This window comes from Anolis sagrei, chromosome 10, assembly GCF_037176765.1.
Source record: "Anolis sagrei isolate rAnoSag1 chromosome 10, rAnoSag1.mat, whole genome shotgun sequence".
NCBI lineage: Eukaryota > Metazoa > Chordata > Lepidosauria > Squamata > Dactyloidae > Anolis > Anolis sagrei.
In genome coordinates, this window is record NC_090030.1 from 215,579 (window position 1) to 287,219 (window position 71,641).

The 71,641-nt window shown below is 48.3% G+C and overlaps 1 protein-coding gene across 2 annotated transcripts; it reads left to right on the top strand.

Moving 5' to 3' along the window:
• Positions 1 to 314: 314 nt before the first annotated feature.
• On the top strand, positions 315 to 59,537 carry EFNB1 (ephrin B1). Of its 2 annotated transcripts, XM_060755986.2 has the most exons (5): positions 315 to 558; positions 36,432 to 36,709; positions 49,227 to 49,319; positions 52,904 to 53,035; positions 54,767 to 59,537. In XM_060755986.2, the coding sequence occupies exons 1-5, from the start codon at positions 329 to 331 to the stop codon at positions 55,174 to 55,176; spliced, it is 1,143 nt and encodes a 380-aa protein (XP_060611969.2). In that variant the 5' UTR covers positions 315 to 328; the 3' UTR covers positions 55,177 to 59,537. The 2 variants fall into 2 exon arrangements, with proteins under 2 accessions (XP_060611969.2, XP_060611970.2); XM_060755987.2 differs by lacking the exon at positions 52,904 to 53,035.
• The last annotated feature ends 12,104 nt before the right edge of the window (positions 59,538 to 71,641 follow it).

Consider the following 71,641-nt stretch of genomic DNA (forward strand, 5'->3'; position numbering starts at 1 on the left):
TCCCTGGCGAGGACCCCTGCGCGCCGCTCTGCCATTGGCTGGCCCCGCCCCCTGGGCTTGGGCTGTCCGCGGCGTTCGCCTGCGCGGGAGAGTAGAGCGGCGGCGCGGGCGGAGGGAGCGCCAGTCGGGGCCGGGACGCCGGAGAAGAAGGAAGGAAGGGAAGAAGAAGGGAGGGGACCCCGTTCGGAGCGGAATCGGCGCCGCCGGGGCAACCGGAGCGGGAGATGGGAAGGCGAGGAGTCCGGAAGGAAGTGGATTAAGCGAATTGGACGCTGAAGAAGGCGGAGGAGGGGGAGGAGGGGGGCGGCGGCGGCGGCGGCGGCGGAGGATGGTGCGCCCGGAGGAGGAGAGCGAGGAGGAGGAGGAGGAAGGAGCGCCCCCGGGCCCCCGGAAGTGCCGCTGCCCCCGCCGCCCGGCTTCCGCTTCCCCTTCCGCTTCCGCTTCCCCTTCCTCTTCCTCGGCGCGGCTGCTGGGCCTGCTGCTGGCGCTGCTCCGCCTGGCCTCTCCGCTCCTGGCCAAGAACCTCGAGCCCGTCGCCTGGACCGCCGCCAGCCACAAGTACGCGCCCACTCCCCTCTCCCCCTCCCCTCCCCCTCCCCGCAAAGGCTTCTGGGGAAGGAAAGAAAGACAGAGAGACCTCCACCACACTTCTCCTCTGGGTCCAGGAGCCGCCCAGGAGCCTCTCCTGTCTTGGGGTTCTGGAGGGCCCTCCGTCGGGAGGGGTTTGGTTGTGTTTGCTGGAAGGCAGAGAGGCCAACGTGCTCTTCTTGCCTGGCAGAAAGAAAGAAAGAAAGAAAGAGGGGGAAGGGGTGGGCTGGGGGGCCCTGTTTGGGGTCTCCTCCGTCTCTAAGATTCTCTTACTATTATTATTATTAAGGAGAGGCTGAGTGGCCATCTGTCCGGAGTGGTTCAGTTGTGCTCTTCTTGCCTGTCAGGAAGAAAGAAGGAAGGAAAGAAAGAAAGGAAGGAAGGAAGGAAGGGGTTGGGCTAGGTGGCCCTGTTTGGGGGCCCTTCCAGCTCCAGGATTCAGTTCTTGTTGTTGTTATTATTATTAAGGAGAGGCTGCCTGGCCATCTGCCGGGAGTGATTCAGTTGTGCTCTTCTTGCCTGGAAGGAGGGAAGGGGTTGGGCTGGGTGGCCCTGTTTGGGGGCCCTTCCAGGAGTCTATTATTATTATTATTATTATTAAGGAGAGGCTGCGTGGCCATCTTCCGGGAGTGGTTCGGTTGTGCTCTTCTTGCCTTGCAGAAAGAAAGAAACAAAGGAGGAACGGGGTTGGGCTGGGTGGCCTTGTTTGGGGGCCCTTCTGTCTCTAGGATCCTGTTGTTGTTGTTGTTATTATTATGATGGAGTGGCCAGGTGGCCCTCTTTGGGGTCTCTTGTGACTCTTGGGTGTTGTTGTTATTATTAAGCAGAGGCTGGCTGGCCATCTGTCGAGAGTGGTTCGGTTGTGCTCTTCTTGCCTGGCGGAAAGAAAGAAGGAAGGAAGGAAGGAAGGAAAGGGGTTGGGCTGGTGGCCCTGTTTGGGGTCCATTCTGTCTCTAGGATTCTATTATTATTATTTTTATTATTATTATTAAGGAGAGGCTGGGTGGCCATCTGCCGGGAGTGGTTCGGTTGTGCTCTTCTTGCCTGGCGGAAAGAAAGAAGGAAAGAAAGGGGTTGGGCTGGGTGGCCCTGTTTGGGGTCTCTTCCAGGATTCTATTATTATTATTAAGCAGAGACTGAGTGGCTGTCTGTCAGGAGTGGTTCAGTTGTGCTCTTTTTGCCTTGCAGAAAGAATGAAAGAAAGAAGGAAAGGGGTTGGCCTGGGTGGCCCTGTTTGGGGTCCCTTCTGTCTCTAGGATTCTATTATTATTATTATTATTATTATTATTATTAAGGAGAGGCTGGGTGGCCATCTGTCAGGAGTGGTTCGGTTGTGCTCTTCTTGCCTGGAAGGAAGGAGGGAAGGGGTTGGGCTGAGTGGCCTTGTTTGGGGTCCCTTCCAGCTCTAGGACTCTTGTTGTTGTTATTAAGCAGAGGCTGGGTGGCCCTCTTTGGGGTCTCTTGCAACTCTAGGGTGTTGTTGTTGTTATTAAGCAGAGGCTGGGTGACCATCTGTCGAGAGTGGTTCGGTTGTGCTCTTTTTGCCTGGTAGAAAGAAAGAAGGAAGGGAGGGTTTGGGCTGGGTGGCCCTGTTTGGGGCCCCTTCCAGGAGTCTAATATTATTATTATTAAGGAGAGGCTGGGTGGCCATCTGCCGGGAGTGGTTCGGTTGTGCTCTTCTTGCCTGGTGGAAAGAAGGCAGTTGTGCTGGGTGGCCCTCTTTGGGGTCCCTTCCGACTCTAGGGCGTTGTTGGTATTATTAAGCAGAGGCTGGGTGGCCATCTGTTGGGAGTGGTTCGGTTGTGCTCCTCCTGCCTGGAGGCAAAAGGAAAGGGGTTGGACTGGATGACCTCTGGAGGTATCTTCCAAATACAGGATTCTGTTGTTGTTCTTATGGAGGCTGAGTGGCCATTTGTCGGGAAAGTTTTGATTGTGCTCTTCCTGCATAAAGAAAGGGGTTGGACTGGATGACTCTGGAGGTCTCTTCCGACTCGAGGATTCTGTTGTTATTTTATTATTATTACTATTATTATTATTGCTTCTGTGGGTGAGTGGCCATCTGTTGGGAGTGGTTCGGTTGTGCTCTTCCTGTCTGAAAGCTGAAAGAAAGGAGGCAGTCGGGTTGGATGGCCCTCTTTGGGGTCCCTTCTGACTCTAGGATTCTGTTGTTATTATTAAGCAGGGGCTGGATGGCCATCTGTCAGGACGGCTTTGGTTGTGCTCCTCCTGCCTGAAGGCAAAAGGAAAGGGGTTGGACTGGATGACTTTTGGGGTCTCTCCCAACCTTAAGATTCTATTATTATTATTACGGAGACTGGGTGGCCATCTGTCGGGAGTGGTTTAGTTTATTTATTATTTATGTATTGACTTTGCTTCTCTACCGCTGTATCTCAAGCCCGAAGGCGACTCACGGCGGTTCACAAACAGTAGAAACAGTAGAAACAGCAGTGGTTCCATACAACATATAACAATTGACTTAACACATTATCCATACATTACCAATAAGCAATTACAATGCACAATTATTACAAAAAACAACCGTACCCAATCTTCTCATCATCCAAGCGTAGTTTAGTTGTGCTCCTCTTGCCTGGCGGAAAGAAAGGGATTGGACTGGATGGTCCAATACTCTTCCGACTCTAGGATTCTATAATAATAATAATTATTATTAAGCAGAGGCTGGGTAGCCATCTGTCAGGAAGGCTTTGATTGTGTTTCCCTGCTGGCAGAAAGGAAGAAGGGGAGGGTGAACTGGATGGCCGTTGGGGGTCCCTTCTGACTCTAGGATTCTATTATTATTAAGGCTGAAAGGCTGTCTGTCGGGAGTGGTTCTGTTGTGCTCCTCCTGCCTCACAGGGAAGAAGTGCAAGGCTTTGTTGTGTGTGCGTTTTTTGTTGGTGTTCATATGGCTCTAGGAAGAGGGTCAAAAGCACACCAGGCTCACTCCACCCTTTGGGGGGCTTTTCAGTAAAAGTGGGGTGGCCATCTGCCGGGAGTGGTTTGGTTGTGCTCCTCCTGCCTGAAGGCGGAATAAAGGGGGTTGGACTGGATGGTTCTTGGGGATCCCTTCTGATGCTAGAATTCTGTTATTATTAAGCAGAGGCTGAGTGGCCATCTGTCGGGAAGACTTTGATTGTGTTTCCTGCCTGGGAGGCAGAGGGAAGGATGTTGGGCTGGGTGGGCCTCTTTGGGACCCCTTCCAACTAGTATTCTATTATTATTATTATTATTATTATTATTATTATTATTATTACGGAGGCAGGGTGGCCATCTGTTGGGAATGATCCAGTTGCGCTCGTCCTTCCTGAAAGCTGGATGACCCTCTATGAGGTTTCGTCCAGCTGTAGGTTTCTGTTATTGTTGTTGTTATTAAGCAAAGGCTGCATGGCCATCTACTGGGAAGGTTTTGATTGTGCTTTTCTTGCCTAGCGGAAACAAGGGGATTGGGCTAGATGGCCCTCTTAGGAGTCCCTGGTGGCCATCTGTCTGGAGAGCCTTGATTGTGTCTTTCCACCTTGCAAAAGTGGGGTTGGACTGGGCATCTCTTAGGGCCTCTTCCAAGTCTATGATACTATATCTCTCTCACACAAATATATCTTATCTATCATATCTATGGTTGGATGGTCGTCTGTCAGGAGGGCTTGGGTTGTGTTCTTCCTGTCTGAAGGCCGAAAGGAAGAAGGGTGTTGGACAGGATGGCCTTTGGTTCTTTCCAAACTCTAGGATTCTGCTGTTGTTGTTGAAGCTGGATGACCATCTGTCGGGAGTGGTTTGATAGAAAAATGGGGTAGGACTGGATGCCCCCTGAGGTTCCTTTCCCACTCTCGGATTCCTATCCTTCTCCATGAACTTAGAATCTCTGGATGGCCATCAGTAGGGAGTGGTCTGATTGTGCTGATTCTCCTTGGCAGAAATAAATATTTCTCTTTCCAAGCCAGTTGTATCTCTCATAGTTATGGTCACCCATCTATGGCTGGACGGCCATCTCTTGGAAGGGCTTGGATGGTGCCCTTCTGTCTGACCGAAGGGAATTGGACTGGACTGGATGGCCCCTGAGGTTCCCATCACAACCGAGGATCCTATGAGTCTGTTGTGCTGTTTTTCCCTGAACTCGCCAATGTCTACGAAGCAGAATGGCCATCTGTTGGATGTGGTTCGATTGTTCTCTTCCTACCTAGCAGAAAGAAGAGGGTTGGGCCGGGTGGCCTTGGAGGTTCTCATCCAACTCTAGGATTCCATGATATATCTATCACATTGTTATCAATGTATCTAGATACGTATATATATCAATCAATCGTATCTATCACCATCTGTTTGTGATGGCATGGCCATCTGTCAGGAGGGTTTGAGTGGTGCTTTCCTGCTTGGCAGAAGGGGGCTGGACTGGATGCCACTTGGGGGCCCCTTCTAGCTCTGGGCTCCCAAGATATATTAATCTTTCATATCTATAGAAACTCCAAAACCAGTGGGCCAATTGACACCAAATTTGGATACAAGACACCTAACTACCCAATGTATTCCCAATTTGATTTTGTCATTTGGGAGTTGTAGTTGCTGCGATATATAGTTCACCTACAATCAAAGAGCATTCTGAACCCCACCAATAATGGAATTGAACCAAACTTGGCACACAGTTCTCCCATGACCAATAGAAAACACTAGAAGGGTTTGGTGGGCATTGACTTTGACTTTGGGAGTTGTAGTACACCTACATCCAGAGAGCACTGTGGACTCAAACAATGATGGATGTGGACCAAACTTGGAACGAATACTCCATATGTCCAAATGTGAACTCAGATGGAATTTGGGGGGGGGGGGGAGGAATTGACCCTGACATTTGGGAGTTGTAGTTACTGGGATTTATAGTTCACCTACAATCAAAGAGCATTCTGAACTCCATCAATGATAGAATTGAACCAAACGGGGCATACAGGACTCCCATGACCAACAGAAAACACTATAAAGGTTTGGTGGGCATTGACCTTGAGTTTGGGAGTTGTAGTTCACCTACATCCAGAGAGCACTGTGGACTCAAACCATTTTAGATCTGGACCAAACTTGGCACAAATACTCCATATGTCTGAATATGAACACAGATGGAGTTTGGGGGAAATAGACCTTGACATTTGGGATTTGTAGTTACTGGGATTTATAGTTCACATACAATCAAAGAGCATTCTGAACCCCACAAACGACAGAATTGGGGCAAACTTCCCACACAGAACCCCCATGACCATCAGAAAATACTCAAGGCCACCCATTCCAACTTCCTTCACCAGGGCAAGAAAACGTAATCAAAGCCCTCCTGACAAAGAGCCATCCAGCCAGAGATATAGGTAGATAGATATGATTCACACACAGAGAGAGATATAGTATCATAGATTTGAAAGGGACCCCTAAAGAAGGTCAATTCTATGTTGCATGTTCCAGAGTAGGCAAACCAGACAATCTCCACATCAACACTGATGGAAGAAACAACATGTGGCGGCATGGCCATCTGTCAGGAGGGTTGGATTGTGTTTTCCTGCCTGGCTGAAGGAGGCTGGGCTGGACGGCCTTTGGAGGTTCTGTCTAGCTGTAGGCTCCTATGATATATCTATCATATTGATATAGATCTTTCACCATCTACCTGTGGTGGTATGGCCATCTGTCGGGAGGGCTTGAATTGTGCCCTGCCTGGCTGAAGGGGGCTGGACTGGACGACCTTTGTGGGTCCTGTCTAGCTGTAGGCTCCTTTGATGTATCTATCATGTTGATCTTTCTCTCTCACCATCTACCTGTGGCGGCATGACCATCTGTCAGGAGGGCTTGGATTGTGCCCTTCTACCTGGCTGAAGGGGGCTGGACTAGATGGCCTTTGGGGGTCACATCCAACTCTAGGCTCCTATGATATATCTCATATCTTCCTATCATCTCCCTGTGTGTGTCAGTCATATCTATCATATTTATGTTCCTCCATCTACAGCTGGATGGCCATCTGTCAGGAGGGTTGGATTGTGTCTTCCTCTAGGCTGGATTGGAAGGGTGTCCCTTCCAACTCCAGGAGTCCATGATAGGTCTATCATATCAATATATCAATAGGATAGAGGGCTTGGTTCGCTTGGATCGTGCCCTTCTGCTTGGCTGAAGGGGGCTGGACTGGGTGGCCTTTGGGGGCCCCTTCCGTCTCTGAGATCATGGCACGGAGGCCCTTCCTCTTGGCCCAGCCCTTTGCCAAGATGGGTGATTTATTTCCCGGGAAGCGGTGTCTCTGTGCCTGGCGAAGCCCCTTCCCCGCCTGCAGAGCCTGGGGGGCTTGGGTCAGGAGCCCCTCTCATGGCCTTACGAGTCAATGCTGAGCTTAGTGTCCCAAGCTTTTTTGAAGGGAATGCGTCTGGTCGATTGGGGTCCCTTGGAAACCAGAACTCTGCTGGTTCTGTCCCAGCCGAAACCTGTAATGTTGTGGGAAGGCTGTACTTGCTTGGTTTTTGGGGACGCTAAAGGGACGCAAGCCCAGCTGAGCCCGCCGGCACTTGCTTACCGATAAACATGCGGACGGGAGTGCCGTGAATGGTTCCGAAATGGGATCCAAATCCTGTGGGAAACTCACAGGGTGTTGTTGGTGGTGTGGGGAGCCTTTATGGCTTGGCGCACCCCGAAACACTGAAATGGAAGAGGCTGGTGAGGGGACGAGTGCCATGACTGGGAAAGAATAGGGATGGACACGGCCGGCTGACCACTCAGTCCAAGGCACATTTCTAATTCCTGCGACGCATGGGGTTGCCTAGGGAGGAAAAGGGGTTTTTGTGCCCATTGGCACAGGCAATGGCATCTTCTCGGCTCAAAAGCCTCCTGTGGATTTATTTTTCAGTCTCGAACCTTGAATCGTTCCGCCAAAACTGAATCGTTTTAAAGGATTTGTTTTTTGCAAGCAAGGGATGAAAATAGTTGCAACCTTTTGCAAAGTGCAGCTTTTACAAGTTTCTTTCCTAGTGATCTGCAACGTGTAAATAAACATAATGGAGATTTTGGTCGTGTCAGGAGCGACTTGAGAAACTGCAAGTTGCTTCTGGTGTGAGAGAATTGGCCGTCTGCAAGGACGTTGCCCAGGGGACGCCCAGATGTTTTGATGTTTTTATCATCCTTGTGGGAGGCTTCTCTCATGTCCCCTTTGCATGAGGAGCTGGAGCTGATAGAGGGAGCTCATCCGCCTCTCCCCGCATTCGAACCTGCGACCTGTCAGTCTTCAGTCCTGCCGGCACAGGGGTTGAACCCACTGCGCCACCGGGGGACCCCATTTATATAATAGAGATAATAACAAGAATAATGATAAGCTCCCCCTTTCACTTGTCTCTGTTTGAAGGAATGATTTGAGAAGTCGCTGATACTGTATCTCTCTTTTGTACTTGTATTTATATGCACAAACATTCATGTCTGCAGACAGACAGACAGACAGAGCACTCTGTCCACATTGGTGAAACTGCAAATAGAAATGCAAACCTTCCAATTCTATAATTCTTTTGTTGTTGTTGTTATTATTATTAGCAGAGCTTGAATGGCCATCTGGTGGGAGGACTTTGATTGTGCCCCCCTGTCCTGGAGAAGAGGGTTGGATTGGATGGCCATTGGGAGTCCCTTTCAACTCTAGGATTCTATGTCTCCATAACATGCTGGGGGGCCATCTGTCAGGAGGGCTTTGATGGCATCCTTTCAAGAATGTGGTTGGATTGGATGGCATTTGGGAGACCCAACTCTAGGATTCTGTTATTGTTATTATTATTCTTAGCAGAGATTGGATGGCCATCTGTCAGGAGGGTTTTGATGGTGTCCTTCCTGGGTTGGATTGGCCTGCCTCCGAGGGCCCTTTCCAACTCTAGAATTCAGTTGTTGTTGTTATCAAAGCTTGGGTGGTCATCTGTTGGGAGGATTTTGATGGTGTCTTTCCTGGCAGAATGGGGTTGGACTGGATGGCATTTGGAGGACCCTTCCAACTCTAGTATAATATAATAATTTAGATGGTCATCTGTTGGGAGGGCTGTGATGGCGTCCTTCCAGGGTTGGATTGGATGGCCTTCGAGGGCCCTTTCCAACTCTAGGATTCAGTTATTAATATTATTATAATGTAGTATTGATATTATTATAATTAGCAAAGCTTGGATGTTATTTATTATTATTTATTTATTATTTACAGTATTTGTATACCGCTTTTCTCACCCTGAGGGGGACTCAAAGCGGTTTACACACAAGTCATGGCAAAAATTCAATGCCAGTACAAACAATTAGAATTATACATTACAATTAAACATAAATCAAATTAAAACAGTACATCCATAAAGAATAAAACAATTATTAAAACAATAAAACAGTCTCCTTTGTTGGATCGCCGTTCCAGTCATAGTCTTTCCAAAATGCTGCATTCATTTACTTCTACTGGCAAAAGGCCTGGTCCTAAAACCATGATTTTATTTTTTTCCTAAAAGCCAGGAGTGAGGGAGCGGATCTTACCTCATTTGGGAGTGTGTTCATCTGTCGGTAGGATTTTGATGGTGTCCTTCCTGGCAGAATGGGGTTGGACTGGATGGCATTTGGAGGACTCTTCCAACTCTAAGGTTCTCTGTATTGTCAAAGGCTTTCATGGCCAGAATCACTGGGTTGTTGTAGGTTTTTTCGGGCTGTATGGCCATGTTCTAGAGGCATTCTCTCCTGACGTTTCACCTGCATCTATGGCAAGCATCCTCAGAGGTAGGATTCTTATTCTTATCATCATTGTTGTTATTACTATTATTATTAGCAGACTTTGGATGGTTATCTGTTGGGAGGGTTGGGTCCTTCCAGCCAGCCATAGACCCTTTCCTTCCTCTTCATTTGTCGGCCGAGCTTTGATTGTGTTTTTCCTGCATGACGGCAGAGTGGGGTTGGACTAGACGACCTCTGGGGGTCTCTGTTATGATTCTGTGCTTCCTTTTCCTGTCTGCGTTGGTTGGGGGACCAATGTGAGGAGTCCTCGATACTTCATGTCTTTAGCCTCTGATGTCAAGTGTGGTGGAGGCTCCTTCTTTGGAGGCTTTGAAACAGAGGCTGGATGGCCATCTGTCAGGGGTGCTTTGAATGCAATATTCCTGCTTCTTGGCAGAATGGGGTTGGACTGGATGATGGCCCAGGAGGTCTCTTCCCACTCTTTGATTCTAGGATTCTATGACAATAAGCCGCTCACTTGTCCATCTGAGTCACTTTGGAAAGCAAGCCAGCAAGAGTTTGCTTTGCTGTGGATATCAACTTGTTTGCATTGCGTTTGTTGCACCTTAGCAAAGTTGTGATGCTTGGTTGGTGCTTGGTGTTTTGTTTTTTGTGCATGGGTTGCAAGTCCCCTTTGCCTGGAATCATTGCAGCATTGCACTCAGGCCTTTGCAAAACCATTCAAGAAGGATGTTCACAAGGCGGAAAGGCCTGCTCTGCTGCTGTTGCGCACATGCGCTGGCCGGGCCTCCCTTTGTCTCCCAGGCTTTTCCTTTCGGGGGCGGGAAAGTGGCCAGAGAAACCACATCATCATCCTCCTCCTCATCATCATCCTAATCCTTGCATTACACATTGTTTTCCTTCCTAACGGGCCCTGCTGGATCGCTTAGTCTGGAGGAACGCCCCCCCCCTCCCCCCGGGCCCAATTCGTTTGCACAAGTTTTTCCGACGGCTTTGCATTTCTGTGCAAAAGCTTTTGGAAAGAAATCCAAAATCGGAGTGCATTTGGACTCGGAAAAGGAGAAGAATAACATGGTTGCGGGTCAGGTTCCTCTTCTGTTTTGTCATTGGGGAAATAGAGTGCCATGTAAACAAAGTTTCATTATTTATTTGTTATTGTTTTGTATTGCGTCGCATCTACGTTTCAGTGGTTTTTTAACCGATACATTTTTTTTGTTTCTGTTGCTTTTTTAACAGACGTAACTTTGTTCCCAATTTAGGAACGCGTTTATAAATATCTCCTGGTATTTATTCCAACTATGTATACAGCGTTACATTCTTGCTGAGCAGGCAGAGTAGATGGGGATTTTTGCAGTTGCAAAGCCCCGTTTGCACCCAGAAGGATACTGGGAGCACTGGTGCAAGGGCTGTTTCAGCTCCAGGGCAGGAATGGGCAAACTTGGGCCCTCCAATGTTTTGGACTCCAACTCCCACAATTCCTAGCAACCTCAGGCCCCTTCCTTTTCCCCCTCAGCCGCTTAAGCGGCTGAGGGGGAAAAGGAAAGGGCCTGAGGTTGCTAGGAATTGTGGGAGTTGGAGTCCAAAACATTGGAGGGCCCAAGTCTGCCCATTCCTGCTCCAAAGCCATGATGGAAGCTGGGACCTACTGGAAGGAGCCATGGCTTCAAATGGACCCCACTTGAACTTCATTCCAGCCATGAAAGTCTTTGACAACACACTTGCGCAATTGTTTTCCAATCCTGGGTCACACTTAGAATAAAATTATTATTATTATTATTATTATTATTATTATTATTATTATTATTACTACTATTGGTTCACACTCTGGTTACATCCCGTATAGACTACTGCAATGCACTCTACGTGGGACTGCCTTTGAAGGCTGTTCGGAAGCTTCGAATAGGGCACTAGCCAGGTTGCATATAGACTACTGCAATGCACTCTACATGGGACTGCCTTTGAAGGCTGTTCGGAAGCTTCGAATAGGGCACTAGCCAGGTTGCATATAGACTACTGCAATGCACTCTACATGGGACTGCCTTTGAAGACTGTTCGGAAGCTTCGAATAGGGCACCAGCCAGGTTGCATATAGACTACTGCAATGCACTCTACATGGGACTGCCTTTGAAGACTGTTCGGAAGCTTCGAATAGGGCACTAGCCAGGTTGCATATAGACTACTGCAATGCACTCTACATGGGACTGCCTTTGAAGACTGTTCGGAAGCTTCAAATAGGGCACTAGCCAGGTTGCATATAGACTACTGCAATGCACTCTACATGGGACTGCCTTTGAAGACTGTTCGGAAGCTTCAAATGGCCCAGTGGGCACTAGCCAGGTTGCTTACTGGACCAGCATACAGGGAGCACACAACTCCCCTGTTGTGTCAGCTCCACTGGCTACCAATCTGCTACCGAGCACAATTCAAAGTGCTGGCTTTGGTCTATAACAGTGTTTGTCAACCGTGGGGTCGGGACCCCGGGGGGGGGGGGGGGTGTCGCGAGGGGGTATCAGAGGGGTTGCCAAAGACCGTCAGAAGACAAAGCATTTTCTGTTGGTCATAGGGGTTCTGTGTGGAAAGTTTGGCCCAATTCTATTGTTAGTGGGGTTCAGAATGCTCTCCAGTTGTAAGCCAACTGTAAATTCCAGCAACTACAACTCCCAGATGTCAAGGTCTATTTCCCCCAAACTCCCCCAGGGTTGAGAACCACTGGCCTATAAAGACCAAAACGGTTCCGGCCCAGCTTGCCTGTCCGAATCTATCTCCTCTTACGAGCCATCTCAGGGGTTAAGATAATTGGAGGAGGCCCTGCTCTTGGTCCCACTTGGATGAGAGAGAGGGCCTTCCTTCTTGGTGGTGGCCCCTCAGTTGCGGAACTTCCTCTGCCGTGGTATTAGATCAGCCCCCTCCCTCCCAGCTTTAGAAGGAAAGTAAAAAACAAACAAACTTGGCCTTGGAGTCAGGCTTTCAGAGAACAGAGCAGTGCAATAACAGGTTCGGAATATGCGCAATGACCGTGGAACAGCTTTGGACTACGATTTCTGGGTGACGTGATTTTCATATTGAATGTAATGCTTGTAAGTCTATATAAATAAACATGTAATGTTCGTTTGTGGGATTAACATAACTCCAAAACCACTGGACCAATTGACACCAAATTTGGACACAAGACACCTCTCAGGCCAATGAGTGACCATCACTCATAAAAACACGTAAAAACACAACAGAAAAAAGCAAAAAGACACAACAGCACATGCACAAAACCACATACATACAAATATATATACACACAAAATACATATGCAGAGACTGGGCCACAGCATTGGATGGCAGGGGACGGCTAGTGCTTACCGTTTATTCCGGCATATAAGACGACTGGGCGTATAAGACGACCCCTAACTTTTCCAGTTAAAATATAGAGTTAAGACGACTCCCATGCATAAGACTACACCCGCGTATAAGACGACCCCTGACTTTTGAGAAGATTTTCTTGGGTTAAAAAGTAGTCTTATACGCCAGAATGTACTGTAATATGTATTGATTTTAATTTAATTTATTTGAAGCTTAATGTTTTGTGTGTGTTTTAAGGCGTTGAATAATTGGGTTGTTGTAAGTTTTTCGGGCTGTATGGCCATGTTCTATAAGCATTCTCTCTTGATGCTCAAGCGGCTGAGGGGGAAAAGGAAGGGGTCTGAGGCTGTGAGGAATGGTGGGAGTTGGAGTCCAAAATACCTGGAAGGCCATAGTTGGCCCATGCCTGCTGTGGAGGAAGCTTCCTTGCACTCCGCAGAGGCAACAAAGCCTGATGTTGGTTATGGGCCCAGCACTCGGCTTAAGTGGCTGGGAGGAAAAAGGAAGGGGCCTGAGGCTGTGAGGAATGGTGGGAGTTGAAGTCCAAAACATCTGGGAAGGCCATAGTTGGCCCATGCCTGCTATGCAGGAAGCTTCCTTGCACTCCGCACAGGCAACAAAGCCTGACGTTGGTTATGGGCCCAGCACTCGGCATAAGCGGCTGAGGGGGAAAAGGAAGGGGCCTGAGGCTGTCAGGAATGGTGGGAGTTGGAGTCCAAAATACCTGGAAGGCCAAAGTTGGCCCATGCCTGCTGTGGAGTAAGCTTCCTTGCACTCTGCACAGGCAACAAAGCCTGACGGTGGTTATGGGCCCAGTACTCAGTTTAAGTGGGTGGGGGGGGGGGAAAGGAAAGGTCCTGAGGCTGTTAGGAATGGTGGGAGTTGGAGTCCAAAACACCTGGAGGGAGGGCCAACGTTTGCCCAGGCTTGGCCTAGATCAGTGGTTCTCAACCTTCCTCATGTCGCGACCCCTGAATACAGTTTCTTATGTTGTGGTGACCCCCAACCATAAAATTATTTTTGATACTACTTCATAACTAATTTTGCTACTGCAATGGATCATAATGTAAATATCTGATAAGCAGGATGTGTTTTCATTTACTGCATCAAATTTGATACAAATATCCTATACCCCCAAATTTGAATACTGGGGGCCTTGGGGGGATTCATTTGGGAGTTGTAGTTGCTAGGATTTATAGTTGACCTACAATCAAGAAGCATTCTGAACTGCACCAATGATGGAATTGAACCAGTGTTGGAACACACAACTCCCATGACCAACAGAAAATACTGGAAGGGTTGGTGGGTATTGATCTTGAGTTTGGAAGTTGTAGTTCACGTACATCCAGAGAGCAATGTGGGCTCAAACAATGATGAACAAACTTGGCATGAATACTCAATCTGCCCAAATGTGAACACTGGTGGAGTTTTGAGAAAATAGACCCTGATATTTGGGAGTTGTAGTTGCTGGGATTTATAGTTCACCGACAATCAAAGAGCATTCCGAACCCCACCAACAATAGAATTGGGTCAAAGTTCCCACACAGAACCCCCAGGACCAACACAAAATACTATTTTTTTCTGATGTTCTTTGGCGACCCCTTTGACACCCCCTCGCGACCCCCCCAGGAGTCCCGACCCCCAGGTTGAGAAACACTGGCCTAGATGGTCTTTGGAGGTCTCTTGGGTTGGGCTGGGGGAACCAAGGAGGGCCTTTCTGGGGCTGGACTGGGGCCTTTCTGTCCTCACGGGCCGTGCAGGCATGCCGATGGAAGAAGCAGCCGCCTCCCCCCGCCCACCGCCGTCTCTCTGCCTCCCTCGGACCCCTCTGCAGTTCGGAAGGACTTTCCCTTTTTGCAAACGAGGGATTAAAAATAGTTGCAGGCTTTTGGAAAGTGCAACTCTTAGGTTTCTTCTTTCCTCGCCAACTTTGACGTGGGAGGAACTCTCCCTTTCTCTTGTCTCTGGTTGGAGGAGCCAACGATGGTGAGGAGCCGCCGATATTGCCTCTCTCTCTCTCTCTCTCTCTCTTTTGTACATGCATTTATATGCGCAGACATTCAGATATATATATATATATATAAATAGGAGTCCTTTTGGGAAGCAAGCAAGAGTTCGCTTTGCTGTTGGTTTCAACTTGTTTGCATTGTTTGTTGCGTCTTAGCAAACGTTTCCAAAGTTGTGATGATCAGTGCTTGGAATCAAAAGTGTGTATGATTTCACATGGGTGGCTGTGCTGTTGATTTCTGTATCGGACCCCGAGACGTGTGTCCCGGTTGGGCTTGGCGTGTTCCAGGAGGGCAGAGCTTCCTTCCTTCATCTTTAGGGCCAACACAGAAATCGCTTTAGGGCGTTGCGGTGGGGTTTCCGAGCTGAATGGCCAACGTGTTCTAGCAGCATTTGCTCGTTTTGTTTCGCCTGCATCTGTGGCTAACGGCATCTGCAGAGGATCTGATAGGAGTCAAGCAAGTGGAGTGTATCTGTCTGTCTGTCTGTCTGTGGAATATTCATGGTTTCTTCCTTTCTGCTGAAATTGTCCATTCCACAAGCACACAGACCATTTCAACAGAAAGGAAGAAACCGTGAAAATGATCCCAGTGTGGCTTCCAGTATTGAAAAACACCAGAATCAAGACAGTGACTAATGAACGCCACCCAGGCACAGGAGGTCTCCTCCAGGCAGCAGGCAGTCAAGGGCCAGTGAGCACCACCCTGGCAGCAGGCAGTGCAAAGGGAACAAAGGCCAGGCTAATTCTGTAATAATAATCAGGAGGATGATGAGGGTGATGATGTCTCCAGGCAGCAGGCAACCAAGGGGTAGTGAACACCACCCAGGCTAAGGATGTCTCCACAGCAGTAAACTGTTCAAAGGGAACAAAGGTCACTTGCTGAGTCCCTTCAGGGAGAGAGGCCGGGTTATAAATAAAGTATTATTATTATGCTTCCAGAATTAATAATAATAATAATAATAATAATAATAGGTTGTGGTGAGTTTTCCAGGCTGCTTGGCCGTGTTCCAGAAGCATTCTCTCCTGACGTTTCGCTCACATCTGTGGCAGGTATCCCCAGAGGTTGTGAGGTCTGTTCGACGCTAGGCCAGTGGGGTTTATATCCCTGTGGAATGATGTGCAGGGTGGGAGAAAGAACTCCTCTCTGCTTGAGGCAAGTGAGAATGTTGCAATTGGCCATGGTGATTAGCATTGAGTGGCCTGGCAGCTTCAAAGCCTGGCTGATTGCTGCCTTGGTTGGGAGGTGTGAGCTGGCCCTGATTATTTCCTGTCTGGAATTCCCCTGTTTTCTGAGTGTTGCTCTTTAGAGTTTTTGATAATACTGGGAGCCAGATTGTATTCATTTTCATGGTTTCCTCCTTTCTGTTGACGCTGTTCACATACTTCTTGTGGATTTCTGTGACTTCTCTGTGTAGCCTGATGTGGTTGTTGTGGTAATAATAATAATAATAATAATAATAATAATAATAATAATAATCTCCCTGAAGGGACTCGGGGCGTCTTACAAAGGGACAAGCCCAGAGAGCACGGAATTAAAACATAATGCAACAAAATAAAATCAAAACAAAACCAAATAGAAACATATGATTCTATATCACAATAAAACATAACATCCTAAAAACAATACCACAGAGAGCAATAAAAGTGCCTTGTTCGGAGGGCTCTGAGTTTGTGCAAGATTCCTAGAGAGAGCTAAGGGAAAATGCAAAATTCAGTGGCAGGGATGGGAGAGTAATGTCCGTGGGCATTAAAATGTCAGAATTGTGAGCTGGAGAGACGTGCTAAAGTGCCAGAACTTGGGTATTATTGGGCCAGTTCTTTGGAGATGATGGTGATGGTGATGGTGATGGTGATGGTGATGGTGATGGTGATGCCTCCAGGCAGGAAGTGATCAAGAGCCAGTGAGCACCACCCAGGCTAAGGATGTCTCCAAGTCAGCAAACCATGCAAATGGAATAGATGCCGGACTCATACGCTGATTGATGGGTGGGTCCCACTCCAACACTTGCAAATCAAGCTTGCTTAATGGCACCCTTCACTCTTGGATCAATGGACATGGGTTCTTTCTCCGCCCTGGACATGGTTCCACAGGGATAGATGCTCCACTCGCTTGACCACCATCTCATCCTCTGGAGATGCCAATAGCCACAGATTTAGGTGACACGTCAGGAGGAGAAAATGCTGCTAGAACATGTTGGCTATAGTGCGCGAAAAGCACACCATTCCGATTCTGGACGTGAGAGGCTCCTTTGACAATGCGGGAAGCAGCATTCCTTGCCAGAGGAGGTGGAGGAGATCCTGTGACTGCCCTGGATCCGGGCCAAAGGGAGGGAGGGAGGGAGGGAGGAGGCGGCACAAACGCTGCTACCGCCAGCTTTTCTCAGAGTAGGAGTGGGATCCTGAGCAAAAGGGAGCGGAGGCGCTGCGTGTGTGTTTGTGTAGAAGTGTCCCCATTATGTTGCAGAAGTAGGGACAGAACCAAATCAAACCAAGTCAAAGAGATGGCAGTCCCTACTCCTTCCCAGTGCGTTCCCTCCACAGAGGTCAATGGGAAACCAGCCGTGCCCCCCCCCCCCACGGCAGCCATGTTTCCAGGTGAGGCACTCCTTACCTGCTGCTTTTGGGCGGCGCCGCCTTCCTCTCACCTTCCTTTTATGGTCTGCTTTCCACGGAGCAGAAGCCAGGCGTTTCCCAGGGAGGGAGGAGGAGAACGATGACGACTTTGCCTCGGTTGGGGCTGCCACGCAATCCTATAGTCCCCCAGAGGACATTTAGTCCACCCCCTGCTGTGCAGGAGAAGCACCACCAAAATCGTAGCATAATTAGAGTTGGAAGGGACCTCTTATCGTCGTCTGTTTCAAACCAGATGCAGGAGAAGCACAGTCAAAGCCCTCCCTACAGATGGCCATCCAGCCTCTACTTAAAAACCTCCAAGGAGGGAGGGTGTTCTGTCGCCACTGGGTCCGAACAGAATGTCTTTATTCTATAGAACGCACACTTTAAACCCAGTGGGAAGCCAGGGTGCCCGAAGAGAGATGGTTAGAGACTTCCAGAAGTAATGGGCTTTAGAGTTCTTTAAGGAACAAATCTTCAAACAACACTTCAAGGCTTTCTTACACTAGTCTTTAAGAGGCTGGCACTGGCTTGGTTTAACTGTACGATCTTAACAAGAAGAAGAACCCTTTGTAATCCCTCCCAGGCCGTCCATCACCTCGGCCTCGCTGGTCTGGGTAAACTGCCGATCCCCAAATGCGTCTGGAAACCGAGGAACCGACCAGACGAAGCTAGAAGATGTTTAGCTGGAGTTCTGTGGTTCTGCAGTGCTGTCCTGTGGAAACTTCAGGACTGTTTTCCCCTCTGGTGCTGTGAGGCTGTGAGCTCTCAGCCAGAGCCTTTGGGACCTTTTCCTTCTGTTTCCCTGGAACTGGATGGTCACTGGATGACCCCTGGATGGACCCTGGATCACCTTTGGATGATCCCCGGATGGCTATTTCTATTTCCCCGGAAGGTTTTGAGGAATGAAGCCTTTCCTACGGGACTAGCTGGTATGCGTCCTATAGACTGGCTTCTTTGTGTGTGACCGAAAAATGGCCCCTTCCCTCCAAAAAACCCAGAGAGGGGCGGGACCAGGGGTCCTAACTATTATTGACAGGCGGCTTACCCTATAAATGCAAATTATAACAGGAAACCCCCTGCTGCAAAATCCCAAGCATGGGATTGCACACAAACACTTAAACACAGCAAATAAATCTGGAGCTCCTGGAACAGCTGTTCCAGAACAGAGGGCATTGAGTTCTCCTACTGAGCATCAGGAAGTTCTCCCTAATGTTGATGTTCCTGCCCCTTGAACCCATGGCTCCGTTGAGTCCCAGTCTCTCAGGAAGCAGAAGGGAAACCTGCTCCTTGGGACAGCCTTTCACATTAAGATATGTATGTATTTACAATTTACATGTTCAGGAAAAACAGGGAAACAAATCTATATGCATGTATATATGCATGAACCAGTGCTTCCTAATATCGGTTCAATATTACTTTGGATGCTCCACCTCAGAGGGATCTGTGGCCTCCAGATCTTGGATCCTTTTAGTTGCTCTTCTCAGGACACCTTCCATCTCATCTGTGGTCAAGCCATGACCTTCATCCAGAGGATGCAGCCTCAGATCACATTGGCTTTTTCCGCTGCTGCATCACACTCTTGGCTCACCTTAAGTCCTCTATGTTACTATAATCAAGCCATGGCTATATTACTTTCCTGCATCCGGACACAAGAGTCCTTTGGGTGCAGCCTGGGATAACATTGGTGTCTTTTGCTATGGCATTCCACACTTGGCTCAAGTGCAGCTGGTGGTCACAGCTTCTCCTTCCTTCCTTCCTTCCTTCCTTCCTTCCTTCCTTCCTTCCTTCCTTCCTTCCTTCCCTCCTTCCCTCCCTCCCTCCCTCCCTCCCTCCTTCCCTCCTTCCTTCCTTCCTTCCTTCCTTCCCTCCCTCCTTCCCTCCTTCCCTCCTTCCCTACTTCCTTCCCTCCTTCCTTCCTTCCTTCCTTCCCTCCTTCCCTCCTTCCCTCCCTCTTCTCTTTCATCCAGAAGCCACTCTTTGCTTTGCCTCTCCTCCCCTGGGAAGGAAGCCCTGTGTTTGGACTGGACTCTTACTAAGGGCCTCACTGGGTCCAATCCAAAGAGTGGAAACCTGACTTGCCTCAAGTTGGGCCCCATCGTCATAACCTATAAGTAAGCGGCAGAAGGAGGAAAAGGAGGAGGCGTTGGCTCAAGCAGTCCCTTCCCAAAAGGGTCTTGGCCCTTGGATGTCCAGCACATGACTTAAATGTTCTTTTAAGGGATGCATTTCAGGGAGCTGTAAGAGGAGGTGGGTGATAAATAAAAGTTGTTGTTGTTGTTGCTGTTGTGTGTTTTGAGGGATGGACAGGGAGCCAGAGGAAGGTCATGGAGGGACACTGGCCAAGATGATGGTGATGTGGTCTGAGAGAAGGACGGGGAACCCAGAGGAAAGCCACGAAGGGACCCCAGCTGAGAAGAAATTATTATTATTATTTTTTGAACCACAACAAGATGAGTCCACAGCAAACAAGATCACTCTGCTGGCTGGTGTATTGGATCCCATGTCAGACCCTTCCCAAGTGCCTAGAACTGTGTGAGGTATCGGTGAATAATGTGTGCAGTTCCGAGCAGGGTGGCCTTTTGCAGCTGACGGGGTAATTTTGTCAGCGCCGATTGTTTTTAAGTGCAGGCCAACGTCTTGAGGCACTGCACCCAGTGTGCCAATCCCCATTGGGACCCCCGTGACTGGCTTGTGCCAGAGTCTTTGCAGGTCAATCTTTAAATCCTCATCTCGTGTCAAGCTTTTCTAGTTGCTTCTCATCGATCCTGTGTCATTTGGGATTGCAACATTGGTGACCCATACTTTGTTTCTTTCCCATGATCGTGAGGTCAGGAGTCTTGTGCTCCAAAACTCTGTCTGAATCCGGAAGTCCCAGAGGAGTTTGGCGTGTTCATTCTCTGTAACTCTTTCAGGCGTGTGCTTCCACAAGTTCTTTGCGACAGGCAGATGGTATTTGTGGCACAAGTTCCAATGAATCATCTGAGCAACGGTGTTGTGCCTCTGCTTGGAGTCTGTCTGTGCGATCGATCTTCTTGCAGCAGCTGAGGATGAGATCCATCGTTTTGCCTGCTTCCTTGCAGAGTCTACACTTGGGATCTCTTGTTGACTTTTCACTTCTGGCTTAGGTGGCATTGGTTCTAAAGGCTTGTTTTTGGGCTGCCAGAATCAGGCCCTCCGTCTGTGTTTTCCAAGTTGCATTTGTGAGACACATCCACATTTTTCCTTGTCAGTTTGGCTCCCAGTTTTCCCCAGGAACTCTTGTTGTTGTTGTTGTTTTTGTTGTTGTTGTTGTTGTTGTTGTGTGTTCTGAGGACTGAACAGAGATAAAGCCATGGAGGGATACTGGCCAACAACAACAACAACAACAGTTACATACTCTGAGGAATGGGCAGGGAACCTGGAGGGACATTTGCTGAGAATAAATTGTTGTTGTTGTTATTTGAAACACAGCCAAACTCTGCTTGCTGTTGTGTTGGCTCACATGTTGGACACTTCCCAAGTACCTGGGATTGTGTGATGAATTGGTGAATAATGTGTGCAGATCCATGTTGGGTGGCCTTTTGCAGCTGACCGGTGGTGATTGGGTCAGTGCTGATGGTGTTCAAGTGCTGCCCAAACCTTCAATCCACCCTTTTCCCTCTGCGATGACACCCTTCCAGTTTCAAAAGAAACCCACTAATGGAGGTTTGCCCCCACCTTGGTGGAAGAAACCACATGAATTGGCCCAGTTTTTTTCTGGAAATCTCCTCTCAAGTCGACCCTCAAACATCCCCGGCGAGAAGACTTCAGGATTCATCTCAACTTTTAACGACAACCAGTTGTGTTTGTGCTACTTTTGCACATCTTCTAAAAACTTTCCTGTGACACAGGCCATTTTGTGAGAGTTTCCTCCATGACCACGTTGAGCTCGTCCTCCTTTCCGTGGGGCAGCCTGCCTGCCTGCTTGCCTGTGGGGGGGGGGGGGGGGTTTCTCTCGAAACTCTGCCCGAGGAGGGAGGCGCCTCTCTGCCCTTCCCAGCCCCACATCACCGCCGCTCTCTTTCTCTCTGCTTGCTTCTCATGCGCAGCTTCAGTCGAGACGCCGGCCCCACGTGAGCCTGGGAACCTCTTTGCACAACTCTGCCGCCTCCGTTTCTCTCTCACCTGCTGAGGCTGTGTGGCCATCTGCTGGGGGGATTGGATGGTGCTTTTCCTGCATTGGCAGAATAAACTGGAGTTGGACTAGGTGGCCTTTACAGATCCTTCAATTTCCGTGAAGAAACCAGGAAAATGAACAAAATCCGGCTACCAGTATTAAAAAACTCAAAAATTACAACAGCAAAACAACAGAGGGGAAACAAACAGGCACAGAAAATCACTCCCAACAAAAGATTCCCCCAAGGCACTTCCAAGCTATTGAATGCTAATCAAGGTAATCAGCTGAAACATTCACAGCTAGGCCCAGCAGACAAAAGTCCTTTGTCTCACCCTGGTCATTCCACAGATATATAAACCCATTTTCCTAGTTCCAACAGACCTCAATACCTCTGAGGATGCTTGCCAGAGATGCAGGCAAAACTTCAGGAGAAAAATTGCCTCCAGAACATGGCCATATAGCCTGGAAAAACCTACAACAACCCAGTGATTCCGGCCATGAAAGCCTTCGACAATACACTTTACAGATCCCTTCCAACTCTTATTATTATTATTATTATTATTATTATTATTATTATTATTATTATTATTGAGGCTGGATGGCCATCTCTTGGGGGGAGCTCTGATTGTGCTTTTCCTGCATGAAGGCAGAAGGGGGTTGAACTAGATGGGCCTATGTGATCTCTTCCAACTCTGTTGTTTTTGTTGTTGTTGTTGTTGTTAATGAGGCCGGATGACCATCTGTTGGGGGTGCTGTGTGCTTTACCTGCAGGGTAGAAGAGGGTTGGGTTAGATGGTCTTTGGAGGTCTCTTCCAATTCAATGATGATGATTAATATTATTGAGGTTGGATGACCAACTGTTGGGCATGCTCTGGTTGTGCCTTTCCAAGACAGGGGAATGGAGCAGAGTCCCTATTCTATTCACATTTAGAATAGCCAGGCATTACTGTGCTGCCCCTTTACCTGTTTGGGGCTGCCTTTCCTTTGCTGCCCTATCTGCCCCCCAAGCTGCCCATCTCTTGCGGGTCATAGGAATGTGCTTTTCTTTTCCTGCATGAAAGCAGAAGAGGGCTGGACGGGGTGGCCTTTGGGGTTCTCTTCCAACTCTATTATTATTATTATTATTATTATTATTATTGATAATAAAAGCACGGTATGTCACAGCAAACGAGATCTCTCTGCTGGATTTCATATCACAACATCACAAGTCAAACACTTCCCAAGCAAATAGGACTGTGTGATGTATTTTTGAATGATGTGTGTAGATCCAAGTCAGGTGGCCTTTTGCAGTTGACAGATCGTGATTTTGTTGATGTTTATTGTTTCCAAATGCCGGCTGAGATCTTTTGGCACGGCACCCAGTGTGCCCATCACCACTGGGACCACCTGGACTGGTTGATGCCGCCAGAGCCTTTGCTGTTTGATTTTGAGGTCTTGATAGCGGCTGAGTTTTCCCCGTTGTTTTTCCTCAATGCGACTCTCACCTGGAATGGCGACATCAATAATCCAGACTTTTTTCTTTTCCACAATCATGATGTCTGGTGTACTTTGTCAGTCCGGATTCGAAAGTCCCGCAGTATTTTTGCATGTTCATTTTCCACGACCTTTGCAGGTTTATGATCCCTTTACCAATTCTTTGCTGCTGGCAGGTGGTCCTTGTGACATAAGTTCCCGTGAATCCTTTGGGCCACAGAGTTGTGCCTCTGCTTGTAGTCCGTCTGTGCAATTTTCTTGCAACAGCTGAGGAGATGGTCCCTGGTTTCCTCCGCTTCCTTGCACAGTCTGCATTTTGGGTCATCTGCTGATTTTTCAATCCTGGCCTTAATGGCCTTTGTCCTGATGCCTTGCTCCTGGGCTGCAAGAACCAGGCCTTCTTCTGCCTCCTTCTTCAGAGTTCCATTCATGAGCCATCACCAGGTCTTCTCCTTGTCAGCTTTTCCTTCAATCTTCTCAAGGAACTGCCCATGCAAGGCTTTGTTGTGCCAGCTGTCATCTCTGGTTTGGAGTGCGGTTTTCTTGTACTGACTCTTTGTCTGCTGTGCTTTGAGAAGTTTCCAACTATTGAGTTCCATCAAAGCAGGTTCTTGGCTTTCCTTGACATATTCTGCCAGGGCATCGTGTTTTTCTTCTTTGACTGCTTGTTTTACTTGTAAAAGTTGTTGTTATTATTATTATTGAGGCCATCTGTCGGGAGTGCTCTGATTGTGCTTCTCCTGCCTAGCGGAATAAAAGGGGGTTGGATTAGATGGCTTTTAGAGGTCACTTATAGCATGAAATGGACTCTCTCGTGACTCTGAAGGGTTTAGGTTGAGAGGCGCAACAGTCGGATCCTCGAAAGTGGAGGAAGTTGAACCTGGATCGAGATGAGAACGGATGACGCTCTGTCGCACGATGAATTTTGTTCTTGGGTTATGGAGGTCATTTCCTAATGGGTTCTATCCTAAAAATACGGGGAAACTTTATTAAACGGCCGAAACATTGCCTTTGTGGGAGGGACGCCGTCCTGGTCGAGTGCGCTTGGCTCTCCTCTTCGGGTCTCACGCACTTCAACCTGGTTTCTGGAGGAGAAGAACTCCTTTCCACGTGCGGGCTGCAGATCTGAAGAGGAATGGCACTTCCAAACCAGGAATGGGCCTTTTTCCCAATTTTGTTTCCAATTTTGTGAGTTTGATGAGGTTGCAAAACTGGCATCTGTTTGTGGGGAGGGGTCTCGGGGGTCAATCCATGTCAATACCAGGCCCTTTTCTTTCCCTTTCTCTCCTCCAAAGAAATATCTGAGGAGGCTTCGTCCAAAATTCTGTACATTGTTTTCTGTTCCCGGATCCATTGCAGAGAAGCAGCCGAGAAAGGCCTTTGTCTTCTTTTGAGGCTTCTCCTTCGGCAGAATTGACCCATGTTCCTCTTCCCTTCCTCATATGCAAACGATATGGTAATCAGCCTGCTTAATATTCACACACTGCTGCGTCATTGTGATCTTGACGGGGGGGGGGGGGGGGGAAGGTCGTTTCTGGGGAATTGGACACCTAAAAATATAATAATAATTAATAAATAATAAAGTTTTATGAAAATGAAACTATGGAGTTCCCATGGAGTTGTTGTTGTTGTTGTTGTTGTTGTTGTGTTCCGGCTTCAAGTTGTTTCCAACTTTGGGGGCTTTTCAGGGAGCCTCTTGTGGGGTTTCTTTGTCTAACAACAACAACAACAATAACAATAATAATAGTTGGAGGAGACCTCCAAAGGCCATCTAGTCCAGCCCTCTTCTGCTTTCGTGCAGGAAAAGCACATTCCTATTACGGCTAACATTAAAAAGCATTACAATATAAAATATACAAATATTAAGAGACAGTATTAAACATAATTTAGTCCTAAAATACAGCGCACATACACAAATGTGGGGAGGGTTATTGGAGTACCGTAATAGCAATAATTTTAATAATAACAACAGCAACAATAATAATTATATAATGTATTTCTTACCGGCCTCTCTTTGTGGCTTGTTGGAATATATCCCTTAAAAGCACACATAGAAGGAAGGTATAATAATAATAATAATAATACTAATCATAGAATCCTAGAAACAAGGAGTTTGGAAGAGACCTCCTGGGCCATCATCCAGTCCAACCCCATTCTGCCAAGAAGCAGGAATATTGCATTCAAATCACCCCTGACAGATGGCCATCCAGCCTCTGCTTAAAAGCTTCCAAAGAAGGAGCCTCCACCACACTCCCTCCGGGGCAGAGAGTTCCACTGCTGAACGGCTCTCACAGTCAGGAAGTTCATCCTCATGTTCAGATGGAATCTCCTCTCTTGGAGTTTGAAGCCATGGCTCCATTGCATCCTAGTCTCCAAGGAAGCAGAAACCAAGCTTGCTCCCTCCTCCTCCCTGTGTCTTCCTCTCACATATTTATACATGGCTCTCATATCTCCTCTCAGCCTTCTCTTCTTCAGGCTAAACATGCCCAGCTCCTTAAGCCGCTCCTCATAGGGCTTGTTCTCCAGACTCTGGATCATTTGAGTCTCCCTCCTCTGGACACATTCCAGCTTAGAGTCAATATCTCTCTTGAATTGTGGTGCCCAGAATTGGACACAATATTCCAGATGTGGTCTAACCAAAGCAGAATAGAGCATGTGGAGCATGACTTCCTTAGATCTAGACACTATGCTCCTCTTGATGCAGGTCAGAATCCCATTGGCTTTTTTTGCCGCCACATCACATTGTTGGCTCATGTTTAACTTGTTGTCCACGAGGACTCCAAGATCTTTTTCACACGTACTGCTCTCGAGCCAGGCATTGTCCCCCATTCTGTATCTTTATAATAATAATGATGATGATGATGATGATGTATAACCTGACTCTGCTGCGTGCAAATGTGTGTGTGTGCGTTGGCTTGTCCACACTTTCTCTCTCTCTCTGGATTAGTTCCCCGTCCAGATGGGGCACGTTTATCCCATATGAGATCAGGTTCTCTCCCCATTAAGTCAGCCAGTAAGCCTTTTGGGAATCCCTTTTGGGATTAGGGCTAAATGGCTCTCGAGGAGGAGGAGGAGGAGGAAAGAGCCGCTCTTTCTGGCATTGGAAGGAAAGGGCACCCAGAGGCCATCCAAACCATCCCCAACCTGCCAGGGAGGGCACCATCCGACCCCTCCCGACAGGCGGCCATCCAGCCTGCCCTAGAAACCGTCATCTGGAGACTAGAATCATCTCATTGGCCTTTTTAGCTGCCGCATCACACTTTTGGCTCACCAGGCAACAAACCTGTACAGAGAAGCTCTTGGAAAATTCTTGTATGAACGAGTAGACCAGGAATGACAGTGGAATTGGGAAAATCAGGAATCTCCACAGGCTTTTGGAATCGTAACCCCTTTGGAGATTAATTAGTAGATATCACTATTGCATGGCCACCTGTCAAGAGGGCTTGTGTGGTGCCTTCTTGCCTGGCTGAAGGGGGCTGGGCTGGATGGTCCTTGGGATCCCTTCCAACTTGGCTCCTCTGATATCTCTGTGCCTATTGTGTGGTCATCCATCTGAGCCTGGATGTCCCTCTGTCGGGAGTGGTTTGAATGTGTCTTCCTGCCTCCAGGCAGAAGGGGGATGGACTGAATAGCCTTTGGATGTCCCTTCCAACTCCATGATTTACTGTAACCGCTTTGCGTCCCCCTAGGAGTGAGAAAGGACTATAGGCAACTATGGATGCAGCCTAGAATCATCTCATTGGCCTTTTTAGCTGCTGCATCACACTTTTGGCTCACCAGGCAACAAACCTGTACAGAGAAGCTTTTGGAACGCAGTCCTATGATAAACCGACTGAGCAGACCAGGCATTGCAGTGGTATTGGGAAAATCAGGAATCTCCACAGGATTTTGGAAACGTGTCCCCTTTGGAGATTAATTAGCATTCACACTGATAGGTATCATTATCGCCACCTATACGTGGTGGCGTGGCCATCTATCGGGAGGGCTTGCATGGTGCTACCTGCCTATCTGAAGGGGGCTGGGCTGGATGGTCCTTGGGATCCCTTCCAACTTGGCTCCCATGATATATCATGCTAGCCACCCCCTGCCATGCGTTGCTGAGGCCCAGTCTGTGTGTGTGTGGCCTGTCTGGTCACATAGACATCAATTAAGGGTGATTGCTCATTCATGATTGAAACAAACTCTCATCTATCTCAATCACCACTGTGAGTGCACTAAAAGCAGAACTCCTATTGGCAAAAGTTATTGTGTGTTGTCTGTTTGTGTGTATACATACAGTATATTGTGTATACGTGTGTGTACATATATATGTGTGTGGTTTTGCGCATGCATTGTAATGTAATTTTGTTGTTGTTGTAAAGTCTCTTCCGCTGTGCTTTTCAGTGTTTTTGTGAGTGTTGGTCACTCCCTGGCCTGAGAGGTGTCTTGTGTCCAAATTTGGTGTCAATTCGTCCAGTGGTTTTTGAGTTTTGTTAATCCCATAAACGAACATTACATTTTTATTTATATAGATATCTCTGTGCCTCAGTCATATCTATTGTATTTATGGTCACCCATCTGTGCCTGGATGTCCATCTGTCGGGAGTGGTTTGAATGTGTCTTCCTGCCTGAAGGCAGAAGGGGGCTGGACTGAATAGCCTTTGGATGTCCCTTCCAACTCCATGATATCCTCTATCTATCATATCGAGATCTATGTGTGTGTATAGATAGATGACCACTATCTATATGAGGTAGCATGTCTGTCTGTCTGTTGGGAGGGCTTGGATTGTGCTTTTTCTGCATGGCGGTAAGACTGGATGGCCTTTGGGGGTCCCTCCCCAGCCTAGGCCCCTGTGATGGCTCTTCCTGGGCTCTGTTGCCCCGTCTCCTGCTGCGACATCTGTGCGTGCATGCGGGGCTCAAGGCTTTGGGGAAGCGGAGCTCCTTGGCTGGGCCTCCCGAACAAAGGAAGACCCCCCTCCGCCCCTCCTCCGCCCGAAGCCCCCTTTCACGGCAACTGTTTGCGCAGCCGGACTCGGAATTCCTTGCAGGGTCGTTATGGAAACCGTCGAGGGAATTGGGTGGGTTTTTTGGAGGGGGGTTGTTGGCATGGAAACGAACCCCCCTCCTCTCCTATGAGATCAGTGGTAAGGGGCTCCGCATCAGGCCCTCTGATAAAGGGGGTTGGCCTGGATGGCCTCCGGAGGTCCCTTCCTACTCTCAGATTCTATTATTATTATTATTATTATTATTATTATTATTATTATTATTATTATAGGTCCCTTCCTACTCTGGGATTCTATTGTTGTTGTTGTTGTTGTTATTATTATTATTATTATTATTATTAAGCAGAGCTTGGATGGCCATCTGTCAGGAGGGCTTTGATTGTGTTTTTCCTGTCTGGCAAAATAAAGGGGGTTGGACTAGAATCCAAGAGTATGTCCCTTCCTAGTCTTGGATTCTATATTATTATTATTGTTGTTGTTGTTGTTGTTATTGTTATTGTTGTTGGTATTATTAAGTAGAGACTTGGATGGTCATCTGCCAGGAGGGCTTTGATTTTGTTTTTCCTGCCTGGCAAAATAAAGGGAGTTGGACTGGATGACCTCTGGAGGTCCCTTCCTAATCTTGGATTCTATATTATTATTATTATTTGTTGTTGGTATTATTAAGCAGAGACTTGGATGGCCATCTGTCAGGAGGGCTTTGATGGTGTTTTTCCTGCCTTGCAGAATAAAGGGACTGGGTGGCCTTTCCCCCTCTTTGAGAACTTTGATTCTATAGCCCTATTTCTCCATGTACCTGCTCATCTCTGTGTGGCCATCTGTTGGGAAGGCTTTGATGGTGTCTTCCTTTATGGCAGAATAAAGAACAGGGGCTGGACTGGATGGCCTTTGGATGGGAGCCTTCCAACCCTAGGACCCTATGATAGATTTATTATAGGATATGGTGTATCTTATCATATCCATGGCTGGATGGCCATCTGTTGGGGTGGGCTGGGGTGGGGGTCAGCTGATGCCTTCCTTTATGGCAGAAGGGGGCTGAACTGGATGGCCTTTGTGGGGGGGGGGGGTCTCTTGGATTCTATGATTCTTAGGCTGGGTGGCCATCTTAGATTGTGCTTTAGTTGTGCTTTTCCTACCTGGCAGAATAAAGGGGGCTGGACTGGATGACCTCTGGGGGTCCCTTCCAACTTGGATTCTGTTTCTCCATGCACCTGCTCATGTCTGTGAGGCTGGATGGGCATCTGTCAGGAGGGTTTTGATTGTGCTTTCCCTGCATGGCGGAAAGAAGGGGGTTGGACTGGATGGCCTTTTGGGGGTCCCTTCCAGCTCTAGGAGCCCTTTGGTTCTATAGCCCTGTTTCCCCATGTCTGTCGGGAAGGCTTCAATGGTGTCTTCCTTTGTGGTGGAATATGGGGGGTGGACTGGATGGCCTTTTGGGGGTCCCTTCCATCTCTAGGAGCCCTTTGGTTCTATAGCCCTGTTTCCCCATGTCTGTCGGGAGGGCTTCGGTGGTGTCTTCCTTTGTGGCGGAACAAAGGGGGGTGGACTGGATGGCCTCTGGGGGTCCCTTCCAATTGTAATGCTACCTGTGCATTGACTTCTGTCACTCCCTTTGGGCCGCCACCTGGACTCTGAGCGTCTTTGGTACTTTGGCCTTGTTTACTCCTCAGAGCTCCCTTTGGATTGGATTGCACCCCCATTTGCCCCTCTCTTTTGGGGCCCCCCCAGACTGTGTCAGGGCCAGGAGCCAGGCCCTCGTAGCTGCCTTTCTTTCCTTTCCTTTCATCTGGCTTCTCCTCCCAAAGGAATGTGTGTGGGAGGGAGGGAGGGTGGGGCCGCCTTTCCCTTTTAATATAGGGCAGGGGTGGAGGGACACGGGCCGGGCGGGGCTGGGCTGCCCCACCCAAAAACACAGGATTGATCCCACGGCCAAGGAAGGAACCCGCCTCCCCGGGCGCTGGGCTGGGAGAGACTTCCTTGTGGGACCCGCTTGCAAAAGGATTCAAACCAAGAGTGCATGCAAATATTTTTCATGAATATTTCTGCAAAAAAATTCGTGAATATTTCTGCAGATATTGACACAAATATTTCTGCAAACATTTCAAAGTATATATTTTTCCTGCGGATAATTTTTTATATTTCTGTGAATATTCTTATGAATATTTCTGGGAAAACATTTTAATGGATATTTCTGGGAATATTTACACAAATATCATAATGAATATTTCTGTGAATATCCCTAGAAATATTTACACAAATCTTTCTCCCAATATTTTTGCAAAGATTTTAATGAATATTTTAGATCAACATTTCTGCAAATATTTATACGAATATTTCTGCAAACGTTTTGAAGTATATTTCTGCGGATTTTTTAAAGTATATTTCTGTGAATATTTTTTATGAATATTTCTGTGAATATAGCTGCTAATATTTCTGCAAACTTTTAAAAGTACATTTCTGCAGATTTTTTTAGAATATAGTAATGAATATTTCCTACAAATATCGTTATAAATATTTCTGCAAATATTTATACAGATATTTCTGCAAATATGTTCATGAATATTTCTGCAGATATTTACATGAATATTTCTGCAAACATTTCAAAGTATATTTTTGTGAATTTTTTTTAGAATATTTCTGCAAATATTTTTTTGAATATTTCTGCAAATATTTATACAGATATTTCTGCAAATATTTCAAAGTATTTTTCTGCAGATATGTTTAGAATATTGTAATGAATATTTCCTACAAATATTTTTTATAAATATTTCTGCAAATATTTATACAGATATTTCTGCAAATATGTTCATGAATATTTCTGCATATATTTATATGAATATTTCTGCAAGCATTTCAAAGTATATTTTTGTGAATATTTTTTAGAATATTTCTGCAAATACTTTTATGAATATTTCTGCAAATATTTATACAGATATTTCTGCAAATATTTCAAAGTATTTTTCTGCGGATATTTTTAAGAATATTTCTGCAAATATTTTTGCAGATATTTTAATGAATATTTCAATAACTATTTCTACAAATATTTATATGAATATTTCTGCAAACATTTTAAAGGATATATTTTAGAATATTCCTGTGATTATTTTAATGAATGTTTCTGGGAATATTTATACAAATATTTTAATAATGAATATTTTTGTGAATATATTTATGAACATTTCTGTGAATATTCATAGAAATATCTACATGAATATTTCTACCAATATTTTTGAAAATATTTTAATAAATATTTCTGCGAACATTTTTATGAATGTATTCTCGAAGGCCTTCAGGTTGGAAACAAGGGCTGCTGTGAGTTTTCCAGGCTTTACGGCCATATTCCAGCAGCATTCTCTCCTGATGTTTCACCTGCTTCTGTGGCTACTGGCATTTTCAGAGGTTCTGTTGGCAGTGAGGCAAATTGAGTGTATATGTGCCGGTACGGCTGTACCAGGAGCTCCAACTTCTTTTCCTTTCTATTGAGTGTTTGCATATATTCCAAAGTTCCATGCATTTTGCAATAAGGTGGCTTCCCTCAGTTTGCAATCATAGGGCCAAGGACCCATCAATTATCCTTATGTTCTTTAGTTCCGCCCCTTTTTCTGGGTTAAGGAGGGGAAAAGGGGACCTCTAGTTCAGTTCACACAGAGAAGCCTTTCGTACAGGACGTGAATCAGTTCCACCTGGAGAAAGCTTCCTCTTTTCCAGCTTTGCTGGGGGGATCCAGTCCCACAGCTCTGCAGGTAACTACAGCATAGCCTTGGTTGGGGAATCTAGTTCCACAACTCTACAGCCAGCTCTTTGCTGGAGAAATACAGCTCCACGGTTTTACAGCTGGGAATGGAAAGCCTTCTTTCCTCTTGGAAATCTACTAAAGGACTCTGTTTGGTAAGGACCACTCGCGGCAGCCATAACGCAATTGGGACCGGGTGTAGGGGCCCCACGCCAGCGGAGCTTAAGCCAGATTGCCCAGGGAGAGGTCAGGGATTTCCCTTGTAGAAGGAAGAAACAGTTTATGAAGAAAGTTGCCTGTCCCTTGTGGACAAGATTTAAGCAAGCCACCAGTTGATTCAAAGCCTTGAAGCATTTGTTTGATTTATTGAAGATTTAAGCAACAATAAAAACTTTGTTGAACTTTGTGTAGTGAAATCCGAAAGGCCTGTCAGCCAAGGCACCCCCGGCGTCCCGTTGGGCATTCAGGAAACACGTCCTGTCTACAGACTCTTTCACAGGCCCAGCGCATGACAGCACAGTATAGATACATTATTTATGTTTATACAAATATTTTTGTGAATAACTTTGTGTGGGGAAATCCGAAAGGCCTCTCAGCCGAGGCACCCCCGGCGTCCTGTTGGGCATTCAGGAAACACGTCCTGTCTACAGACTCTTTCACAGGCCCAGCGCGTGATAGCACAGTATAGATACATTATTTATGTTTATACAAATATTTTTGTGAATAACTTTGTGTGGGGAAATCCGAAAGGCCTCTCAGCCGAGGCACCCCAGGCGTCCCGTTGGGCATTCAGGAAACACGTCCTGTCTACAAACTCTTTCACAGACCCAGCGCGTGACAGCACAGTATATATACATTATTTATGTTTATACAAATATTTTTGTGAATAACTTTGTGTGGGGAAATCCGAAGGGCCTCTCAGCCGAGGCACCCCGGCGTCCTGTTGGGCATTCAGGAAACATGTCCTGTCTACAGACTCTTTCACAGACCCAGCGCATGACAGCACAGGATATATACATTATTTATGTTTATACAAATATTTTTGTGATTAACTTTGTGTGGGGAAATCCGAAGGGCCTCTCAGCCGAGGCACCCCGGCGTCCCGTTGGGCATTCAGGAAACACGTCCTGTCTACAGACTCTTTCACAGACCCAGCGCGTGACAGCACAGTATATATACATTATTTATGTTTATACAAATATTTTTGTGATTAACTTTGTGTGGGGAAATCCGAAAGGCCTCTCAGCCGAGGCACCCCGGCGTCCCGTTGGGCATTCAGGAAACACGTCCTGTCTACAGACTCTTTCACAGGCCCAGCGTGTGACAGCACAGTATAGATACATTATTTATGTTTATACAAATATTTTTGTGAATAACTTTGTGTGGGGAAATCCGAAAGGCCTCTCAGCCGAGGCACCCCGGCGTCCCGTTGGGCATTCAGGAAACACGTCCTGTCTACAGACTCTTTCACAGGCCCAGCGTGTGACAGCACAGTATAGATACATTATTTATGTTTATACAAATATTTTTGTGAATAACTTTGTGTGGGGAAATCCGAAAGGCCTCTCAGCCGAGGCACCCCGGCGTCCCGTTGGGCATTCAGGAAACACGTCCTGTCTACAGACTCTTTCACAGGCCCAGCGCGTGACAGCACAGTATAGATACATTATTTATGTTTATACAAATATTTTTGTGATTAACTTTGTGTGGGGAAATCCGAAGGGCCTCTCAGCCGAGGCACCCCGGCGTCCTGTTGGGCATTCAGGAAACATGTCCTGTCTACAGACTCTTTCACAGACCCAGCGCATGACAGCACAGGATATATACATTATTTATGTTTATACAAATATTTTTGTGATTAACTTTGTGTGGGGAAATCCGAAGGGCCTCTCAGCCGAGGCACCCCGGCGTCCCGTTGGGCATTCAGGAAACACGTCCTGTCTACAGACTCTTTCACAGGCCCAGCGTGTGACAGCACAGTATAGATACATTATTTATGTTTATACAAATATTTTTGTGAATAACTTTGTGTGGGGAAATCCGAAAGGCCTCTCAGCCGAGGCACCCCGGCGTCCCGTTGGGCATTCAGGAAACACGTCCTGTCTACAGACTCTTTCACAGACCCAGCGCGTAACAGCACAGTATATATACATTATTTATGTTTATACAAATATTTTTGTGAATATTTTAAGGAATATTATGATAATTTATGATGATTAGTGCAAGTATTTTTGGGGAGGCCTCTGTCTTGGTTCTCAAGGGAAAGCCGCCGCTGACCACACGAGAGAAGCAGGGCCAGCTCTGGCCCTCCTTTCCGCCTCCTTGGCTCCTGCACAAAGGCCCAGGTTTGGCCTGTAATTTCAGACAATTCCCGGGGGAAAATGCGAGGGAATTAAAAGACCAAAGGGTGTTGTGGCACGCCCGGCGGGGCCAGGTGGGGAAGCCAGCGCCGGCACTCACTCTCCTCCTCCCCCCCCCCCCGCTGCCGCTCCTGCTTTCCTTTCCGTGGGGCAAAGGGACGCCTGCGCCCGGCTTCCGTGGAGTGTTTTCGAGGGTCTTGTGTAGCCTTTGCATCTGTTCCCAAGCTCTCTTTCATCGAGAGCTGGCTGTGCCACTCAACCAGAGTGAGTGTGCCTGTGTTTGTGTCTTTGGCGCTTCCTCTTCCGCCTCGTCCCTCCCATCCTGGTTGCCCCAAAAGACTGGGATTGCCCTGGAATAGTCACAGGTTACCGATGCTTTTGTTTGTTCGTAATGTATGCACACTTTCAAAATTGAGGTGCATATTGTTCTCCAGGAAATATGGGATAATTACATTCGGTGGCACATTATACTCAAGAAAATATGGTAATTTATTTTGGTGGCACATTATACTTCAGTAAATACGGGAATTACATTTGATGGTGCATGATACTCGAGTAACTACAGTACATTCAATGGCATATTATACTCAAGTAAATACGGTAATTGCCTTTGATGGTGCATTGAACTTGAGTAAATATGATAATTTCATTTGGTGGGACACTATACTCCACTGAATATGATAAGTGCCTTTGGTGGGCATTATACTCGAGTAAATATGGTAATTTTATTTGATGGCACATTATACTCAAGTAAATACAGTAATTGTCCTCAGAGGTGCATTATACTTGTGTAAATACTGTAATTGCCTTTGATGGCACACTGTTCTCGATTGATTACGATAATCACCCTTGATGGCACGTTGCACTTGATTGAATACGGTAATTTAATTTGATGGTTCATTATACTCCTGTAAATCCGGGAATTACATTCGGTGGTGCATTATACTTGAGTAAATATGGTAATTGTTTTTGGTGGCACATTATACTTGAGCAGATAAAGTAACTGTTTTTGATGGTGCAGTATACTCAGGCGAATACAGGGATTGCCTTAGATGCTGCATTAAACTGAAGGTAATACAGGAATTATATTTAGTGGCACATTATACTCGGATCAAAGACGGTAATTTCATTTGCTGGTGCATTATATTTGAGTAAATGTGGGAATTACATTCGTTGATGCATTATACTCTAGCAAATATGGTAATTTCATTTGGTGGCGCATTAAATTCGTGGTAATGAGGGAATTGCATTTAGTGCCAAATTGTAGTCGAGCAAATACGGTAATTTCATTTGATGGTGCATTGTTTGGTGATGGCCTGTGATGGCGCATTGCACTCGAGCAAATATGGTAATTTCATTTGATGGTACATTGTATGATAATTGCCTGTGATGGCACGTTGCACTTGAGCAGATACGGTAATTTAATTTGGGGGCTCATTAAACTTGTGGTAATGCAGGAATAACATATGGTGGCAAATTATAGTTGAGCAAATATGGTAATTTCGTTTGATGGTGCATTGTATGATAATGGCCTGTGATGGTGCATTGCACTTGAGCAAATATGGTAATACCATTTGCTGGTGCATTATACTTCAGTGAATGTGGGAAATACATTTGGTGACGAATTATAGTTGAGCAAATATGGTAATTTCATTTGCTGGTGCATTGTATGGTGATGGCCTGTGATGGCGCATTGCACTCGAGCAAATATGGTAATTTCATTTGATGGTGCATTATACTTGAGTAAATGTGGGAAATAAATTTGGTGGTGAATTATAGTCTAGAAAATACGGTAATCTCACTTGATGGTGCATTGTATGGTGATGGCCTGTGATGGCGCATTGCACTTGAGCAAGTAAGGTAATTGCATTTGCTGGTGCATTATACTTGACTAAATGTGGGAAATACATTTGGCGACGAATTATAGTTGAGCAAATATGGTAATTCCATTTGCTGGTGCATTATACTTGAGTAAATGTTGGAATGACATTTGGTGGTGAATTATAGTCTAGAAAATACGGTAATCTCACTTGATGATGCATTGTATGGTGATGGCCTGTGATGGCGCATTGCACTTGAGCAAATATGGTAATTGCATTTGCTGGTGCATTATACTTGACTAAATGTGGGAAATACATTTGGTGACGAATTATAGTTGAGCAAATATGGTAATTCCATTTGCTGGTGCATTATACTTGAGTAAATGTTGGAATGACATTTGGTGACAAATTATAATCTAGAAAATACGGTAATCTCACTTGATGATGCATTGTATGGTGATGGCCTGTGATGGCGCATTGCACTTGAGCAAGTAAGGTAATTGCATTTGCTGGTGCATTATACTTGAGTAAATGTGGGGAATACATTTGGTGGTGAATTATACTCTAGCAAATAGGGTAATCTCACATGATGGTGCCCTACACTTGAGCAAGTAGGGTAGTGTGGGGGGGGGGGCATTGCCCGGTTGGCGCTGACGGATGCCTTTCTTCCTTCCTTCCGGCCTTAGGTTTGTGCCGGGGAGGGGGCTGGTCATCTACCCGGAGATTGGGGACAAGCTGGACATCATCTGCCCGAAGGCGGACCCCTCGCGGCCCTACGAGTACTACAAGCTGTACCTGGTGCGGCGGGAGCAGGCCGAGTCCTGCAGCACCGTCATGGACCCCAACGTGCTGGTGACCTGCAACCGGCCCGAGCAGGAGATCCGCTTCACCATCAAGTTCCAGGAGTTCAGCCCCAACTACATGGGCCTCGAGTTCAAGCGCCTCCAGGACTACTTCATCACCTGTGAGTGGCGGGCGGGACTGCGGGGGGGGGGAGGGAAGGGGGGCTCGGGCCAACGTCCAGGTGTTTTGCACTCCAACTCCCACCATTCCTAACACTTGGAGAGAAAAAGCCAGGGAGAAATGCACCTCATAGTAGTAGAGTTGAAATACAGACATAAAAGCAGGTATTGAAACGCAAGGCACAATAAAAGACATGAGACACAACTTGGAAGAAGGTCCTGCCCCGCCCTTTGCGTTCCTTTCTTTCTTCCTTCCTTCCTTCCTTCCTTCCTTCCTTCCTTCCTTCCTTCCTTCCTTTCTTCCATTCTTCCTCCCTTCTTTCCTTCCCTCCCTCCCTTCCCCTGTTCCTTCTTCCCCTCCTTCCAGCCTTCCTTCCTTCTTTTGTTCCTTCCATTCTTTCTTCCTCTCTTCTTTTCCTTGCTCCTTCCTTTCTTTCTTTCTTTCTTTCTTTCTTTCTTTCTTTCTTTCTTTCTTTCTTTCTTTCTTCATTCTTTCCCTCCTTCCTTTCTTCCATTCTTCCTCCCTTCTTTCCTTCCCTCCCTCCCTTCCTCTGTTCTTTCTTCCCCTCCTTCCAGCCTTCCTTTCTTCCTTCCTTCTTTTGTTCCTTCCATTCTTTCTTCCTCTCTTCTTTTCCTTGCTCCTTCCTTTCTTTCTTTCTTTCTTTCTTTCTTTCTTCATTCTTTCCCTCCTTCCTTTCTTCCATTCTTCCTCCCTTCTTTCCTTCCCTCCCTCCCTTCCTCTGTTCTTTCTTCCCCTCCTTCCAGCCTTCCTTTCTTCCTTCCTTCTTTTGTTCCTTCCATTCTTTCTTCCTCTCTTCTTTTCCTTGCTCCTTCCTTCCTTCCTTTCTTTCTTTCTTTCTTTCTTTCTTTCTTTCTTCATTCTTTCCCTCCTTCCTTTCTTCCATTCTTCCTCCCTTCTTTCCTTCCCTCCCTCCCTTCCTCTGTTCTTTCTTCCCCTCCTTCCAGCCTTCCTTTCTTCCTTCCTTCTTTTGTTCCTTCCATTCTTTCTTCCTCTCTTCTTTTCCTTGCTCCCTCCCTCCTTCTTTCCTTCCTTCCTTCCTTCCTTCCTTCCTTTCTTTCTCACTCCATTCCTTCTTTCTTTAAACCCTTCCTTCCATTCTTTCTTTCCTTTCCTCCTTTCTTCCCCTCTCTCCCTCTTTCCTTCCATTCTTTACCCCTCCTTTTCTCCCTTCTCTCCCTCTTTCTCCCTCCCTCCTTTTCCCCTTCTCTTCCTTCTTTTCTCCCTTCCCTCTTCCCCTTCTTCCCCTTTCCTTTTTCCTTCCTTCCTTCCTTCCTTTCTTCCTCTTCCCTTCCCAGGATGCAGCTGGTGAGAAAGGCAGGTGAGGCCCTTGAGCCCAGGGAGAGAGAGGCTCCCTCTGCCTTCCTTCCTTCTCTTCCTCCTCCTCCTCCTCCTCCTTCCTGCTCTTGGCCTTCCCTCTCTTCCTTTGCTGCCTTGGGGTCTGGAGGAGCGGCCAGACCCCAAGCAAGGGGGGTCCCCTTGTGCTGTGCCTGGGCCGGACCCGGCTTCCCCCAGCAAAGCCTTTCCCCTTCAACCTCCGGCCATGGGCTCCCGGCCCCACGCCTGCTGAGTGCCAAACTTTGCCCTTTGACCCCAGCTGAAGACCCTCCCTCTCCCCCCCCCCCCTCTCTTTGGCCTTCTTGCCGAGGCCTGAAATCGCCAAAGCCTTGTCCACCCAGGAAGGAAGCCTCGCGTGGAGGAGAGGCCTGCAAGCCTTCCTCCCGGCCGCCCTGCCTCCTCCCCCCCTGGCACAAAGGGGGGGGGGGTTGTGAGGGGGAGAGGGGAGGGCCCTCTCTCTCTTCTTGAGCTCTTCCTGGGGGCCTTTCTTCGCCAGCCCCCCCCCCCTTGTTGGCCTGAACCACAGCTGCCTTGGAAGGGGAGGGGAGGGAGGCCCGGCCCCATGCGCCCCTCTCCCCCCCCATTTGGGGAGGGGCCTCTCTTTCATGGCTGGGAGCTTCAGATCCACGGTGTGCATTTCCTTCATTGTTTCCCCCACATATGTGTGGGTCCGCACTGGGCCTGGGGCTCATGGTTGGGGGTCTCGGCCAACCCTTTCCTGATCCTGGACGACTTTGCATTCCGGTTGTGTGCTGCTCTCTGCGCAGTGTAGTGTACGTGTTGTTGTTGTTGTGTTGTGTCTGGAGCTGTCGTAATTATTACATGAGGACCCCCGGGTCCCCCAGCTGCTGTGGTATGCTAACTCGGTGCTTAGCCCATAGGTCTTTCACATATAAGACAAACAAATAAACACTTAAAAACCAAATTATTATATACAAAACACACCATTAAAATCTATATAAATAAAAATGTAATGTTTGTTTGTGGGATGAACAGAACTCAAAAACCACTGGATGGATTGACACCAAAATTGGAGACAAGACACCTCTCAGGCCAACGAGTGACCATCACTCATAAAAACACTGAAAAAACACAGCGGAAGAGACTTTAAAAGCCAAAAAAATATATAAAAAATACATTCCAACACATACGCAAAACCACATATATGCACATATACACAAATATATACACACACATATACACATACAAAACACATAGACTGGGCCACAGCAATACGTGGCAGGGGATGGCTAGTCTATATAAATAAAAATGTAATGTTCGTTTGTGGGATTAACAGAACTCAAAAACCACTGGACGAACTGTCACCAAATTTGGACACAAGACACCTCTCAGGCCAGGGAGTGACCATCACTCATAACAACACTGAAAAACACAAAGGAAGGGACTTAACAAGCCCAAAAAATAAAAAAAAATATTCCAACACATGTGCAAAACCACATATATATACACAAACACATATATACACATATATACACATATACGCATATATACACAGATTGGGCCACAGCAACGTGTGGCAGGGGATATCTAGTTCTAGATGAATCATTAAAATGCCACAGAAATCAATGACGAGACGCACCCTTAAAAAGACGGCATAAAATGCTATGTGGACTAGTTCCAACATGGTTACAAACCAAGTAAAATTCAGTAGGATTAAGACTTGAGCAAGAAACACGTTGGATATTGACAACGACACTATGGTTGCGTGAAGGCATCCCCGGAAGAGTCAGCGGTGTGTTTTCCTTAGCCTTCATTCCCCATGAGCCTTCTCTCGTAGTGGTCGTAGTGCCGTGATGGCGCTTTGTATGGGATCTCAGGGCTGGTGATGTGTTTGGGACTGGCCTTCAAGGAAGGAAGGAAGGAAGGAAGGAAGGAAGGAAGGAAGGAGGGAGGGAGGGAGGGAGGGAGGGAGGGAGGGAGGGAAGGAAAGAGGGAAGGAAAGAAGGAAGGAAAGAAGGAAGGAAAGAAGGAAGGAAGGAAGGAAGGAAGGAAGGAAGGAAGGAAAGAGGGAAGGAAGGAAGGAAAGAGGGAAGGAAAGAGGGAAGGAAGGAAAGAAGGAAGGAAGGAAGGAAGGAAGGAAGGAAGGAAGGAAAGAGGGAAGGAAGGAAGGAAAGAAGGAAAGAGGGAAGGAAGGAAGGAAAGAAGGAAGGAAAGAAGGAAGGAAGGAAGGAAGGAAGGAAGGAAGGAAGGAAGGAAGGAAGGAAGGAAGGAAGGAAGAAAGGAAGGAAGGAAGGAATGATGGAATGAGTTTTGTTATGAAGGTCACAGACCAGGCCTTGGGCCTCTCTAGGATGCCCCACTTTGTTTTCGCTGCCTTTGTTTACCAACTTCCCCTCCAACTTCCCTGCTCGCTCCATCCTAGCGGATGCCTCCTCGTGGATCTGAACCAGTGTTTCTCAACCTTCCTAATGCCGCGACCCCTTAATTCAGTTCGTCATGTTGTGGTGACCCCCAACCATAACCCTGTCATTATGAATCGCCATGTAAATAATTTTTTATTTATTTTTATTTTATTTCGAGGTTTTATATACCGACCCTCTCACCTTCAAAGGGAATCGGACCGGTTCACAACTTGTGTTAACATACAAAAAATATACAATAACAACACAATGCCACTTCATTACACAGTTAAAATATCAGCACCATACACATTAAAACATTATCATCCCAGTTAAAAGAGCCAAATCGTCCGACACCATCGCAATCCCGTTCATCCTCCTCCTTTCATGTGGGCAAAGAATTAAATCAGTTGTCAAATGCCGCGTTCCACAACCCGGTCTTTGTTAGTTTCCTGAACGTCATGAGGGAGGGGGCAGTTCTGATCTCTAATGGCAGGGAGTTCCAAAGTCGAGGGGCCACCATCGAGAAGGCCCTGTCCCTCGTCCCCACCAGCCGTGCTTGTGCAGGCGGAGGGACCCAGAGCAGGGCCCCTCCAGACGATCTTAGTGGTCTTGATGGTTGGTAGGGGAGAATACGTTCGGAGAGGTAAACAGGTAAACAAAATAATGATCTGCAGGATGTATTTTCAGTCACTGGAGCAAATTTGGCACAAATACCCGGTATGCCCAAATTTGAATAGTGGTGGAGTTGGGAGAGGATTGATTTTGTCATTTGGGAGTTGTGGTTGCTGGGATTTATAGTTAGCCTGCAAACAAAGAGCTTTCTGAACCCCACCAACAATGGAATTGAACCAAACTTGGCACACAGAACTCCCATGATCAACAGAAAATACTGGAAGGGTTTGGTGGGCATTGACCTTGAGTTTGGGAGTTGAAGTTTGCCTACATCCAGAGAGCACTGTGGGCTCAAACAAGGATGGATCTGGACCAAACTTGGCATGGATACGCAATATGCCCAAATGTGAACACTGCTGGGGTTTGAGGAAAATAGACTTTGACATTTGGGAGTTGTACTTGCTGGGATTTATAGTTCACCTACAATCAAGGAGCATTCTGAACCCCACCAATGATACAATTGGGTCAAAGTTCCCACACAGAACCCCCATGACCAACAGAAAGTACTGTTTTCTGATGGTCTTTGGCGACCCCTCTGACACACCTTCGCGACCCCCCCAGGGGTCCCGATCCCCAGGTTGAGAAACACTGATCTAAACCTTCTCTGCATTGGGTTCCCGTGTCCAAGGTGAGGATCATCTGCATACCCGTGATGCCGTGTCCCAGGCAAAGCGCCTCCCACCCGCGGACCCCTTTTTCTTCTCTCCTCGTGAAGTGTTTCTGGGGTGTCCCCCCCCCCCAAGGCTTCCAACCCCCCCCCCCCACCCCAAGCCCCTCAGCAGCAGAAGGAGCCATGCTGTGGCGCACGGCTCTTTGTCTGGGAAGCTTGTCTGAAGACCGTGACCAGAGTGAATGTGATTTCGCTGAGCCTCCCTCCCTCCCTCCTTCTCTCTCGCTCCTTTCTTCCTTCCCTCCTTCCCTCCCTCCCTCTGCCTTCGCTCCCTGCCTTTGACATTCCTCCTCCTCCTCCTCCTCCTCCTCCTCCTCCCTGACCTTTGTCGTTGCTGCTGCTTCTGCGGCTTGGTTTTCCTGGCTCCTGGCAGCTGTGTTTTGTAGCTCAACCTTTTCAGGCCTCTCCTCCCTCCCTCCTTCCCTCCCTCCCTCGCAGAAGGCACCACAGGCCCCAGGCACACACACACACACACACACACACACACACACACACACACATGTACGCTTGGTTTGATGCATGGGGTTTTCTTGTAAGAGCAGAATGGAGTTTTTAAAGAGCACAAAGAGGAGGAGGAGGTCTCTGTGGCGTGAGACGATCCACTGCTTCTGCCGTTGCCGTTCCTCCCTCCCGCAGACTGGTGTTGTGTTGTGGCTGGTTGTGATTATGTGGCTGCGCACTGGCTCCGTCCTCGTGGTGGGCGCATAAGCCGGCCCTGGGCAGGAGGGCAGGAGCCCCACCACGTCTGGGGGGCTTTGTAGTCTCAAGGAGGGGCCTGAAGGAAAGGACATGGCTGCCTTCCTTCTGTTCCTCCCTTCTTGCCTTCCTCCCTTCTTTTGTTCGTTCTTTCCTCCCACCCTCCTTCCTTTCCGCCTTTCCTCCCTTCTTCTTTCCTTCATCCTTTCTTTTGTTCTTTCCTCCCTCCCTCCTTTTTTTCCTTCCTTCCTTCCTTCCTTCCTTCCTTTCTTCCTTCCTTCCTTCCTTCCTTCCTTCCTTCCTTCCTTCCTTCCTTCCTTCCTTCCTTCCTTTTTCTCCCCTCCTTCCCTTCCTTCCTTCCTTCTCCCTCCCTTCTTCCCTTCCTTCCCAGGATGCAGTTCTTCTTTCCTTCTTCCCACCCTTCTTCCTTCCTTCCCTCCCTCCCTCCTTCCCTCCTTCCTTCCTTTCTTCTCCTGAGCCTCTCAAGGGTGGATGGAGAGAGGAGGCGCCTCCTGGCCCCCTGCGCACCACTTTCGGCTGGAAATGCGCTTGGCTTTGTGGGTGTAAACAAACACGGGCATGAAAGGGGGGAGGGAGGTTGGGGCTAGGCTGCCCCCTTCTTCCCTTATCCTCGGATGCTCCTTCCTTCCTTCGTTCCTTCCTTTCCCTCCCTCCTTCTCTATTCTCTCTGTGGGGCTGGCAAGGGGGCTTATGCTCTGAATCCGGCCTGGCCAATCCCCCTGAAGCCTCTCTCGCTCTCTCTCTCGCTCGCTCCAGCAGGCGAGTGAACAAATGTCCCTGATCTAATGGAAGGAGCCTTCTTCGCGGGAAGGAAGGAAGGAAGGAAGGAAGGATGCGCTTGAGCGCCGGAGGCGGCAGCCTTGTTGTCGTAGTCGTCGTCTTGGGGGAAGCGCACTCAGGCGCAAGGCGCGGGTGATGGCTGCCCGCTTCCCTGGAGCCAAAAAGACAGAAGTTAAGGCTTTGCTCAGGAGGGAAGCCATAGTGTGCGCGTGAGTGAGTGAGTGAGTGAGTGAGTGAGTGAGTGTGTATCCCTCCCTCCCTCTCTCTCTCTAGATATATCCATCCTGTGCAGGTGGTCCTCTCCTTCCTCTCTCATACATATCCACACACATACACATACATACACATATACATACATATACACAATTAAATAATAAATATATATTATTATATATGGAATGAATATATCAAATAATCAGTACACTAAATAATATATTAATGTATTATATAATAAATATAGAAGAAATAATAATAATCCTCCCATGTATGTGTGTGTGTGTGTGTGTGTGTGTATATATATATATATATATGTATATGTATTAGGTAAAGGTTTCCCCCTGACATTAAGTCCAGTCATGTCCGATTCTGTAATGCATATATTTAATAATAAATATATTATATTACAGAATATAGAATATAGAATATAGAATATATATATATATAAGAGATTATATATATGCATAATATGTAATGAATATATTGAATAATAAATATAATGAATAATACAAAAATATTTAGGTATTATTATATACAAAATATATAAGAAATAATAATCCTCCCATATATATATACACACACACACACACACACACACATTACACACACACTATATATATAAAATATTTAATGCATATTATATATATATATATATGTAATGAATATATTAAATAATAAATATAATCAATAATACATAAATATTTATGTATTATTATATAATAAATATATAAGAAATAATAATAATAATAACAATTCCTTCCTTTCATGGTTTTTCCCCCCCCCCTGCGCAATGTGGCAGCTTGTCCTCCTCTGACCTAGGGGAGAGAGGCCCAGGTGGAGGCAGGGCTGCTGGCCCCCCCGACTAAACCTTCTTCATCATCTCAGGAGCGGGGAGGGAAAAGCCCCCTCCCACCCCATGCTGTCCTTGGCCAGTTGCTCTGCTCTGGGGACATTAATACATACACGGTCCTCCTGGTACAACACTTCTACTAATGTTATTACCGGCCTCTCCTTGTGGCTCAAGGCAGGGCCCAGCATTGTGAAAAGAGAGAGACAAGGGAACACCAGCCATTCTGCCTCCGCCTTCAACCTCACGGTCCAAAAGACTGGCCAATGGCCGCGTTCCAACATGGCGCAGCGCTGCTTTGGCCCAGAGAAAAGGGACCGTTTGCCAAAGCCTTTGACCGTTGCAACTGGCTCACTTGTTAATGCTCTTCATGCATTTTTCATCCATCCGCTGGGACTGTTTGCACCGCCTTGACCTGTTTGTTGATGCGCAGGGTCCTAATACCTCGGCAGCCTTTTTAAGCTTCCCCGGTCCCTGTTCAGGGGCCAAAATGGTTGTATGGATTTGGCTCATGTTTGTGGGATCGGTCAAACAGCGACAAGGGCTGCATCCAAACAGGGTCCTCATTGGATCTGTGGGGAGGACATCAACCTCCGCCTTGGAGGGACACTTCACCCTGCACCTCTCTCCCTCTTCTCTGTCTCCTGAGATCGTGGGATCAATAGAAGAGCGACAAGGATCCCCATAGGATCTGTGGGGAAGACAGTGACCCCCTCCTCCTCTGAGGGACACTTCACCCCGGACCTCTCTCTCCTCTGTCCCTTGAAATCACAGGATCAATACAACAGCGACATGGATCCCCATAGGATCTGTGGGGAGGACACTGACCTTCACCTCTGAGGGACACTTCACCCCAGACCCCCCCCCCTCTTCTGTCCTCTGAGATCACAGGATCAATACAACAGCGACAAGGATCCCCATAGGATGTGTGGGGAGGATAACGACCTCCTCCATTCCAACGCTTGCGCCTCTTTTGCCACATGGAGGGATATTGTTCCCTGCTGCCCGTCTATGGATGCTCTGCCACAAGAAGCCGTGGCTCCCCCCAGTCTGAGCTTAAAATAAATCGCTGCTGCTGCTGCTGTTGGGTTGCAAGGGAAAGGGAAGGGGGGGGGGGAGACCTGAAATTAGAGGGAGCTCAGCCAGCCTTTGCCCTGCAATTACGGCCGTTTCAGAAGACTGGGTTTACATTAATCAGCCGCACAAAAGCCGGGCCTGTGATTGGGGGTAATTGCACATTCGCTTGCTCGCTCGCTCCGCCTTGCCTTCTTTCGGCAGCCAGTCGGGGAGGAAGGAAAGAAGGAAGGAAGGAAGGAAGCGGGGAGGCAGAGAGGGGTTGGGTCTCCCTCCCTTCAAGGAGAAAGGCCCCAGGCTTGCTTGCTTCCTGCTTTCGGGATCTCGGTCGCCTTCGCTCTCAGCCGGGAAAGGCAGGAAGCCCAGCCTCACTCCTTTCGTGCTCTCTGTTTAGGGAAAAAACATTTGCCAGTTTGGGATGTGGATCAACAGTTCGCGGCATTGCGTGCACAGCCAAGACTCAACTCGTCAAAATAGCAAATTACGTTAGAACAACAAGCCCAAGTGCCACGGCAGAGGAGCCCTGGTGCCCACGGGGAGAGCAGGAACAACAACCACACGGCCAAACACCACCCGTCTCCCTGGGTTATCCGTGTGATCCCCTAATTGCTTCTAGCATAAAAACATGGGAAAGATTATATTGTCGAAGGCTTTCATGGCTGCAATCAATAGGTTATTGTGGGTTTTTTCTGGTTATATGGCCATTTTCTGGAGGCAATTTTTCTCCTGACGTTTCGCCTGCATCTATGGCAAGCATCCTCAGAGGTAGTGAGGTCTGTTGGAAGTAGGACAATGGGTTTATATATCTGTGGAATGACCAGGGTGGGACAAAGGACTCTTGTCTGCTGGAGCTAGGCGGGAATGTTTCAACTGACCACCTTGATTAGCATTGGATGGCCTGGCATGGCCATGTTCTAGAGGCATTCTCTCCTGACGTTTTGCCTGCATCTATGGCAAGCATCCTCAGAGGTAGTGAGGTCTCTTGGAACTAGGAAAATTGGGTTTATATATCTGTGGAATAACCAGGGTGGGACAAAGGACTCCTGTCTGCTGGAACTAGGGGTGAATGTTTCAAATGACCACCTTGATTAGCATATAATGGCCTGGCAGTGCCTGGAGCAAACTTTTGTTGAGAGGTGATTAGATGTCCTTGTTTGTTTCCTCTCTGTTGTTGTGCTGTTGTAATTTTAGAGGGTTTTTTTTAATACTGGTAGCCGGATTTTGTTCATGTATGTGGTTTCCTCCTTTCTGCTGAAATTGTCCACATGCTTCTTGTGGATTTCAGTGGCTTCTCTGAACACAGAAATGCTGGACCACTCTCACAACCGCCATGTCAGACTACACAGAGAAGCCATTGAAATCCACAAGAAGCAGGTGGGGAATTTCAACAGAAAGGAGGAAACCCTGAAAATGAACAAAATCTGGCCACCAGTATTAAAAAAAAACCTCTAGAATTACAACAGCACAACAACAGAGAGGAAACAAACAAGGACATCTCATCACCTCTCAACAAAAGATTGCTCCAGGCACTGCCAGGCCATTATATGCTAATCAAGGTGGTCAGTTGAAACATCCCCCCCTAGCTCCAGCTGACAAGAGTCCTTTGTCCCACCCTGGTCACTCCACAGATATATAAACCCTTTTTCCTACTTCCAACAGACCTCACTACCTCTGAGGATGCGTGCCATAGATGCAGGCGAAACGTCAGGAGAGAATGCCTCTAGAACATGGCCATATAGCCTGAAAAAACCCACAAGAACCTATGGGAAAGATTCATTAACCTGCCAAAACTTTGGGTTTTTTTATGATGACAATAATAACCTTAAAATTACAGAAACAGCAATATATAATCAATAACGACACCGTGTTCCTGGGTTGTACATGCCATTTCCTAATTGGTTCTACCATAACAAGCGTGAGAAAAGTTCGTTAAACTGCCACATCTTTGTTTTTGCAGGACGGACACCCTGCTAGAGCACTTTTTGCTAATATAACAACAACAACAACAACAGCAATAACATAATAATAAACGTAATAATACAGATAAAGTAGAATAGAAATAGTAATAGCAACAATATCAATAATATAATAATAAATATTTTATTTTATTTATTTAAAACATTTATATTCCACCTTCTCACCCCGCAGGGGACTCAGGGTGGAGCACAACCTATGTGCGGCACACATTCAATGCCAGGACATGAAACCATAACATCCGTAAAGGGAGATGCGGGAAAGAAGGTTAGAAATAACAACAACGACGACGACAATTTGTGCAAAGACTCTGGCACAAGCCAGTCAAGGTGGTCCCAGTGGTGATGAGCACACTGGGTGCAGTGCCTCAACACCTTGGCCTGCACTTAAACACAATCGGCGCTGACAAAATTACCCTGTCAGCTGCAAAAGGCCACCCAACTCAGATCTGCACGCATTATTTGCCGATACATCACACAGTCCTAGACACTTGGGAAAGGTCCCCCATGTGATCCAATACAACAGCCAGCAGGGTGACCTTGTTTGATGTGGACTCGTTAGGAATCAAACAATACCAACACTATGTAACACAATTTTGTTCGTGGGGTATACGTGTCATTTCCTAATTGGATCTATCATAAAACCATGGGGAAAGTTTATTATCTTTGTCTTTGTTGGAGAGACATCCCGCTGTCGCACATTTTGCCATAGCTTTTCAATGCATCTTTTTTCGTCATCGGGTCTCCACCCATTCAGCAAAGTTTGTGACACAAAAACGAAGTTTCTGGAGTATTTATTTATTTATCGAGTCATCAGCAACCAGTCAATTATATTACATTTCCAACAGAACAAAACAAACAAACAGACAAAATACAAAATACAGAATATTGGTGGCCCAATACTATGTATGTATATGTATGTATTTTATATTTTATTCTTTATTTTTAAAGTGAATATTGTATTTTTAAATATGTTGTAAGCCGCAATGAGTCGCCGTACAGGCTGAGATATTAGCGGTATACAAGTGTACCAAATAAATAAATAAATAAATAATAAATAAATACAAAATGTGTGGGTTTGGTAGTTGATTAAATGTCCTTTGACCAGTCTCTGGCCCCTTGGAGTGCTTCTGGTGTTGCTGCAAGAAGGTCCTCCATGGTGCATCATGTGGCAGGGCTCAGGTTGCATTGCAGCAGGTGGTCAGTGATTTGCTCTTCTCCGCACTCACATGTCGTGGATTCCACTTTGTGGCCCCATTTCTGAAGGTTGGCTCTGCATCTCGTGGTGCCAGAGCGCAGTCTGTTCAGCGCCTTCCCAGTCCTCTGTATGCCCAGGGGGGAGTCTCTCATTTGGTATCAGCCATGGATTGAGGTTCTGGGTTTGAGCCTGCCACTTTTGGACTCTCGCTTGCTGAGGTGTTCCAGCGAGTGTCTCTGTAGATCTTAGAAAACCATTTCTAGATTTAAGTCTTTGGCGTGCTGGCTGATACCCAAACAGGGGATGGGCTGGAGATGTCTCTGCCTTGGTCTTTTCACTATTGGCTGTTTCTGGAGTAGAACAATTTCTTCCAAAGTAAGGACCACACAATGAGGCAGGAAAGAACCCTCCCAAACCAGGAACAGAACTTTCCCCATGTTTTCCTACCGAGTGTAATGCTAATAAATAGTAGGATCAGAGGTGGGAGTCCCCATCCTTCTGTGCCTGCCCCACGCTGCCCTCTGACGCGCCGCTTGGGGCCTGAGAATGGCCTTGGCCCCCCCGCCTGGGTTTACTGCCCTTGGCCACTCTTTGTCCGCCTCCCTCCCTCCCTCGTGGTCCCTTGGTGACACTTCTCCTGCTTCTCTTTCAGCCACGTCCAACGGCTCCTTGGAGGGACTGGAGAACCGGGAAGGAGGGGTCTGCCAGACGCGCTCCATGAAGATCGTCATGAAAGTGGGGCAGGGTGAGTCTGCGTTGCGCGAGGGGAGGGGCTCCCTTCGCCGAGTGGTGGGCAAAGCAGGAGGGCAGCCACGCAGGGCTCTTGGCCTCTTCTTCTGCTCCTTCCATCGCCCCTCCTATTCTTCCAACGTTACAAGATGCCATCTTATGTGGGTTGCCTTCTGGGTTGATGGCATCCGTTGCCTAGGAGAGACGGAGATGGGTATCATCAGCATACGCATGGCGCCGCATCCCAAAACCCTGTCGAGCACAACCTTTGTATCTGCCAAGGGGTTACCTGCCTGAAACTATGGATAATATAGAAATGGACAGCTTCTGCCAAAGCTCCATCAGAAGGCCTCCCAATACAACTCGGTCCACCAATACAATTGCGTTGGAGGACCTAGAACCTTCCTAGAGATATCCTCCTCTTCTTCTTCCATCTTCCCTTCCTCCTTAAAAAAGCCTCCCATTCTTGCAATGTTACTGAATGTCCTCTCATGTGGATTGCCTTCTGGGTTGATGGCATCTGTTGTGTAGGAGAGATGGAGATGGGTATCATCAGCATACGCCTGACACTGCGCCCCAAAACTCTGTTGAGCACAACCTTTGTAACTACCAAGGGGTTACCTTCCTGAAACTATGGATAATATAGAAATGGACAGCTTCTGTCAAAGCTCCATCAGAAGGCCTCCCAATACAACTCTGTCCACCAATACAATTCTGCCAGAGCTGTGTTGGAGGACCTAGAACCTTCCTAGAGATACCCTCCTCTTCTTCTTCTTCCATCTTCCCTTCCTCCATACAGAAGCCTCCCATTCTTGCAATGTTACTGAATGCCGTCTCATGTGGGTTGCCTTCTGGGTTGATGGCATCTGTTGTGTAGGAGAGATGGAGATGGGTATCACCAGCATACGCCTGACACTGTGTCCCAAAACTCTGTTGAGCACAACCTTTGTATCTACCAAGGGGTTACCTGCCTGAAACTATGGATAATATAGAAATGGACAACTTCTATCAAAGCTCCATCAGAAGGCCTCCCAATACAACTCGGTCCACCAATACAATTGTGTTGGAGAACCTAGAACCTTCCTAGAGATATCCTCTTCTTCTTCCATCTTCCCTTCCTCCTTACAGAAGCCTCCCATTCTTGCAATGTTACTGAATGCCGCCTCATGTGGGTTGCCTTCTGGGTTGATGGCATAGCTTTCCTGGCATCAGTTGTGTAAGAGATGAGTGTCATCAACATACCAATGACACCGTGTCCCAAAATTCCAATAACTGGTAGATGTCATGTACAACCTCTGTCCCTCCCAAGGGGTTACAATCCTGATTTTACAGTGGAAACGGAAACTGTGGATAATATTGAAAGGGATGGCTTCTGTTGAAGTTCTGTTGAAGAGCCTCCCAATACAACACAGTCTCCAATACAATTCTGCCAGAGTTGCGTTGGAGGACCTAGAACCTTCCTAGAGATACCCTCTTCTTCTTCTTCTTCTTCCATCTTCCTTGTTCCCTTAAAGAAGCCTCCCGTTCTTCCCGTGTTACTGGGAAACATCCTGGAATCCTCGCTCTGAGTGGTTTCCACCTGACTTGAATGCCTTTGCAAGGCAATGGCTGCGCCCTGGGCTCTTTCTCAGCCTCCCACGACCTCCATGCGCAGAGGAGGGGTGTACGGTGGTGGACCTCTTCCTTAAGGGGTGACTTCCTCTCCTCGGCCGCTCTTCTTGTCCCGGCCGTGAGGGATTTCCTCTGGATTCTGCGACGGCACAAGAAGGAGAGGAAGGCTGAACGAACCTCAGCCGGAGGGAAGGAGCGCGTGCACCCACTCCAATGGGAAGCCCGGCAAAGCCTCTGCGTTTGGCGGCAGTGTGTTTTGATGTCTGCGGGGAGCAAAACTGCAAGCCACGGTCCCTTGCTTCACCATCATTAGTGGGGCCGAGTGAGCCCCAGAGAGGGTTGTTGTGTCGGACCCTCCCAGCCTGAAGTGCCAAGAGGGGAGGCTTGGAGTTTTATTGCTGTCTGGACACAGGTTTTTTTTAAAGAAGCCAACAATAAGGAGGCCCTGTTTGCCAGTGACGTCTGTGTTTGTGGAAGCAGGAGCAAGGAGCTCCGGAGAGGCCGTAGTCCCCTGTTTGCGGCTTGGTCAGAAATGTCATTTCATGTAGGTTGATGCCATAGTTTTCCTGGCATCCGTTGCGTAGGAGAGATAGAGATGGGTATCATCAGCATACACATGATGCTGCGTCCCAAAAAGGAGGTGCTTCCTGGAGAATGGGTTTTTGGGCTGGCTACCAGGATGGGCGGCCTTCAGAGATGTATTTGTTTGTGGGAAGAGAAGCATATTTGACTCAAATACTCTGACCTCTAATAAACGACCATACCACCGGGCCAGGCACTCATAGAGTTGGAAGAGACCCTCAGGGGCCATCTAGTCCAACCCCCTCCTGCCTTCAGACAGAAAGCGCACAATCAAGGCACCCCTGGCAGATGGCCATCTCGCCACAATAATAATAAGAATAGCAACGACAACAGCAACAACAATGGTATAGTTGGAAGAGACCCTCAGGGGGCATCTAGTCCAACCCCCTCCTGCCTTCAGACAGAAAGCACACAATCCTGGCAGATGGCCACCTCGTCACAATAATAATAATAATAATAATAATAATAATAATAATAATAATAATAATAATAACAACAACAATAATAGTATAGTTGGAAGAGACCTTCAGGGGCCATCTAGTCCAACCCCCTCCTGCCTTCAGACAGAAAGCGCACAATCAAAGCACCCCTGGCAGATGGCCATCTAGCCACAATAATAATAATAGCAACAACAACAATAATAATAATAGTATAGTTGGAAGAGACCCTCAGGGGGCATCTAGTCCAACCCCCTCCTGCATTCAGACAGAAAGCACACAATCAAAGCACCCCTGGCAGATGGCCATCTAGCCACAATAATAATAATAATAGCAACAACAACAGCAACAACAATGGTATAGTTGGAAGAGACCCTCAGGGGGCATCTAGTCCAACCCCCTCCTGCCTTCATGCAGGAAAAGCACAATATTTACTTATTTATTTATTTATTTATTTAATGGATTTACAATAAAAGCACCCCGGGCAGATGGCCATCCAGCTTCTGTTCTAAAAGCCCCCAAAGAAGGATCTTCAGAGAGTTCCCCTGATGAACATCTCTTCTTACCACCAGGAAGTTCTTTCTAAGGACGTTGGGGGGAATCTCCTTCCTTTCCGGTCCCCTGAGCCCACGCCTCCCTTGAGTCCTGCTTTCCGGGGCAGCAGAAAGGGAGCCCCTCCCCCTTCCTTAGGACATCCTTTCACATACACTCCCACTGCCATGTCCCCTTCTCTCAGCCTTCTCTTCAGTCGAAGTGTTCAGGGTCATGCCTGCCCAGCGAAGCTTTTAAGTGGCTGTGGAGCAAAGGCAGCGCGATCGCGTGTCTCCTCCGTAAATGCTTGCATGAGCGTCTCCGTGCGGATGGCTTTGTGTGCCTGCCCGGGAAGACCCCTCCACTGCTGCCGCCGTTGCCGTTGCCGCCGTTGCCGCCTCTCATCCCGAGCCCCTTCTCTCTTTTGTGTCCTTCCCAGATCCCAACGCGGTGATGCCTGAGCAGCTGACCACCAGCCGGCCCAGCAAGGAGGCGGACAACACCGTGAAGATCGCCACCCAGAGCCCCCGGCACAGGCCCCCCTCCGTGGGGGAGGACCCCGGGAAGCCAGGTAGAGTCTTGCGCCCGGATCCGGGCAGCACATGAAAGGAAGCGGACTTCTGCATGCGCCCCGCCCGCCCCGCACTCTCCTCCAATCCATGTCTCCGGCCCTGCATGCACCCCACGTGTCCTGTTCTCTCCTTCCGTCCATGATAACGGCAGCCACGAAGGGAAAGGAGGTCCCGATCCTCTGGACGGCCGTGGAAGTCGTAATCTGGCTCCCGGAGAGGCTGGGGCCGTTGCTGGTCCTTGCAACCTGACGGGTGGCCCTTAAGCCTCCGCTGCCCGGCCCACCGTCCAGCAACGCGTTCCTTGCATGCTCCCAGACCCACCTGGACCCTTCCAAGGAAAAGAGTTGTGCTTTATACAAAAGAGAAAGCAGAGATCCTGGGGAGAATGCGGCCTGGTGAGAATACCCTCGGAGCGCATGAGGAGATTGTGGCATGGCCCCAAAAGCAGACCCCTGGAGACCGGACCGGCAGCTGGCAAAAGCTTTCGAGGGGGCCTTCCTGTGCCGCAGTTCCCTGCTCTTCTTGGTCGTGGTTTATGTTGTTGTGTGCCTTTGAGGCGTTTCTGAGCAGAAGGAGCGTGTGGCTCGGTTTCTTCGAGAGCATTTGCTCCTAGCGAGTTGGCCTCTGCCTTCCTCTGAGGCTGAGAGAATGTGGCCCTTGTCCAGGTTGACCCAGTGGGTTTCCTCAGCCAAGAGAGGAGTCTCCTGAGCCCGGTATCTGCAGGATTGGTACCCATGAGTTGCTATTTATTTGTCGTGTCAGAACAACCAAACAAACAGAAAAATACACAACTTGTGAGTTTGGTAGCTGGTTAAATGTCCTTTGACCAGTCTCTGGCCCCTTGGAGTGCTTCTGGTGTTGCTGCAAGAAGGTCCTCCATTGTGCATGTGGCAGGGCTCAGGTTGCATTGCAGCAGGTGGTCAGTGGGTTGCTCTTCTCCGCACTCGCATGTCGAGGATTCCACTTTGTGGCCCCATTTCTGGAGGTTGGCTCTGCATCTCGTGGTGCCAGAGCGCAGTCTGTTCAATGCCTTCCAAGTTGCCCAGTCTTCTGTGTGCCCAGGAGGGAGTCTCTCATTTGGTATCAGCCATTGGTTGAGGTTCTGGGTTTGAGCCTGCCACTTTTGGACTCTCGCTTGCTGGGGTGTTCCAGCGAGTGTCTCTGTAGATCTTAGAAAACTATGTCTAGATTTAAGTCGTTGACGTGCTGGCTGATACCCAAACAAGGGATGAGCTGGAGATGTCTCTGCCTTGATCCTTTCACTATTGGCTGCTACTTCCCGGCGGATGTCAGGTGGTGCGATACCGGCTAAGCAGTGTAGTTTCTCCAGTGGTGTAGGGCGCAGACACCCCGTGATAATGCATCATGTCTCATTCAAAGCCACATCCACTGTTTTAGCGTGGTGAGATGTGTTCCACACTGGGCACGCATACTCAGCAGCAGAGTAGCACAGCGCAAGGGCAGATGTCTTCACTGTATCTGGTTGTGATCCCCAGGTTGTGCCAGTCAGCTTTCGTATGATATTGTTTCTAGCACCCACTTTTTGCTTGATGTTCGCTAAGGTTGGGTTGAAAGATGGCGGCCGCTTACAAGGAAGCTCTGTGTTTCCTTGGTGCGTGAGCTGCGTGTGCAGAGGTGCCACGCGGTGTTTGCGCCACTCGCTCGCTCGCTGTCCGGCTTTGTGGGATTGCCCGCCAGCGCTGACCGGTCCTTCTCTCCTTGTCCTGCAGATCCCGTGAACCAGGACGGGGCGGGGGACGCGCAGAGCCCCACGGACGGCTTCTTCAGCTCGAAGGTGGCGGTCTTTGCGGCCATCGGGGCCGGGTGCGTCATCTTCATCCTCATCATCATCTTCCTGGTGGTGCTCCTGATCAAGATCCGCAAGCGGCACCGCAAGCACACGCAGCAGCGGGCCGCGGCCCTCTCGCTCAGCACGCTGGCCAGCCCCAAGTGCGGGGGCGGGGGCGGCCCCGGGGGCAACGCGGGCTCCGAGCCCAGTGACATAATCATCCCTTTGCGGACTACAGAGAACAACTACTGCCCGCACTACGAAAAGGTCAGCGGGGACTACGGGCACCCGGTCTACATTGTGCAGGAGATGCCCCCGCAGAGTCCCGCAAACATTTACTACAAGGTCTGACCGGGGTGGCCCCCTCCCCACCCGTAAGAGGAAGAGCAACGGAGGCAGGATGGACGGAGGAAGAGGGGAAGGCGCTCACGGAAGGGGACCCGGCGGCTTTCCTCCTCCTTGGGAGCGAGCTTGCCCCGCACAGAGAGAGAGAGCGCCCGGCCCCCGCCAGCGGCAAAGGAGGCCCCAAAGGCACGGCAGGGCCCCCCCGACTCCTAGTATTTAGTTTTGTAGTCTGGAGCTTTTTTAATCCTAAGACTTGTGGAGGGAGGAAGAGGAGGAGGAGGAGGCCAAGATGGAGTCGACGCCCGAGGTTGCCCCCTCGTTCCCCCTCCTCTGACTCCCGGCCCCTCCCCGACCCCCAGCACGTTCCGCGGCCCCTTTGCTTGGGCTTGGTGCCTTTCCTCACTCAACTCGGACACGTCCGGCGGTGCCCTCCTCTGCCCGGGGGGCGATCCGCCGCCACCATAGTCATCCATCACCATCGCCACCTCCACCGTTTCGGCCGGCTTTCCTGGGACCGCCCCACCTGCGCCCATTGTTATGTTTTCTAGTATTTGTGGGGAGGGGGCATTGCGGGGGGAGGGGGGCTGTGCCATGTTGTGTTGGTCAAGGGGACGGAGCTGGCCAGTGGCCCAAGGAGCACAGGGAGGCATGGAGCCCCGAGGAGGAGGAGGAGGAGGAGGAGGAAGGGCGCTCATGAAGACAAGGAAGCGGTCAGTCCAGCCCACCTTCCTCGTTTGTTATTTTGCAATATTTCTTGTTTTGTATTTGTTTTTCTCCAGCCGAGGAACATTGGAAAGCTCTGAGTCCCGGATACCCCTCAGGTGGGCTTCTCCCTCTGCCACTGGATTGTTGAAGGCTCTCGGGGTCAGAATCACTGGGGGGTCGTGCGGTTCCCGGGCTGAATGACCAGTGTGTTCAGGCAGTATTTCTCCTTTTTGCATCTTGCTCCATCTGTGGCCACTGGCATCTTCAGAGGATCTGAAGGAGGTCAAGCAAATATATATATATATACATACACACCTGTGGAATAATGTCCAGGATGGGAGGAAAGAACTATTGTCGGTTAAACTAGTGTGAACGGTGCAATTGGCAAGCTAGCGTGGGATCCACCCATTCGCGTGCGAGTTGGGCATCTGCATAGAAGTAGCCTGGCCTTTGTTCCCTTTGAATTGCTTGCTGCCTTGGAGACATCCTTAGCCTAGGACTCCATGATGGCGAACCTATGACACGTGTGTCAGCACTGACACGCGTAGCCATTTTCGATGACGCACAGTCGCATACAGAGAAGATGGGTCCGCATCCCAAGAAGGACATTTCATCCTCGGCTCCTCCAACAGCATTTTTCTGTAATGCCGAGATATATGGCATTATAGAAAAAGCAGGGAAGCTAAATAATTAGTTTTTGGTTTATTAAATACAGTTATATATTACAATAATACATTTTTGTTATTAAACTATAAACATCATGAAATTATGGGTTTTTTTCCCTCGAAGTGACACCCCACTTGAGTTATGCTCGGTTTTTTGGCGAGTATTGACACACTAAGCTCAAAAGGTTGCCCATCATTGGCCTAGGTGGTGCTCACTAGCCCTTGGTTGCTATAATAATAATAATTATTATTATTATTTTAGAAGTAGCCAGGTATTTCTTCCCTTTGAATTGTTTGCTGCCTTGGAGACATCCTTATCCTAGGTGGTACTCACTAGCCCTTGGTTGCTTGCTGACTGGAGAATAATAATAATAATAATAATAATAATAATAATAATAATAATTGTTATTATTATTATTATTATTATTATTATTATTATTATTATTATTATTATAGAAGTAGCCAGGTATTTCTTCCCTTTGAATTGTTGGCTGCCTTGGAGACATCCTTAGCCTGGGTGGTGCTCACTAGCCCTTGCTTGCTTGCTGACTGGAGAATAATAATAATAATAATAATAATAATAATAATAATAATTGTTATTATTATTATTATAGAAGCAGCCAGGTATTTCTTCCCTTTGAATTGTTTGCTGCCTTGGAGATGTCCTTAGCCTGGGTGGTGCCCATTGGTCCTTGATCGGTTCCAGCCTGGAGATCTCCAGTGTCCGGGTGGCGTTCATTAGTTACTGTATTGATTCTAGTGTTTTTCAACATTGGCAGCCAAATTTTGTTCATTATAACAGACCATGTCTCCTTCATCTCACCCTAGACATCATTCCACATGTAAACTATATATTCCACTTGATTTACTGCTACCCGATCCTCTGGAGGTGCCCATGGCCATCGGAGAAACAGAAAAAGGAGAAAAAGCTGCTAGAACCCATCGGCCATGCAGCCCAGAAAACTATGGAACAACACCCCAGTGATTCCGGCTTTGAAAGCCTTTGAAACTACGACAACAACTGTTGTTGTTGTTATTCTTCCCTTTGTGCCCCCCCCCCAAGGTAGACCCCGAGGCTAATTGAGTGACAATCAACGACCTTCTGCATCGTGAGCCCCTTTCCTCCCATTCTCTCACCCCAAACTCCCAAAGTTTGCGTGCGTCACACCCGAAGCCTTACCAGAAGGAGGAGGAGGAGGAGGAGGAGGAGGAGGAGGAGAGCACCCCCAAACCCCTTGCCGCACCCCCAGAGCCTTAGCTCCGCCCCTTCAGGCCGAAAGGGCTCCAGGCTCACCCCCTTTTCTGTCATAATCCGCTCCTGCAAAAGGCACGAAGGGGCCAAGGCAAGTGTGCTAATGGGGTGCCTTGCGTGGCCCAAACGGCAGTGGCGTATACTCGTATCCTTCCATTCTGAGGCGCCACTAAGGAGCCCCCTAACGTGGTGCAGTGGGTTAGACCGCTGAGCTGCTGAACTTGCAGACTGAAAGGTTGGCGGTTCGAATCCAGGGAGCAGGGTGAGCTTCTGTTGGTAGCCCCAGCTTCTGCCAACCTAGATGTTTGAAAAAATGCAAATGTGAGTAGATCAATGGGAACCACTTCTGCGGGAAGGTAGCGGCGCTCCATGCAGTCATGCCCGTGGCCACATGACCTTGGAGGTGTCTGTGGACAATGATGGCTCTTCGGCTAAGAAATGGAGATGAGCACCACCCCCCCAGAGTCGGACGGGACTGGACTTAACGTCAAGGGGAAACCTTTCCATTGACCTTAAGGTGCTTTGGCTTGTAAGGCGTACTCCCATTTCAGTATGGCCGCCACCAAAGCATTGCCTATATATGAGACAGTCCCCAATTGCGGCATAATTTAAGCTAAGGCAGGCAAACGGAGAGCGGGCGAGGGGCAGGGGGCTTCCCTTGACCGCCTTGTTTGGATCACAGCGTCTCCTCCTCCTCCTCCTCCTCCTCCTCCTCCAACCCTTCCGTTCCATCCCGAAGAAAGACTCTTTTTTACTTTGGACTTTTTATTTTGTGTAAATAACTAGTCTTTTTTTTTTTCTTTGGGAAAGATTCCATGTAAAGACGGTTTTGTATAAACTCTGGATTGTTTCTTTCCCCCCGGTTGCTTTTTTTTCCCCTTAAGAGAAACAACAACAACAACAAAAACAAACACATGGAAAAGGGAAGCCCCTCCTGCACATCGCGTTTTGCAGATTTGGTTGGCAAAGCGGGGAGGGGGCTGCTTCTTCTTGCATTTGGGTCCATTGCGTGTCTGTGCACAGACCCAGGTTGGAAAGGGGGATCAATGGGGGTCAAAGGTCGGGGCGGAAGGTCAAAATGTCTCCGGCCGCCATCCTTCCTTGGTTCACCCTCCTCCAGAGACTCTCCCTTTGTGCCACCCTTTCCGCACTGCAAGAGGACACCCCCCCCTCCCCATCGCCTCTCCATTGCCTCTCTCGGGCCACTTCACCCCACCCCCACCATTGCCTTTCCATGCTGACCAGTGGCTTCCCCTCCCTGCTGCCTTTTTGGTGACTGAGACAATCAATGGAACTGGGTCGCCTCCAAAGGCATCAAGGGAAGGGGGGGCTTTGGTCGTGGGCCCCCTTTATGCCCACTTCCTCTTTCTTAGGGGGCTTGGCTTATTGCGGGGCCACACCCGAGACCCCCGGGGCCTCCTTCGCCCATCCCATCGCTCCCAGTCTCGCGCTCCATCCTCGCTGGATTTTGCTGCCAAGGGCTCAGGGTGTCCTTCCTTCCTTCCTTCTTTCCGGGTTTGGCCAGGACCGCCACGGTGTCGTCATAGCCTCCTTTCCATTCATTTCCATTTTGGGGGCCATTATTCGGTCACTTTCCACCTTTTTTTTGTACACTTCCTTTTGTCCCCGTTCCCACGCCGTCAGTCGTTGCCATCGGTCGCCGAATCAAGACGGGGTCGGAGTTTCCCCCGGAGCCATGATGGAACCTGATATATTGTTAAATAAAAATATTTTTTTCCTATGGAGTTCACTGACTCGCCTCTTGCTTTATTATTATTTTTGGACCCATTGGGGAAACTGGGCCCAAAATGGGTGCAAAGTGGGTCATTCTAGGATGGGCATGGGCCAACTTTGGCCCTCCCAGGTGTCTTGGACTTTAACTCCCACAATTCCTAACAGCCTCAGGCCCCTTCCTTTCCCCCCTCAGCCGCTTAAGCTTTTGTTTACATTCAGAAGGACAAAACAAGGGACTTCCTTTCATGAGGAAGAACTTCCTGACTGAGAGCCGTTCAGCAGTGGAACTCTCTGCCCCAGAGGGAGCATGGTGGAGGCTCCTTCTTTTAAACAGAGGCTGGATGGCCATCTGTCAGGGGTGATTTGAATGCAATATTCCTGCTTCTTGGCAGAATGGGGTTGGACTGGATGATGGCCCAGGAGGTCTCTTCCCACTCTAGGATTCTAGGATTCTATAACTTCCTGACTGTGAGAGCCGTTCAGCAGTGGAACTCTCTGCCCAGGAGTGTGGTGGAAGCTCCTTCTTTGGAAGCTTTTAAACAGAGGCTGGATGGCCATCTGTCAGGGGTGCTTTGAATGCAATATTCCTGCTTCTTGGCAGAATGGGATTGGACTGGATGATTGCCCAGGAGGTCTCCTCCAACTCTTTGATTCTAGGATTCTATCTATGATTCTATGATCCCGGATGAGGCCCCATTATTTGCTTAAGTGGCTGAGGGAGAAACGAAAGGCTGTTAGGAATGGTGGGAGTTGGAGTCCAAAACACCTGGAAGGCCAAAATTGGCCCATGCCTGCTGTAGAGGAAGCTTCCTTGCACTCCGCACAGGCAACAAAGCCTGACGTTGGTTATGGGCCCAGCACTCGGTTTAAGTGGGTGGGGGGAAAAAGGAAGGGGCCTGGGGCTGTCAGGAATGGTGGGAGTTGGAGTCCAAAACACCTGGGAAGGCCATAGTTGGCCCATGCCTGCTGTAGAGGAAGCTTCCTTGCACTCCGCACAGGCAACAAAGCCTGACGTTGGTTATGGGCCCAGCACTTGGTTTAAGTGGGTGGGGGGGAAAAGGAAGGGGCCCGGGGCTGTCAGGAATGGTGGGAGTTGGAGTCCAAAACATCTGGAAAGGCCAAAGTTGGCCCATGCCCACCCCAGAAGGAAAAGCACAGAAACACCATTTGATGTTGACATTCAGATTCTGAATGTGAAACCAGGCTTGCAATCTCCAATGCCGAATGTGACATTTCAAAGAAAGCCTCGCTGGCATTTCGTGAGGGGTTTGTAAATAAAGCCTGAATCCTGAACGTTTATTGGCGGATAGAAACCAAATACAGAACATTCAAGTGGGTCTCATTCCTAGACGGACGGACGGACGGAAGGGTCACCTCACTAACGGGCTTGATAATGACGCCATGTCACAAAATCTGAAGTAATTGCTGTCCCTGGTTTGAACGTGCTATTATTCCTGTTTAGTTGTGCGGTCCTTTCTGTGAAAGGAGTTGTTCTTCTCCAGAGACTTTGTTGTTTTTGTGGCTGCCACAAACGAGGTTGAAGTGCTTGAGACTCGTTGAAAACCTAGAGGTGAAAGGCAAACCGTCAAGGGAGAGGAGGTGCGAATGCAAACAATGCAAGGCCGCATCGCATATCTGTGTTGTCCGCATGCCTGCAATCTGCTGCCCGCAAAGGGCTTGGCCATCATGGGCTCAGCTTTGCCTTTCTGCAGAGAGACGGATGCGTGAGTGCAGAACGGAGCAGATTGCCGTGCCTTCCTTCCTTCCTTCCTTCCTTCCCTCCTTCCCTCCTTCCTTCCGTCCTTTGTGGGTCACTTGAGGAGACGGAGCGGGAGACACGGAAGGAGCCGAGAGCGAATGTGGAGCAAGGGAGGAAAGGAGGGGAGAGCGGCTGGCGGGCAGAGAATAGGAGGGAACCACTGGATCGCCATTCTGCTTCGTACAACGAAATTACATGGCATCCCCAATACACATTATATACACGTCGAATTACTAAAACACCCACCCTTCCGCGTTCTAATTGCTGTTGCACAACCCCGTAATGCCACAGCAGTGTGAAACCTTAAGAGTTCAATGTAGAATCAAAGATTAGGGTTCAATATAGAATCCAAGCTCTTGCTCAGCCTATGCCGGGACAGGGTTTGCATCTCTCCAATATACAATATTATCTATGTAGATTCTTGTGGGGTTTTTTGGGCTATGGGGCCATGTTCTAGAGGCATTTCTCCTGACGTTTCTCCTGCATCTATGGCAAGCATCCTTAGAGGTAGTGAGGTCTGTTGGAAATAGGACAATGGGTTTATATATCTGTGGAATGACCAGGGTGGGACAAGGAGCTAGGCTCACCTGGGCCCCCTCCCACCCTCCCATCAAGGGCCCCCAAACCCAGTACGAAATGGCACCCCCACTCTTGGAAAAACTCCCTGAACACACGGTTGTGCACAGCTTGCCGTTCCTGATGTCAACGCAAACAAGTGCTAAAATGGCAGAGCTTTTGAAGACTCTGACATTCAAAGTTCTGAGTGACTGTTTCCAAAACCAGAGCTTACATCTTGGGGAAATCTCAGTCGCAAACGTTAAATATCAACTCGCTAAATTGTGTTTGCATTTTTTAGAAAAGCTGCAGCAAGCAATCCGACGGCATCAATAATGCCGAGCGTTGAGCGGGAACGCGGAATCAAATAAAAGTAGGCTAATCTGAATTGGGATTTTGGAAAGGGGAGGCGGCGGCGGCGGTGGCGCTGCTTGCCTCTTCCAGCAAAACAATAGTCTTGCGGCACTTTTGAGGTAAACAGATTTGATGCAAACTTGCAGAAGAAGACCCGAGACTCTCCTGCTTAGTTCAACTCGCATTTCTTTGTGCCAAAGTCCGTCCTCATGAGATCACGTTGTCAAGGCCCAGCAGTGGTTCATATTCCCATCAGGGCCAGGCGACTTCCCCGTTTTGGAGACTGTCACTATGCAACACGGTTTTTGTTCCCGGGTTATGAAAGTCATTTCTTGATGGGTTCTGCCATAAAAACATGGAAAAGGTTTATTGAATTGCAAACACTTTGTTTTTTGAGGGACATTCTGGTCTGGCACATTTTGCGATGGTTTTTCAAGGAGCAGCTCATTGAGTCACAACCAATTCAACATAGTTTGTGTCGCAAAAACAACAAAGTTTCTGGGTTTTGTTATGCCCTGGGGGTGTAACAACAACTTTCAAAGTAAGGACTGCCCAATTAAACAGAAGCAACAAAGTAGGAGCAGAGCATTTTCCAAATTGTGTTGCATAGTGTTCTCGGCCACTCAAGGTCACCCTGGCCACAGTGGAGCAGCTCCCCGCGGGCTGCACAACCCAGGCGTCTCTCAGCCCCTTCTTCCCTCTGCGGAGCCAAGGAGGCATCATTCCTCCGCGCCCGCCTGCTCCCCGTGGCGATGAAAGGGCCGCTCAGCCGGAGTCAGGCCCAAGACAATGACCTTGTGTCTCCTCCCAGGGCCCCCAGGAATGGCAGCTGAAAGACGGGGCCAAGGTCAGCCATTCGCTCCAGGCGGCCCTGAAGAAGGATGGATGGATCCATCGGCAGAAAGGGAGGGAGGGAGGGAGGGGCCACCAGGTGAGGCCGTGACTGCCTCACCTGGTGGCACTTGCCCTTGGGCCCTGGGTGGGAGGAGGAAAGGAAGGAAGGAAGAAAGAGGTGGAAGAAGAGGAGGAGGAGGAGGGGAAGGAAGACCAGGAGAGAAGAGAAGGAAAGGGCGGAAGAGGGAGAAGGAAGAGAAAGAAGACGGAAAATGGTGGAAGAGGAGGAGGAGAAGGAAGAGGAGAAGAGGAGGAGGAGGAAGGGACGAAGCGAAAGGAGAATCAGAGAATCCTGCAATGACAGAGTTGGAAGAGTCCACATGGACCATCAAGTCCAAGGCCGGAAAAGCACAATCAAAATATCCCTGGCAGATGAAGAAGGAAAAGAGGTGGATGAGGAGGGGAAAGAGATGAAGGAGAGGAAGGAAGAGAAAAAGGAAAAGAGGAGTGGGAGAAGGAGGGGAAGGAAGAGAAAGGAGAAGAAGGAAAAAAGAGGAGGAAGAGAAGAAGAGAAAGGAGAAGAGAAAGGAGAAGAAAGAAGAGGAAGGAAAAAATAGATTAGAAGAGGAGGGTAGGGGAAGGAAGTGAAGAAGAGGAAGGAGAAGAGGAAGACTAGAATAGAATAACTATTGTCATTCTATGTTGTACAATGAAGAGGATGTTTGGGGGGGGGGATGGGGAGGAAAGACGGGGAAAGAGATGGCGGCCCCTCAGAAGACTTAGTGGTGGGCCGCTTTCCCTGTCCCGCCGGACTCCACGCCCTTCCATCCACATGTGTTGCGTGGTGGGACTCCTGTTCCAGTTCCCGGTCCCATCCTTGCGTGCCAAAGCCTGGCCAGGTGGGGTGTCCCTGGGGCCACTTCACCCCACAGGGCGCGTCTGGGAGGAGAGGAGGGGGATCCCTCCAGCCGAAGCCCAGCCCCCAGACCCAGAAGGGCTGTTTCCAATCAAGAGGCGCTCTGCTCCCTTCAAAGAGTCCCCACAACTCCAGAGATAAAATAAGACCTCCAGCTGCCTGCAACCATTTTAAATCCATCAGTGGAGATTAAATTCTAAAGGGATTTGGGCTTTCGATAGGCACAGCCGCCCGAGTCTTAAGTACCTCTTCATTTTCTGCATTGAGGGAGGAGAGCGCGGAGGCTCCGAAGGGACGCACATCCCTCCATCCATCCCTCCATCCCTCCTCTCTCCTCTCCTCCTCTCCCTCTGTTCTTCCGGACTCTTCTCTCTGGCAAAGCAAAGCCCAAAGGCTTCGGGATTTGGGTAAATGAAGAGACTTCTCCAAACTAGAAGCTCAAGGTGGACAGAAGCCGCGGCCTCCCATTCATCCCCTTTGCCATGCTTTTCATGCCATTGTGATGAGTATCTCCAAAGGGTACACACACTGCAACATAAGAATGGGTCTATCAAGCCAACATTAACCGTATTTTACTCCTAATAGTAATAGTGAGACATATGCCTCCTAACTGATAGGAAAGCTTCTCAACGAGTCTTACCATATTTGGTTCTGCCAAAGCTCTTCACAAGCAATGTATATTTATGTAAAATTTACATAAAAGTATTATTCAAAGGCGACCTCGTTGTATAACATTTGTCATCATCTCGCTCTTCTTCCTTCCTATGGGTGTGTTTTTAGTCACTCAACGCCATTATGGACCAGCCTTTAAATATTCTGTGAAAGGCTTCTAGTTGTTTTGAAATTATTGGATTGTTTGGAGATGGGTCAGATTATCAACGTTTGCAAAGTTTAGTCAACCGTGATGGAATAACACTTTCTTTCCAATGTCTGGCATCAGGATTGCAACAGAATATTGCCAGAGATATTGTTGATGGCAGTGGCAGGTGATGCCATCAATAAGAAAACGCTTGTTTTTCTTTCAAAATGCTTTAAAGCTGGGTTGTGGTAGGTTTTTCGGGCTGTATGGCCATGTTCTAGAAGCATTCTCTCCTGACGTTTCCGCCTGCATCTATGGCAAGCATCCTCAGAGATAGTGAGGTCTGTTGGAACTAGGAAAATTGGGTTTATATATCTGTGGAATGTCTAGGGTGGGTTATAGATGCAGGCGAAACATCAGGAGAGAATGCTTCTAGAACATGGCCTACAACAAACCAATGATTCCAGCCATGAAAGCCTTCGGCAATGCTGTAAAGCTGCCCAAAGAGTTTATGCCAGAATTTGCATTTGTCAGAGTCGCAGGCGAACAATGGCCGGGTGCTCCATTGATCAGGAAGAGTGGCAAGTTGTGTTGGTGGAGATGGCATGATCAGATGAGACTCTTTAAGGAACCAAGAATGACCACTCCTGCCCAGAGAATTATGGATTAGGAAAGGTCTCCAGTGTTTTTTGCTGTGCAATGTTTTTGATTGGCGGCTGCTTCTCCAAATTCTCTTTCCCAATCGCCAGCGCCATCCCTCCGCCTTCCCATTGCCTGGGATGCATATTCATGCCAGTGGAGTTTCCTCCTCAAAAGCAGCAGCGCCGTGGCTAAAACGACACTCTGTTGACTCACCGCTTTGAAAGGGTGGAAAGAAGGGAGCGCATTAGCATCCGTTTCTCCAGAGCCAGCACTTTGGCGGGTGCAGCTTTGCACCCAGAGATGCCGAAGTCGGCTCCGTCCCGGACATCTCGCCGACTCAGCCCTTCCCAAGAGCCTGGGGCCAAAGCAAAGGGCCGCTCCTCACCTGTCGCCTCTTCCTCATTCATAACCCATCCATAATGCAGCCGATCCCCAATTGGGTGCCCTGGGAAGTGGCGGTGTGAGCCCGAAAGGCATGCTGATGCGCCATGCATCCTCATGCATATTATGGAGCCCAAACCTCCCGGCCAGGGACGGAATGGAGAGAGTGGAAACTGCCCGGCACAATGTCCTTTCACAAAGTCACTTTTATAAAGATACTAGCTTAGGTGCCCGGTGGTGCCCTGGTTCAATTTTGGTAAGGGTGATCCTTAGAAAAAGTCATTGATTGTTTTGGGTTGTAAGTGGACCTATTAGCAAATGCAGAAGGAGATGGGTGGGATGTAAGTCCCATCATCCTCTGTCATTTCTTCCCAGACCCTGTGAGTATTTAAAGTGCCAAGTTTATGTCATATCCATGGCTTCCGTATCCATGGCTCTGGAAGTGGATGACGGTGCTTCCAATCCCAGTCTCTTGATGTGGGTGAAGGTACTGCAAATCCCATCATCTGAGGTCCATCCTCCCCCCAACTCACCAGGATGTTAAATACGTCATAGAGGGTCTGTGTGCCAAGTTTGGTCCATATCCATCAGCTGATGAAGTTAGCAGTAGTCCCTGGGCATGGGTGAACATATTGCAGATCCCATCATCCACAATCCATTCCACCCCCAAATCCCATGGTTAATAGGCAGTCTGTGTCCCAAGTTTGGTCCTGATCCATGACTGATGGATTTAGCAGAAATTTCTGGATGTGGTTGAAGGTACTGCAAATCGCATTGACCATGGTCCATCCTCTCCCAAACCTCACAAGGACGGGATCCTGGACACCCTGTTGCCTCACCCTTCCCATACCAAAGTGGCTCCTCCTCACTTGTCACCTCTTCCCATTCACGCTGCACCTTATCCCCAATTGAGTGCCCCAGTTTCCACCTAGAAGTAAGCATTATTCTACCTGTAAGCGAATGGTTGACCAAACTGCTAAGCTTTGCAGACTGGGATGAACTGACCTGCCTCCCCGGGTTTTCCTCCCAGAGTCCAGCTTCCTGCCCATCCAGTTTTGCCAGGCCGTCTTGCGAATGAGAAATGCCAAAAGGGAGCCGCACGTCTGCCCCGGCTGATGAAATACATGCCTTCATGCATATGGACCTCTTTCCTCAGGGTTGGTGGGAATGATGCGCGCCTGTGCGCAACCCACAGCCCAAAGGCTGTGATGGTCCTGAGCGCGAGTGTTGTGTTTTGATAGATGTCCCGTATTTCCGGACACAGGCACCCCTTTATCTCCGGAGCTCTTTGGCCCTTTATTGGTCAACCTATTCATCATAATATTAGTAGGAAGAGAAATGCGCCTGAAGAAACATCAAGTGGCTGAGGAGAAAAAGAGAAAGCCCTGAGGCTGTTGGGAATTGTGGGAGTCGAAGTCCAAAATGCCTGGAGGGAGGGCCCAAGTTGGCCCATGCCAGTGTTAGCCACCATTGGAGTTTTGGGTTTCCCTGAGGGCTCAGGCAGAAGCAAACTGACGTGCCTACTGGAGGAAAGCTCTGAGAGAGCCTTGGACTGCGAGAAGATCCACCCAGTCCATCCTCCAGGAAATAAAGCCCGGCTGCTCACTGGAGGGAAAGATACTAGAGACAAAGTTGAAGTCCTTTGAATGCCACATCATGAGAAGACAGCAAAGCCTAGAGAAGGGAATGATGCTGGGGAAAGTGGAAGGCAAAAGGAAGAGGGGCCGACCAAGGGCAAGATGGATGGATGGCATCCTTGAAGGGACTGGACTGACCTTGAGGGAGCTGGGGGTGGTAACGGCCGACAGGGAGCTCTGGCGTGGGATGGTCCATGAGGTCACGAAGAGTCGGAGACGACTGAACGAATGAACAACAACAACTGTGTTCCTTCATTGACACGCTCTCCTCTTGTTTGGTGAATGCGAGCCCCAGTTGACACCCAATGAGACGTTGGCGTGCCTGCCAATGGGAGGAAGAGGGGCTCCTTCAAGACCTTCTCCCTCCGTTGACTTTTGGACGTTTGCTTTCCAGCTCCTTTTGAAGGGATTGATACTCCCATCAAACTCCATTGCCCAGCAAAGGGGAGACTTCCCTCCTTGGTCGTCGGCCAAGAGGCCGGCAATGGGCTCTTCCCACCCGCCGGTCGCCGCCGCCGCCACCCCAGCTGCTGGTAGTTATGTTTCATTTCGGCTAAATTAGTTTTCTAAGCCTTATTAAATAAACACACAGTTATTGTAAGCGCCGGGGCCGGCCTCCTGGTCACAGTCAATGGGGATGGGGATGGGAGGGGGGCATCTGAAAGCAATTTAAGGGGAGGCAGGAGTGGGGCATTCACGGGCGGGGGGGGGGGGGGAGAAGGACGAGGAGAAGGAGGCTCTGGGGCCTCTGGAGGAGACAATGGCGAGATGTGGGCTTCTTTAGCCCGGACCCGGAGACACGGCTTCGATGGGCTTCAAAACTCAAAGGCTGGGCCATCATCATCATCATCATAGACGATCCTTTGTGGCCCATGAGCCTGATTGCCTTCCAAGTGGAGGGCCGTGGCGGTGGGTCTGTAGGTGGCTGCCGAGACCTGTTCTTGATCCTCATGGTCTTTCTTCCCCAGTGAGGACATCACTTTCCAGATGGATGGTGTTCTTCCAACAAGGGTTGGCTTGACATGCCTACTTCTTCTTGGTACGTTTCTCCCAGGTCATTTTTTAAAAAAAATTCAGCAGGGATCCCATCAGGTCCGCTGGCTTTGTTATTTTAAGCCCATTTTTCAATCTCTTTTCCTGTCCACCAACATTCCATTTTCCATTCTTGAGAAGAGAGTATAGTACCTGCTTTGAGACGTGGTGATCTTTGCACATTCGGACAACGTGGCCTTCAGTCCAGCAGAGCTAACGGCAGAGGATCATGGCTTCCATGCGGGTGGTCTTTGCTTCTTCTTCCAGAAAGCTGACATTTGTCTGCCTGTTTTCCTAAGAGATTTGCAGGATTTTTTGGAGCCCACGCTGATGGAATCATTCCAGAAGTTGAGTCAAGAGTGTCCTCTAGACGGTCCAAGTTTTGCAGGCGAATGTCCTGATCCTCAAACACTTTCTCTGCTTCATTTGGAAAAATGCTGCACTCGCAGAGCTCAGGAAGCGTTGTATTTTGGTGTTGATGTTGACTTTTGTGGAGAGGTGGTTATACCAGGATGGCCAAAATGGTCAATGTTTTCTGCAAGAGACACAAGGGCAGGAAGGGATGGAGCCGAATTAGCCTTAGGGACACTGCTGTGGTGCTTTCTGCCCTTTGGCCACAGCTGCGGGCACGTCTAAGTTTGCTCCTTTTAGACGCTGCCTTTGCTTAGCCAACTCTGAAAGGGAGCCAGGCTGCTTCCTTAAACCCCGTCAATCCCCAAAACGAGGCTCAGAAATTCCTGGGAGATTTGCAAACGTCTTCACCGGAACGCCTGTGAGCTTTGCGCGCATGTGGCTGCCAACCGTTGCCTCCCGAAGCCAAGATGTGACCGCAAGAGAAGCTCCGCTGATGGGGGAGAATGAGGCCGCCCTCTTCATCCGCTGTGTGGTCCGCACTGGCACAGACTGGGGCTGCAATGGGGCAGGCTATGCATCACGATAACGTGGTGTTCCCCTGGTTGTCGTACCTACTGTGGCCTTCACTTCCTTCCACTTGTCTTCTCTGAAGGCACCTCCTTGGAAACAGAAGGCCAAAGTCCCCAAAATGCATCCTGTCATTTGCAGTTTGGTAGACTTGGGCTTCATTGCTCTGTTTTAACTTTGTACCCAGCCTCGAGCTGCAAGCAGAGGTTGTTGTTGTTGAGGTGTTGTTATTATTATTATTCTCAATTCAAGCTGACGTCCGGCACATGGCCTCCCTTTGGTTGGCTCCTCCATCCCTCCCAAGTCTCACCCGAGCCAGAAAAAGATGCGACACGAGAATATTATATAGAATTGTGTTATGTGATTATTCTCACTAAGCTGCTTGTCAATGGGACGCGGAGGAGGAAGGCTGATTTGCAAGGGAAAATGTATTGGACGGAGGCCTACTCCCAAACCCGCTGGAATATCTGCTTTTTTGGTTGGGTCACAATTATTTTGGAGCACGAACCGATCATCTGCCCGGGAGAGGAATTTGGCCCCAGGAGGAGCCGTAAAAGCCGCCGAGGTATAGGTTTATGTCCGCTCTTTAATGCCACACATTAAAGCCCACAAACCTGGAGATTGTCCTGGAAATAAAATCAAATCCTGATCGGTCTCACAAGGATGGTCAAGGCCATCAAAGGCCGGTGAGGCTGCCTGGCCCTGAAGCCATGCGCTGGGCCCTCCTGGTGAATACACACACAACTACACAGATACTCAACTGCATACCTATACAAATACACAACTACACAACAATTGCACATCAACTTCAGAACTACACAAATACACAACTGTACACCTATACAAATACACAACTACACAACAATTACACATCAACTTCAGAACTACACAAATACACAACTGCACAAGTATACTAATACACAACTGTACACCTATACAAATACACAACTACATAACAATTACACATCGACCACACAAATTCATAACTGCAGAAGTATACTAATACACAACTGTACACCTATACAAATACACAACTACACAACAATTACACATCAACTTCAGAACTACACAAATACACAACTGCACAAGTATACTAATACACAACTGTACACCTATACAAATACACAACTACACAACAATTACACATCAACTTCAGAACTACACAAATACACAACTGCACAAGTATACTAATACACAACTGTACACCTATACAAATACACAACTACACAACAATTACACATCGACTACACAAATTCATAACTGCAGAATATACTAATACACAACTGTTCACCTATACAAATACACAACTACACAACAATTACACATCAACTTCAGAACTACACAAATACACAACTGCACAAGTATACTAATACACAACTGTAGACCTATACAAATACACAACTGCACAACTGCATACCTATACAAATACACAACTACACAATTACACATCAACTACACAAATACACAACTGCACACCTATACAAATACACAACTGCACACCTATACAAATACACAACTACACAACAATTACGCATCAACTGCACAAGTATATGAATACATAACTCCACAAGTATATGAATACACAACTGTACACCTATACAAATACACAACTACACACCTACACAACCACACAACTATACTACACACCTACACAACTGCACAAGTATACAATTATGCAACTACACAACGCAACCACACAACAACTACACAAATACACAACTGCACAACTATACAAATATGCAACTACACAACTGTACAACTACAGGAGATGTTTCCTGCCAGCCTCAGCTGGAGAGCGAATTCCCTGTTCAAGGGAGGCGGGCGGGGCGCTCTCCCTGCGCTTGTAAGAGGAAGCGGGTGTCACCGCGCCTGACCCAGGACCCATCTGGAGGCAATTCCGCCTCAGCATCTGAAAAACCCATTCCTCCCTTTCCCAGCCGGCCGCTCTCGGGTAATAGGAAGGGGTCTCTTTCACTCCCGTCGTCGTTCAGCCTCCTGGCTCGGGTCCCTTCCTCTCTCCCCGATTCGGCCGCAATAGGAGAGAACGAAAGAAAGAAAGAAAGAAAGCAAGAGGGCTCCAACTTCTGCCTCCAAAGAGCCGGGAATGGGCGCTTACCTTTGGAGTCGCCTTTCCTGTGCCTTGATGCGCACCTGGGCCACTAAACACATCCTCACTGGGACGTAAGCCTTCCTGGTGCTTTTCAGTAGGGCTTGCTCCCTGCCAGAAGCGGAGTCGAGGCTGAAAAATCGACTTCCCTTCATGGAGTTTTGGGAAGCAGCGGAAA

Coding starts and splice junctions, on each gene's coding strand:
- EFNB1 (XM_060755986.2), top strand. CDS start 329: ATGGTGCGCCCGGAGGAGGAGAGCGAGGAGGAGGAGGAGGAAGGAGCG. Junction 36,710..49,226: donor CCAGGACTACTTCATCACCT/GTGAGTGGCGGG, acceptor CTTCTCTTTCAG/CCACGTCCAACGGCTCCTTG. Junction 49,320..52,903: donor CGTCATGAAAGTGGGGCAGG/GTGAGTCTGCGT, acceptor TGTCCTTCCCAG/ATCCCAACGCGGTGATGCCT.